This window comes from Capricornis sumatraensis, chromosome 20 (genome assembly GCF_032405125.1).
Source record: "Capricornis sumatraensis isolate serow.1 chromosome 20, serow.2, whole genome shotgun sequence".
In the NCBI taxonomy this organism is placed as follows: domain Eukaryota; kingdom Metazoa; phylum Chordata; class Mammalia; order Artiodactyla; family Bovidae; genus Capricornis; species Capricornis sumatraensis.
This window is the reverse complement of record NC_091088.1, coordinates 69,993,897-70,065,806: the sequence shown is the minus strand read 5'-3', so window position 1 is coordinate 70,065,806 and position 71,910 is coordinate 69,993,897. Positions and strand designations below refer to the sequence as shown.

General features: G+C 43.8%; 3 protein-coding genes, 1 non-coding gene and 1 pseudogene across 5 annotated transcripts; all 5 read right to left on the bottom strand.

Annotated features, from left to right (window-relative positions):
• Positions 1-6,235: 6,235 nt before the first annotated feature.
• Positions 6,236-7,180, bottom strand: VN1R1 (vomeronasal 1 receptor 1). Its single transcript, XM_068993201.1, is given in 1 exon segment — positions 6,236-7,180. A coding segment is annotated over 1 exon segment (945 nt).
• A 19,764-nt stretch (positions 7,181-26,944) lies between these two features.
• LOC138096095 (zinc finger protein 134-like) lies at positions 26,945-36,538 on the bottom strand. 2 transcript variants are annotated; one of them, XM_068992196.1, is made up of 2 exons: positions 36,315-36,538; positions 26,945-28,766 (listed from the first exon to the last, which is right to left on the bottom strand). In XM_068992196.1, exon 2 carries the CDS (start codon positions 28,663-28,665, stop codon positions 27,526-27,528), a length of 1,140 nt encoding a protein of 379 aa, XP_068848297.1. In that variant the 5' UTR covers positions 28,666-28,766; positions 36,315-36,538; the 3' UTR covers positions 26,945-27,525. The 2 variants fall into 2 exon arrangements, with proteins under 2 accessions (XP_068848297.1, XP_068848296.1); XM_068992195.1 differs by lacking the exon at positions 36,315-36,538 and adding an exon at positions 29,401-29,440.
• On the bottom strand, positions 36,315-49,817 carry LOC138096986 (zinc finger protein interacting with ribonucleoprotein K-like; annotated as a pseudogene).
• A 6,718-nt stretch (positions 49,818-56,535) lies between these two features.
• Positions 56,536-58,783, bottom strand: LOC138096984 (zinc finger and SCAN domain-containing protein 4-like). The gene is made up of 3 exons (XM_068993200.1): positions 58,388-58,783; positions 57,338-57,494; positions 56,536-57,245 (listed from the first exon to the last, which is right to left on the bottom strand). Exons 1-3 carry the CDS (start codon positions 58,781-58,783, stop codon positions 56,536-56,538), a joined length of 1,263 nt encoding a protein of 420 aa, XP_068849301.1.
• Positions 58,784-64,526: 5,743 nt separating this feature from the next.
• Positions 64,527-64,633, bottom strand: LOC138097288 (U6 spliceosomal RNA). Its single transcript, XR_011146487.1, has one exon. It is a non-coding gene; the product is annotated as a U6 spliceosomal RNA (small nuclear RNA).
• Positions 64,634-71,910: the final 7,277 nt, after the last annotated feature.

Here is a 71,910-nt window from a genome sequence, read left to right as displayed (position 1 = left end):
ACCTTTAAGCATATACTCAAAACATTTAAAGCATATACCCAAAGCAAGGACATGAAGATACATTTGTACAGCCATGTTCATGGCAGCGTTATTCACCATAGCCACAGGTCAAAACAACCCAAATGTCCATCAACCACTGAATGGATAAACAGGTGTTGCCTACATACACTGGAACATTATTCAACTTTAAAAAGGAAGGAAATTTTGATACCTGCCACAACATGGGTGAATCCTGTGAACAACATAAACGTACTTTATACTTAAAGAATGTACTTAGGGATGGCTAAAGCAGCAAATTTATGTATATCTTTAAAAAATAGTAAAGGTGAGCTAATTCTGCCCACAGGATTAACACTTCAGGAAATGATATTGGTGTAAATAAAGGTTGCTTCTTACCTGCCTTTTAAGCATTTAAGAAAATGTGATAATTTAATTTAAAATATGCTTGGTCCTTTGCATATCTACCAGTTTTGCATCTGCAGAGTCAAGCAACCATGGATCAAAAATATTAAAAAATCCCAGAAAGTTCCAGAAAGCAAGACTGGTATCTTCTGTGGGTTTTGGAACCAATTTCAATCAATTATTAAGTGCCTGGATAGCGTTAAATCCATCCAGTTCTAAATTTGAAATTTCCTGAGAAAGCTGAGACCCCTCTGTTCATGATTGGGTCCAGGCTGCTGCACAAGCCTGGCTGGCCTTTCCCTTTTTTACAGGGAGTTTATGTGAGTCTGCTGAGACTTAAAAAAGGAGCATCTTAATTTTCACCAGTATTTCCATTCCAGCCATGGCCCTTTACTTATTACTGCTTTCCCCTCTGGCAGATTCTTCTTGTACCAGAGTATTCCTCCCCACTACACGCTCAATTTAGCTCTGCCCTTCAGCACGTCCCTCTTCAGGATCCATCTGACAGTAAAACCTGCTCTCCCAATCTGAGCACAAGGCTTGATTCTGGTCCAGGTCTCAGGGTCCCTCCTCAAAACTCCAGACCTGGAATCCAGTTGCTTATGTGCCACCTCCACTATGGGGCATCTCAGAATCCCCATATCCAAAATCCAACTCCTAATCTTCCCTGAATCCTGCTTCTCCCACCAAATTCCCCATCTCCATTCTCCTGGATGTTTGGGCAAACAATCTGAGTGGTTATTTACTTCGATCATTAAGATCCATCAAGAACCTGCATTAATCTCCAGGCTATTGCCACTTCTAGAACTGTCCACCACCAGAACTGTCCTCCTGTGCCCTCTCACTGGTTTTCTCCCCTCCACTTTCATCATGCCTTGTCCTGCCCAGTCTGCTCGCCCTGAGCAACATCTCAAATACTTTGAAAACCATGGCTCAGAGTCCGTGTTGTCTTCCAACGTCCATGATCTCCAGGAGCCCCCGACTGAAGACCCAGCTGCTTGGACTGCCAAAGTGTGCCTTCTTTCACCCTGCTTCCTGCAGACACAAGAGGGAACCCAGATTTCCAGAATGGTCTTGACTCAAGTGTGCCTCCGAGGCTTTGAATATGTGTGTCCCGTGGCTCAGAGGTTAAAGCATCTGCCTCCAATGCGGGAGACCTGGGTTTGATTCCTGGGTCGGGAAGATCCCCTGGAGAAGGAAATGGCAATCCACTCCAGTATTCTTGCCTAGAGAATCCCATGGACAGAGAAGCCTGGTAGGCTACAGTCCACGGGGTCGCAAAGAGTCAGACACGAATGAGCGACTTCACTTTTCACTTTCCACTTTCTGCCTGTAACACTCTACCACATTTCATCATTCCCTGTCAGAACTGTGGACCCTATATTTATAACTACCCCGCTGTTCTGGAAACAGGAGCATGCACTGCTATAGCCTGAGCTGGAGACCCTTCGTTTTTAAGTAGGGTTAAGGTTGAGAGTCTGGAGAACCGACATTCACCTGGGCCTTCTGCGTGGCCATGGGACGGTGTGGACGGAGCAGTGCCAGGGCTACCCGGGAGATAAGAGGTAGACCTGAGCAGGACACGGTGGAGACACTATGGCAGCACCCACAGTGAATGTCAGACCCACCACTGTGCAGTGGGGACCTCGAACCTCTGATCCGGGGAATGGTATCAAAAACAGTCATCATAACCACTATGTGCAAGATGCCGGAAGTCCCACCCCGACACGTTGCACGCTCTCAGAGATGCTACTCTTCTGGTCGTTAGCTCAACCCCCACGCCGTCTGCGACCTACTGAGCCCGTCATTCTGGGAAATGTTTCCATCATGGCGGCATCTGCAGGGATGGTCGGCCCATCCTGATATCCGGAAATTAGCTAAGTGGTATTGTGGGCAGGCAAGGATGAAATACATTAAAGATAAGAGCGAAGCTTATGGTTAGTGGAGTAAAAGAAGAGGCCTTAAACTCAGGATTCTCAACGTAAAAGTGGAGGCAGGATTACAGTCAAAATGTTAAAAGAGCACTGGCACAGTGCTTAGTTTTGTTGCATTACATGTTTTGTCTATATGACTACCTCTATGGAAATCTGGAGAGAACTTCACTGCTCTGAATCTCAGTTGTGTCATGTGGGATCTATGTCTAGCAATGGAACCCGGTCCCCTGCAGTGGAAGCGCAGTGGCCTAACCACTAGTCGGCCAGGGAAGTCCCAGTGCTATTCTAAATGTTAGTGGAGATTAATGATTTCCCCAGGAGGCACCTGACTCAGATCAACCAACCCCTCTTACTTCTTGGGCAGAGGAATCCTCAGCCCCCAGTGCCTTCTCCTGCCAGCCCCTCCATTTACACCACAATTTCCTGCCCTGTATCTCTGATCATGACCACTTCTGCCCCTTGCTGCTGCTACTGCTAAGTCAGTTCAATCGTGTCTGACTCTGTGCGACCCCATGGATGGTAGCCCACGAGGGTCCCCCGTCCCTGGGATTCTCCAGACAAGAACACGGGAGTGTTTCCAGTTCCTTCTCCAATGCATGAAAGTGAAAAGTGAAAGGGAAGTCGCTCAGTCGGGTCCGACTGTTTGCGACCCCATGGACTGCAGCCTACCAGGCTCCTCCGTCCATGGGAGTTCCTAGGCAAGAGTACTGGAGTGGGTCGCCATTGCCTTCTCCCTTCTTCCCCTTAGTTACACCCAAATATCACGAATCTTTACATGAACTTTACTAAATCATCATCTTTCACCCTCCCACAACACCACTGCTAGGCCTACAAACTTCCCCTGAGACATAAACCAAGATTAATTGTAGATCTCACAGTTTTAATATACTTTACAACTCTACCAAGATAATATTACTGATCCCCCAAATTACAGATGTTATCTTGGCTAATGCCATAAAAAACAGCAAACCTAATTATGGGCCGACCTGAAAAAACTCCTTTTATCTGGACTTAGGGTCCTTCTCTGCCTCTCTAATGGGTACTTTCTTAGATTCTGTATCTGTCAGTTTGGCAGCGACTAATCACAGGACCAACCTCAGAGCTAGAGTTGTGTTCCTATTGCAACTAGCCTCCCTGGAGCAAACCATTCTAGTGTAGATTCAGGGCTTTGCCACCTTCCACTTACACACATGTGAATGTTTCTCCTGTCCTAAATCAACGCAGGGCCAGGAACTAAATGACTAGGGAAAGGGCTATTTACCCTAAAACCTGTGGAAATCATGCAAACCAGCCAATCTTAAGCTTTATACCCAGCCCTGCCTTGCCTTTCCTGCAGAAACCCCAACAAAGCTTGTGTTCTAGAAATTCCCATTCTTCCCCTATTTCTCCCTCCCGATTACCCTGGTCACCAAATATGGAGATATGTTATTAGAGACGGAAAGGACCAAATGAATAGAAATGATGGGCCAAACTTAATGTGTTATGGACACAATATTAGTAATTGCACAAGTGTCAAGAATGGTGTGAATTCTTCAAACTTTCTGAAAACTGCATAAACTGATACAAAAGAGGATTAAGTATGTGGATGTTAATGGGATTTGTGAGAAAGCTTATATTTTAAAAAACTATTAGCCTAATTTAAGACAGTAAAGATTCCTATTGCAAGCCAATTGACAAGAGGTGGACTCTTCTGAGTTATCAATAAAAGGTTCAAGAAAGTTGTGTTAAAAATAAAAGAATGAAAAAATATAGAAGAATGATTAACATAAAAGCAAAAATCAGTATCTTCTTTTTCAGGTTAACATTTAATAGAGATTATTGTTTATAACTGACTGGAAAGGAAAGGGGGCTACAGAGAATGATGGTTGGATGGCATCACCGACTCAATGGACATGAGTTTCAACAGACTTTGGAAGATAGTGAAGGACAGGGAGGCTTGGCGTGCTGCAGTCCACGGGGTTGCAGAGTCAGACACGACTAAGTAACTGAACATCATTGTTTATAAATTTCACCTATGATATGCAAATTAGTAATTCCTGTATGACACTCTGGAGAAGGGAATGGCAATCCACTCCAGTATTCTTGCCTGGAGAACTCCATGGACAGAGGAGCCTGACAGGCTACAGTTCAATGGGGTTGCAAAAGAGTCAGACACACTGAGTGACACACACACACACACACACACACACACACACACACAAGCCCACTCGCAGTGCCTACCAGGCCTGCTCTAGGACATGATTTCTCCTGGTTCTGTTCTTCACTTACTTCATATCCTGTGCTTGATAAGAGTATGTGAAATGCTGCTCTGACACTTCAGTGAGTGTTTATCTTTATACTGATGCCCTTGCTTACTGCATATATCACTTAGATCATCAATTTAATGGGCTCTGCAGGGGTGGAGAAACCATATATTCAGGAGGCCTGTGTGCGATTGATAACAGACCAGTTACATGCCTTATGAAGGTAGTCAGCAGACAGATCTGTAGGTTTGCTTCTCCACATTCTGATACCATGAGCTAATGGAAACAAGGTCTAGGGGATCTTAGTGTGCTAATGGGCTTCCCAGGTGGCTCAGTGGGTAAAGAAACTGCCTACAATGCAGGAGATGGCCAGAGATATGGGTTCGATTCCTTGGTTGGGAAGATCCCCTAGAGGAGGGCATGGCAATCCACTCCAGTATTCTTGCCTGGAGAATCACATGGACAGAGGGGCCTGGCTGGCTACAGTCTATAGGTTGCAAAGAGTTGGGCATGACTGAAGTGACTGACCACAGCATATTGCTTTTAAATGTTAAAAAAGTAGTATAAAATAAATGATAGTTTTCTCACAAACTTTAAAATAAGCAAAGGAAATCATTGAACATGTATATATTAACTTTATAAAACAACAGTAAAACAGATTTGATAATTTTGGAATTAAGCAAGATTAAAGACTCATAATTTTGGTATGTAATAAATGCTATTGGCCGTTGAATATAGATATTTACACATGTATGTACATTATATCCGGAGAAGGTGATGTCACCCCACTCCAGTACTCTTGCCTGGAAAATCCCATGGACAGAGGAGCCTGGTAGGGTGCAGCCCATGGGGTCGCAAAGAGTCAGACATGACTGAGTGACTTCCCTTTCACTTTTCACTTTCATGCATTGGAGAAGGAAATGGAAACCCACTCCAGTGTTTTTGCCTGGAGAATCCCAGGTACGGGAGAGCCTGGTGGGCTGCCGTCTATGGGGTCACACAGAGTCGGACACGACGAAGTGACTTAGCAGCAACAGCAGTACATTATATCTAGACTTCATTAAAATTGCTGGGATTTCCAATTACAAAAGATTGAGTAAGACTTTAAAAAATAGAGCACACTCCATTATCCGGAGAGAAATAGACCTTTTAAAAAAGTAAGCTATTAGTATTTAAAGTCAGAATATTTTGAAATTATTTGAGTGAAAACAGCTGATAAAAATAAGTTTTAATTATTTAAATACTTAATGATGGCCATTAGAAACTGATAATATATTCCCTTTTAGGGCTAATTAATATCCAACACTTAAGAGGTCCCCAAAATAGTCACAAGTGTTGAGATAAATGGAGAAGGCAATGGCACCCCACTCCAGTACTCTTGCCTAGAAAATCCTATGAATGAAGGAGCCTGGTAGGCTGCAGTCCATGGGGTCGCTGAGTCGGATACGACTGAGCAACTTCCCTTTCACTTTTCACTTTCATGCATTGGAGAAGGAAATGGAAACCCACTCCAGTGTTCTTGCCTGGAGAATCCCAGGGACGGGGGAGCCTGGTGGGCTGCCGTCTATGGGGTCACACAGAGTCGGACACGACTGAAGTGACTTAGCAGCAGTAGCAGCAGTTGAGATAAATATTTGAATGCCATTGAGAACAGACTCATAGAACGACAATCACATTAGCAAACAGTGTTTTCCTTGCCCTACAGGCAAAGCAGAACTGAGAGATACGAGTGTCCTTGATAATGAGCACCAAGGGGCTGAATGCTGGAAAACATGTGGCCAAAAGGACAGAGATGTTCAGCATCCACTGCCCTCGGTTTGCAACTAGAGTCATCCAAATTGTCAAAGCAATGTAGATTGTATAGACTGTAACCAAGGAGCTTACCAGGATCAGGACAGTGCGTGTGGCTCTGACCTCACGAGGAGGTCTGGGGGAGAGTCGGTTGCTGCAAATGTGTTGGACTCGCTGCTTGTGTCTGCACAGGAAAAGAACTATAGTGCTACTGGCCCAAACCATAAAGCCTAAACTTGTAATATCAAGGGAGAAATACATGACTGTGTATAATGAGCCTACAGAGCCCTGTATCATGTACCAAGAACAGTATCCCTAATTATTTCTCGTACTGAAGTTCTTCTCATTCAGTGGACCCTTTACTATGATAAGAATACATGAACTTATCAAGATATGCACAATCCAGCCGAGGAAACAGCAGAAGGCAATGAATCGTAGAGCTCTCATCTGGAGTTCCATCCACCTCCAGATACTGGGCTTGAGCTTAATGGCCTGGAAGCCATTGAAGAGGCAGATGGTGCTAAAGGAAACTCCCGTGGCTACTCTGTGGATATAGAAGACAAGTTTACATTCAGTGTCATCCAGGAAATACCTCCATCCGAAAGCTGCCAGTGTCTGTGGTATGCCTTTAGAGAAAAGAACTGTGGCATTGGCGATGACCAGTTGCATGAGGGTTGGGTCCATGGGCCTCAAATTATGTCCAGTGAGCAAAGTGAAGTTATAAAGACAAAAGAGGGAGATATTTCCCATGAGGCCAATTCCTGTCTGAATGAGGAATATAGTCCCCATTTCCAAGCTGGCAGAAAACATCACGTCAGTGCCTAGAGGGCACTCGTTTTACTGAAGTTAGAGGAATGAAGAGTGAAAAGGATGAAAAGAAGTGTATCATAATCACCATGTCCCTCAATTTTCAATATTAAGCCTGCATCTCATATAATCTCACATTAAGTGGGCACTCGATGGACGTGAATCTGAGTGATCTCCGGGAGTTGGTGATGGACAGGGAGGCCTAGCGTGCTGCTATTCATGGGGTCGCAAAGAGCCGGACACGACTGAGCGACTGAACTGAACCGAACTGAAGTGGGCACTTAGAATTTTTGCTCATGTGTGCAAAGGCAATGGAAATGAAGACTACGATCATGAAGTCATCTGCTGTATGAGTGGAAGGGGCCAGACGCACAACGGGAAACTCTGAGGCTGCAGAGATGTGTGAGGGAGTTATCTGTGCACTGATACAGGTCTTCCCCCACAATACACTCTGAGAAGAAAAATGTAAGATATAAAACACATGTATGTTTCCAATTTTTTCTTTTTAAGAAAGTAGAGGAATACAAATCGAGGTGAAGATTTCACAGGATAGAAGGATAAACCAGGCTTCATGAAGGAGTTTCACACATATAAATATGTCACATAATTGTTGAAAAATATTAATCAAAATTAGATATCAAGATTCAAATAAAAAAATTTCCCTGGTTGTCCATCAGCATGATGTTCTATGTGTACTTGTAAGAAAACATCACAAGTTACACAGAGGCATATATGAAAATAAAAGTATCTATAAGATATATTAAACATTTGTCTATACTCACATTTTCCCTGTTATTTGGCATTAATTATTAGAAACATATGCAAAGTGTATTAATATAATTGGCAAATAAGACTTTCATCATAAGGCAAAAAAATATACATATATTTTAAATGAAAACTCAAAATCCTACACATTTTCGAAGAAATAAGGCATGTATTAATAGTACATAATTTTAAGACATGTTTCCCCCCTCCTCCCCCACTGAGTCTGTCTAGACATTGAATAAGTCCATGGTTAGCAAATGTAAGCTTTTGAATGGATAAACAAGGTCCTACTGTATAGCAAAGAGAACTATATTCAGTATCCTATGATAAATCATAATGGAAAAAAATAAATATGTATATATATTTGCAGTACAGCAGTGATTAGCACAGCATGGTAAATCAACTATACTTCAACTTTAAAAAGTCTGTGGTAACAACCATCTAAAATACCAAGATTATGATATCTAAAGCCATTTCTTGCTAATAGCAAAATATCTTGGAGATACATAATGCTTCTGGTGTGGGGCAGAAAACATCCAACCTGTCCGTATAACGTCCTGCCAAACACAATAGTTAGCCACATGTTTCTTTAAATAACTGTTCCTGACATTGGAGATGAAATGAACCTTACTTTTCTCTAAATAAAATACTTTCATCTAAGAACACAATTTTAAAGGCATATTAAGACAGATTGCATTTAACCCAACATACTCTCTCCCCCCACCCCAAAACAAAACACAGATACCAGATATCAGCTCAGCTGCTGGGAGCTCATCTCTATCTTATTTTTGGCCATTTGCCAGAAGCATGAAACCTTGACAGTGAAAACTGTGAGGTTCCCTGTGTTGAGTCAGGAGCAAAGGAGAAAGAGAGATGTCAGGTGGTCTCAACACAGGTGAATGAGGGTAGCACTATGCTGAGGGTATCCTGAAAAAACCCTGTCCTGCCTGCTGTATAGCACAGGGGACTCAGTGTTCTGTAATAAACTAAATGGGAAAAGAATCTGAAAAGTATATGTATATGTATAACTGAATCACTTTGCTGTACACTTGAAACTAACACACTGTAAATCAACTACACTTCAATATGAAATAAAAATTTTTTAATCTGTTCTGAAGGTGTAGGTATTACAGACGTGTGTATAGTTTTATATTCCAATCCCCTGAAACAGAATTTTTTTTCCATATGGACGACTGAATTTTCTAATGAAGTTTGTCCCAAAATCTGACACTTACCTGAAACACATTGCTACTTACCTGACTGGTATTTCCCATCAGCACAGTAGATGCCTGGGCAGCAGCTGTGCAGGTGTGAAAAGGGGCATCTCAACCATGAAATAAGGCTTTGCATTTCAATGACCTCATCTCCTTGTTGGGAAGTGATTATCATGTCACCTGTAATAGCGGTGACAAGGTCTGCGAAGGGAATGGTGAGTATCTGTGAAAACCATCTGTGAAGTGTGCACATAAGCAGAGCTATTCAGGTGAGAAAGGCATCTAACAGAAATGGCAGAAACAGAGTGAAACCACTTGTTCAAACTGAACAGTAATCCCAGTGGAAGCTAAATGGAGGACACTGAGGTCCCGTAAGTGGGAGAAGTTGTGCACATGGCTGTGTGAGATTTTTAGTTTCTTTATTATCTGGTCTTCAAAATACAATTGTTGTTTTTATGCCTGAGTCTCTAGGGTACTGAAAATGAAGGGAAGACAGAGAGTGGTTCAGACAGACAGGAATATTACAGAGACACCAAGTGCTTCAAGAAACATTCATTCTATAGCTTATGTGGGTCACACCCTTTCCTGGGGTGCAGAGGACAGGTCAGTACACAAACCATTACAACGATTTTGCCACCTTGAAATTTTTATCCTGGTTGAGGGAAACAGACCATAAGTGAGGCACTCAAGTTATTACACTGTACATAATTATATACTGATGGGTTGCGCACAGATGCTACCCCTGCAATGCAGAGTCCGACAGAAAATTCCCATCAAGTAAGTAACACTTCTCTTCAGATAACTTCATATTCTTAGAAGGAAAATATCTCAGGAAATCTAACAATCCCTGGTGGCTCAGAGGTTAAAGCATCTGCCTCCAATGCGGGAGACCCGGGTTTGATCCCTGGGTCGGGAAGATCCCCTGGAAAAGGAAATGGCAACCCACTCCAGTATTCTTGCCTGGAGAATCCCATGGATTGAGGAGCCTGGTGGGCTGCAGTCCACGGGGTCACAAAGAGTAGGACACGACTGAGTGAGTTTACTTTACTTATTTGGGCTGAAATATTTATGTCTTCTGAGTTTGAAACAAAAGTATTTTTATACTCGTGTATGTTGAAAGTTTGTTTGCTGAGAAAATGAAGTATATTACCACCCTTATCCACCTCTCCCCTCCCAATTTGAGCCAGCTCTGAAGTCATCTCTCCCTCAGCGAGATTTCACTAACTGAAATATGAGGGGGGAAAAGTTATACCATAAAGTCTTATTTCTATAAATCTTATATGAAATACACCCCAAAATGGAGGGGTTTTGTAAAAGAGGTAAAAGTGGGTAAGGAGACCATACATACATATATATACATATATAAGTCTCAGAGTATTCAGGTTTTCAACATCTTTCAGAGTTTAGGCTAGCATAAAGAATTACCAGTCATAAAATTAATAAGTCCTGGGGACGTAATATACAGCATGATGACTATCGTTGTTCAGTCACTAAGTCATGTCCAACTCTGCGGCCCCATGGACTGCAGTCTGTCAGGCTCCACTGTCCATGGCATTCTCCCAGCAAGAATACTGCAGTGGGTTGACATTTCCTTCTCAAACAATTAATAATACTATATTTGTAAGTTGCTACCAGTAGATCCTCAGTCCATAGTTCATCAGGCGCTCTGTCTATCAGATCTAGGCCCTTAAATCCATTTCTCACTTCCACTGTATAATCATAAGGGATTTGATTTAGGTCATACCTGAATGGTCTAGTGGTTTTCCCTACTTTCTTCAATTTAAGTCTGAATTTGGCAATAAGGAGTTCATGATCTGAGCCACAGTCAGCTCCTGGTCTTGTTTTTGTTGACTGTATAGAGCTTCTCCATCTTTGGCTGCAAAGAATATAATCAGTCTGATTTCAGTGTTGACCAAGGCTATGGTTTCTCCTGTGGTCATGTATGGATGTGAGAGTTGGACTGTGAAGAAGGCTGAGCGCCGAAGAATTGATGCTTTTGAACTGCGGTGTTGGAGAAGACTCTTGAGAATCCCTTGGACTGCAAGGAGATCCAACCAGTCCATTCTGAAGGAGATCAGCCCTGGGATTTCTTTGGAAGGAATGATGCTAAAGCTGAAACTCCAGTACTCTGGCCACCTCATGCGAAGAGTTGACTCACTGGCAAAGACTCTGATGCTGGGAGGGATTGGGGGCAGGAGGAGAAGGGGATGACAGAGGATGAGATGGCTGGATGGCATCACTGACTCAATGGAGGTGAGTCTGAGTGAACTCTGGGAGTTGGTGATGGATAGGGAGGCCTGGTGTGCTGCGATTCACGGGGTCACAAAGAGTCAGACACGACCGGGTGACTGAACTGAACTGAACAGTAGATCCTAAAAGTTCTTATCACAAGAAAATTGTGATTATGTGTGTTGATGGATGTTAACTAGACTTACAGTGGTGATCATTTCCCTATACATGTAAATGAATCACGCTGTACACCTGAAACTAATATGATGCCACATGTCAGTTATGTCAATTTATACAAAGAACTGTTAGTTGTAAATCATGCTTAATTTATTATGGTTTGTGATAGCAAGTGAAAGGTAAAACTTTCAGAGGATTTTGATCCAAAATAATGTATGTTATAGTTGAAAATAATAGAATGTCACCTCAAATTCATTTGTGTTTTACTGATGATTTGTGAGCCCCATGTTAAAAGTTTACTTTTTCTAAGGACGGCCCCTTCATACATATTAGCAGCGTTTCTCGGTCATTTTTTTAACTGTATAGTGTCAACACTGAGGTGATTATTGATACTTTTTGATGTCCTACTATATTCTATTTTAATGAATATTTTAATAAATATTTTACTGAGACTAATTTTAAGGCATGGCCTGTTACCTCTGCCTTCATTATTACATTTTTATGAAATAGTCTTTTGTCTGTAGCATATACAGTATTGATGTACTCTATCAAAGATTATAAAAATATAGTCAGTATTTTATCTATGAGATTGGTTATTCATCATTTTAGGTCCTGTAATATTATTTCTTTAGGTCCTGTTTTGAAAGCTCTCTAAGGTGTGAGATTAAAATTTACCTCTAATTTCAACCACTGTTCTTCTGATACTGTGTGACAAAGTGAAATACTTATTTCCCCAACTAATTAAAGATGCTACAGTCCATAGGGTTGCAAAGAGTCAGACATACTGAAGCAACTTAGGAGGCACGTGTGTGATCTTAGCTTCCTGACCATGGATCAAACTCATACCCTCTGCATTGGAAGGTGAAGTCTTAACCACTGGACCATCAGGGAAGACTTTGCCTTTGTTAACGAAAAATTCTTTTCATTGCAAGTTTCAAATCTTATTAATTTTTTAAAGTATTTAAGTTGCAGGGGAAATTTAGAAAGATTTTCATTTGAATGATATGGGAATACCAGACCACCTGACCTGTCTCTTGAGAAATCTGTATGCAGGTCAGGAAGCAACAGTTAGAACTGGACATGGAACTACAGTCTGGTTTCAAATAGGAAAAGGAGTACTTCAAGGCTGTAGCCCTTGGAGATCTCATGAAATCTGCCATGTCTATAGCATAGTCCATGGGTCGCAGAGTTGGACACGACTGAGCGACTTTCACTTTCATTCAATTTACTATATCTATCATAAGAGTTACATTTTTACCATCTTTAATTTCCATTGATATTTTGTCTTAATTGTTCTGAAAAAGCGAATCACTAATTTTTGTAGGATCAAGTTTTGTTACTTAGAATCTTTTTATGATCAGGTAATGCAAATTAATGGTAAAATGTTTAGTATAACATAACATTTCTTCTTTTTTCTAGATTCTCTCTTTCTCTTTCTCTCTCTCTCTCTCTCTTTTTTTTTTTTTTTTGGCCATGTGGCTTTCAGGATCTTATTTTCCAGACTCAGGATCAAACCCATGCCGCCAGCAGTGGAAGCACAGAGTCTTAACCTCCAGATTGCCAGGAACTCCCTCTTTTTTCTAGTATTAAAGTAAAAAACTATCTTCTTTGCAATTATCTGATTATTATCTGCTTGTTATTTAAGGCAAGTTTTTCTGAGGCTTTTCATATGTCATTTCATGAAAAGATGGGCTCGATAAACGATAGAAATGGTATGGACCTAACAGAAGCAGAAGATATTAAGAAGAGGTGGCAAGAATACACAGAAGAACTGTACAAAAAAGATATTCATGACCCAGATAATCACAATGGTGTGATCACTCATCTAGAGCCAGACATCTTGGAATGTGAAGTCAAGTGGGCCTTAGAAACATCACTACGAACAAAGCTAGTGGAGGTGATGGAATTCCAGTGGAGCTGTTTCAAATCCTAAAAGATGATGCTGTGAAAGTGCTACACTCAATATGCCAGCAAATTTGGAAAACTCAGCAGTGGCCACAGGACTGGAAAAGGTCAGTTTTCATTCCAATCCCAAAGAAAGGCAATGCCAAAGAATGCTCAAACTACTGCACAATTGCACTCATATCACATGCCAGTAAAGTAATGCTCAAAATTCTCCAAGCCAGGCTTCAGCAATACGTGAACCGTGAACTTCCTGATGTTCAAGCTGGTTTTCGAAAAGGCAGAGGAACCAGAGATCAAATTTCCAACATCCGCTGGATCATGGAAAAAGCAAGAGAGTTCCAGAAAAACATCTATTTCTGCTTTATTGAGTATGCCAAAGCCTTTGACTGTGTGGATCACAGTAAACTGTGGAAAATTCTGAAAGAGATGGGAATACCAGACCACCTGACCTGCCTCTTGAGAAATCTGTATGGAGGTCAGGAAGCAACAGTTAGAACTGGACATGGAACAACAGACTGGTTCCAAATAGGAAAAGGAGTATGTCAAGGCTGTATATTGTCACCCTGCTTAGTTAAGTTCTATGCAGAGTACATCATGAGAAATGCTGGGCTGGAAGAAACACAAGCTGGAATCAAGATTGCCGGGAGAAATATCAATAACCTCAGATATGCAGATGACACTACCCTTATGGCAGAAAGTGAAGAGGAACTAAAAAGCCTCTTGATGAAAGTGAAAGAGGAGAGTGAAAAAGTTGGCTTAAAGTTCAACATTTAGAAAACAAAGATCATGGCATCTGGTCCCATCACTTCATGGGAAATAGATGGGGAAACAGTGGAAACAGTGTCAGACTTTATTTTTTGGGGCTCCAAAATCACTGCAGATGGTGATTGCAGCCAAGAAATTAAAAGACGCTTACTCCTTGGAAGAAAAGTTATGACCAACCTAGACAGCATATTCAAAAGCAGAGACATTACTTTGCCAGCTAAGGTCCGTGTAGTCAAGACTATGGTTTTTCCTGTGGTCATGTATGGATGTGAGAGTTGGACTGTGAAGAAGGCTGAGCGCGAAAGAATTGATCCTTTTGAACTGTGGTATTGAAGAAGACTCTTGAGAGTCCATTGGACTGCAAGGAGATCCAACCAGTCTATTCTGAAGGAGATCGGCCATGGGATTTCTTTGGAAGGAATGATGCTAAAGCTGAAACTCCAGTCCTTTGGCCACCTCATGCCAAGAGTTGACTCATTGGAAAAGACTCTGATGCTGGGAGGGATTGGGGGCAGGAGGAGAAGGGGACGACCGAGGATGAGATGGCTGGATGGTATCACGGACTCGATGGACATGAGTCTGAGTGAACTCCGGGAGTTGGTGATGGACAGGGAGGCCTGATGTGCTGTGATTCATGGGGTCGCAAAGAGTTGGACACGACTGAGCAACTGAACTGAACTGATGTAAAAAACAAAATGCCTGTGTCATTTTCATGATAGATCAGATGTCTCACATAAGTGTTTTGAAATTAGTTACATAATCTCTTGAATTTTATTTCCTGGAAATACACAATCTATAATCTTTGATACCAACACTGTGAGCTTAAGTCATCTCCTTAATACAGAGCTATCTTATAATTTTTTATTAAATCACTGTGGTCTTCAAAATTGAACATGTATCCGGAAGAAAAGTTTGTGAATGTCTATGAAACCCATATTCTGGGCCCCCAACTCTAGTGTTTCTGACTGAGGACAGAAGAATTTACATTTCTAACAAAATTTACAGAGGATACTATGACACCAATCCAAGGAATTATTTTGTGAACCATTAATCTAATTTTTATTAAAGTTCACATAATATCTATGAGTTTTTATGCCCTAACTTATGCTTTATTACAACAGTGTTTTTTTTTCATTTTTATCAGCCCAGTTCTTTCCAGATTTACCACAAGGAAAGGAGTCCATATCTTTCATATGATGCTGGTTTAAAATCTTTATACTTAGCAAACAAAAACTCACCAACAAAAGTGACCTTAGTGAAAACGGTGGAGTCAAGATTTTGAAATCTCCATGCTGCCACTTAAGCAAAGATTACGCCTATGAAAACTCTCAGAATCAGCTTTTTCAGGAATCTGAAATCTAATTTAAAAACTTACAATCATCAGGGGAGTATTAAATGAACAAAGAAGTTGCCAAATTTTGGAAAATATTGTAGCCTGTTAACTTACATGCCTACCATCCCCAACTCCCCTAGCACCTCATGGGTTTGCTGGTGTGTTAGTGGGCCTTATGGACCTTATTCTCCAAGACTTACAGTCTTGAGCTTTAGCATGTCTGATGCTGGCATGGGCGATCAGCTAAGGGACCTGTCTCTGTTCTGTCCACCTCACATTAGTTCCCAGAGCTGCAGTGGCTTTCTGAGGGACATCAGTCAAAAAGCACTAAAGACAAATATCTCAGTTGTTTCTTTGAAAAGATAACAAAATTGATAAGCCTCAGACTAGAAAGATAATGGAATCTGGTCCCATCACTTCATGGCAAATAGATGGGGAAATAATGGAAACAGTGGCTGACTTTATTTTTCTGGGCTCCAAAATCACTGCAGATGGTGACTGTAGCCATCAAATTAAAAGATGCTTACTGTTTGGAAAGAAAGTTATGACCAACCTAGACAGCATATTAAAAAGCAGAGACATTACTTTGCCAACGAAGGTCCATCTAATAAAAGCTTTGGTTTTTCCAGTAGTCATGTATGGATGTGAGTTGGACTATAAAGAAAGCTGAGTGCCAAAGAATTGATGCTTTTGAACTGTAGTGGTGGAGAAGACTCTTGAGAGTCACTTGAACAGCAAGGAGATCCAACCAGTCCATCCTAAAGGAAATTAGTCCTGAATATTCATTGGAAGGACTGGTGCTGAAGCTGAAACTCCAATATTTTGGCCACCTGATGTGGAGAACTAACTCATTTGGAAAGACCCTGATGCTGGGAAAGATTGAAGGCAGGAGGAGAAGGGGATGACAGAGGATGAGATAGTTGGAGGGTATCACCGTCTCAGTGGACATGAGTTTGAGTTAGCTCTGGGAGTTGGCGATGGACAGGGAGGCCTGGCGTGCTGCAGTCCATGGTTTCGCAAAGAGTCAGACACAACTGAGCGATTGAACTGAGACTGATTAGGAAAAAAAGAGTGCAGGCTCAAATTACTAAAATCACAGATGAAAGAAGGTTGTTATTTCTGATCTGGCAGAAATAATCAGGATCAGAAGGCAACACCATGAATAAGTACACTCCAACGAATTAGACAACACAGATTAAATGAACAGATTTCTAGAAACACATAAAATATCAAAACCAACTCAAGAAGTAGAAAATCTGAATAAATCTGTAACAAAGACACTAAAATAGTAATACAAAAACTACTAACAAAGAAAATCCCAGGGTCAAATGGCTTCTCTGGTGAATTCTAACAAATATTTGAAGAGGAAATAACACTAATCTCTCTCAAATTGTTCAAATAAAAAGAAAAGAGATGGATAGGACACTTCATAACTCATTCTACAAGGCCAGTAATACCTTATACCAAAAACAAAGACATCACAAGAAAAGAATACTTCAGAACAATATCCTTTATGAATAAAAATACAAAATGCTAATAAACCAAATCCATCAGTGTGGTTTAACTTAAAGAAATCAATCAACATAACACATGTTGATAGAATGGAGGGGAAAAAAAAGCAATTGATGCAGAAAAGTTTTGATGAATTCAACATCCTTTCATAATGATAAAAATACTCAGCATGCTAGGATTACCTCATAAAGGGCATTATAAAAACCTCACAGATAACCGTATTCAATGATGAAAGACTAAAAGATTTCCCCCGTAACCAAGAATACTACAAGAAGAAGCCTAAACCTTTCACCACTTCTATTCCACATTGTACTGAAACGTCTAACTGGAGCTATTCCTTAAGCAAGAAAAAGAAATAAAAGGCAACCAAATTGTACAGGGAGAAGCAAAGCTCTCTTTGCAGATGACAGAATCTTACAGGCGTACAAGGTCAGAGAATATACACACACAAAATTAGAACAATAAATGAGTTAATGGAATTGTAGGATATAGGACCAATGCACAAATATTCTATTTCCAGACACTGGAAATCTGAAAAAGAAATTATAAAAACAATTCCACTTACAATAGCTTCAAAAAGAATAAAACACATAACAGTAAGTTTAACCAAAAAGGAGAATGGCAGGGATGGGCAAAATAGGCAAAGGGGACTAAGAGGAACATACTTCCAGCTTTAACGTAAGTCAGTCACGGGGATGCAATACACAAAATATGGAATGCAGTCAGTAATACTGCAACTCCCTTGTACGTGACAGATGGTAACTAGCTGATGGTGATCATCTTGTAATATATATAAACACTGAATCCTTATGTTTTATGTCTGAACTAAACATCTCACATGCTGCAACAAAGGCTGAAGATCTCTCATGCCACTATGAAGACTTGGCAGAGCCAAGTGAGTAAGTAAACATTAAAGAAAACACTCACAGAATACCTCAACAGCTCTGCCATCACACACAGTCTTAGACGTGACCTTCTCCGTATCCACCTTTCTCCAGGAGCACAGGTACAACACTGCTTTTAGTACATTTCTGGCTCTGGTGGCAACTTACTCCTCATTTGCGAATTTTACTTTCAAATGAAAATCAGCTGGTGCCCACTGTTAGCACCCTCAGCAATTCCTTCACTGTAAAAGTTTTGGCAACCTCTTCTCACATATCCTGGAAATTTCTGAACAACTCGTGGTGACTACAAGTTGCTCAAAGGCTTCTAATGCAAGGACCTGCCCCCTCTTGTTTCCATGCTCTACACCATTAAAAAAAAAAAGAAAGAAAAAACAACTAATGACTGGTTGATGACTAATGATTGGTGCTTTTGAACTGTGGTGTTGGAGAAGACTCTGGAAATCCCTTGGACTGCAAGGAGATCCAACCAGTCTATCCTAAAGGAAATCAGTCCTGAATATACATTGGAAGGACTGATGCTGAAGCTGAAACTCTAATACTTTGGCCACCTGATGCAAAGAACGGACTCATTGGAAAAGACCCTGATGCTGGGAAAGATTGAAGGTGGGAGGAGAAGGGACAATAGAGGATGAGATGGTTGGATGGCATCACCAACCCATCATCAATAGACATGGGTTGGAGCAAGCTCCAGTAGTTGGTGATGGACGGGGAGGCCTGGTGTGCTGCCGTCCATGGGGCTGCAGTCAGACATGCCTGAGTGACTGAACTGAACTGACTGAATGACTGGTTACAGAAATCGTGATCTTGAAAATAGAGGCTCTCATAAACCCTGAGTTCGTGACCCTCCATACCGTGGTACCCAGTATGCTTTTAGTCAAGGAAATAGCACTCCACCTGCTCAGAATGGCTACCTAGGCCTCCATAAAACAGGGTGAAGACAAGCCTGGGGCCTCTAGCAAGCTATTACTACCCCTGCAGGAGGAGTGGTTTACCCTGTCCTCAGTCTCTTCCCAGAACTTTGGTGCTGGAGGAGGTCACCACGTTCTCTAGACCCAAGGCTACCTGGAGAGACCCTTGGGATTTATTAAGTGATAGACAATTCCTAGACTGTGTCAGTGGCACTGCTGACCATCAGTGGATGGTCACTGTTGTCCATCCCCTAGCCAGGATGCCCCTGATAAAGGATGAAACAAAAAGGTCAGTACAGCCGACCACACTTCAGGCAGTTATCTCAGCACTGGATGCCCTGGCGCATCTCCACGTTATCACAAAAAATTTTCCCCTTCAAGGTAAAGGACTCTGGGAATCTCCTGACTCACACATATCCAAGAATACATACATTCAAAAATCACTCATGAGGAATTCCCTGGAAGTTCTGCTCTGGGTGCAGGTTTGATCCCTGGTCAGGGAACTAAGATCCCACAAGCTGCACAGTGTGGCATAACCCTAACCCTAACCCACTCATATCTCTACATATACTAAGCCTTGCCATAATACTCCTTATATCTTTTGGAGTTACAGACTTCATTGATAGTAACCAGGACACACATTTCATGTCGCACAATAACACAATGCGGGCTCTTGGGAAAGACATTAATAAAACTCTCATGTTCCTGTAGATCACAAACAGCTGTTTTAACTTACAGACTTTGTGGTCTCCTCAAGCAACCCCTTTTACAATTCTAGTCTACCAAACACACTTCTGAGAGTCTCTACTTTGCTCCAGGCCCTTCGGGTGGCTTACACCTCACACCAACTTCAGCAATTTTTCCATTGTCTTTTCCTACATTTAAAGGGAGGTGTGTCTCACCTTCAAGTGCATGAGGCCCTTTAATTATGTCTCTTATAAGTTTTTGATCCTGCCCCCATTTGACATGGGCTGGAGGCAAGACTGGGTGCATACAATCCTAAGACCCTTTATCCATAGATTATCACATGGACTCACCAGCTACTCATTTGATAGGGGACCCATTTGAGCTAAACATCTACCACAAAAACAAAATTTTGATGCAGCAATTCCACTTCTGGGTATTTATCTTAAGGAAACAAAACATTTAACTCAAAAAGATATACACCTCCATGCTCACTGTGGTATTATTTACAATAGTCAAGAAAGCAACCAAAAGGTCCATCTAGATGAGTATTAAAGAAAAGGAAGTGCATATATACCTATAAATGGAATATTAGTCATAAAAAGATGAAAATCTGGCCACTTTCAACGTGAACCTTGAGGGTATTATGCTAAGTGACATAAGCCAAAGAAAGAATATAACTTATAATACTGTATTGTATATATGAAAGTTGTTAAGTAGATCTTAAAATTTTCATCACAAGAAAAAAATTGTAACTGTGTACAGTGATAGATGTTAACTAGTCACACTGTGATCACTGTGCAATATATACAGATACAGAATCGTGTACACCTGAAACAAAAATAATATTACATGGATTATGCCTCAGTGTAAAAGAACTCACATATTTTTAAATTTTATAAGTTGAATAGGTTTGGTGACTGAAATCCACATGATGAAATTTTGTTTGCAAACAGATAACAGAAAAACCAAGTGTGTTTCATTAATTTTATCCAAAGAAGGTGAGGGCTGGGGTGATTATTTCCTGCACTGGTTTGAAAGGACAGTGTGGATAAAAAGTTCTGTGCACAGTTGAGGCAAAAGCCAGCGTGTTGGTAAATCACCCAACATGCATTAGTGAGTGTGTTTCCACCTGGAAAACTGGTGCTCAGTCACATTGATAACCTACTGTTTGCCATGCAGAACAGGTCCAAATCTTGGAAAGGGGAAATTCTGTAGCATAAATTGTGATGCCTGCCACACAGTGAAGCCAAATAATATGAAAACTTTGGACTATGGAACAGAGGAAGGTTTACTGCCGAGCCATGCAAGGAGATGGGTGGCTCATGCCTTAAAACCCCCAAAAGCTCTCAGCAAAGCCCTCTTCTAGGAAAGGTGATGGAGGGGCGTGGTTAGTTGTTACAAACTTCTTGGCCTCAGCTCCTGTGTTTCTGAGGTTAGGTCATGGTCAGGAAAAAATTTTCCTGTAAATCTCCAGCAAACGAACATTATTCTCTGTTCTGACAAGAAAAGGCAAGGTCCCAAGGCACAATTTCACCCTCCGAGGTCCCAGTCCGGCTAAGAGCAGGCAGATCGCAGCTGGTGGCTCCCTCATGAGAGAGTACCCAGATCCTGCACTGCTGTCACCACCGAGGGAGCCAGGCACCCAGGACTCAACCAGCCCTCAGGCTTCCCAAGACGCCCTTTGCGGGGGGCGAGGGGGGGGGCTGTGGCAGGGGTGCGGCAGGTCCCACAGACTGCAACTCAGCAGACAGCCATTGCTATTAGGTCGCAGAGGCGACCTGGGCCCCTCAGCTCTCCAGATGGCCCGAGCCCAGTTGAGCTGGAAGGCCCGGGGTAGAAGGCCAGCACGCACTCCTTACCTTACTCCGCCAGAGGCCCACCATTCCGCGGGCAGTTGGCTGAAAATGGCTCACTAACGGTGGCTCATCGCCAGCTGGTTGCTTGTGGGCAAGACCCGCGGAGGCATCAGCTAATGGCTGAGCAGGACCGCTAACAGTCTCCCTAGGAACAGTTGCCTGGTACAGGGTGGGGCAATAACGCTGCACAGCAACTGCCCCAGCTAAAGGGCTGCACTGCGCCGCCCTCTATTATTCATTTAGCTCAGAAGGGAGCACTATTGGACTGAGCATAACATCCGGTGTGAGGAGAAGCCTATTACCCATCCTCTTTCCTGGACCGTGTCGCACCAAAATTTGAGTCACGGACATCAGGGACAAAATGTAAATTGGCCAACACAGGGGCATTAAAGAAAACGAGACTTAACCTTACCTAACACAGCTGCAGGACTTTACAGTTCTCAGAAATCAGCGGAGAATGTCAGCCAACCTTCAAACTCCCAAGTCTGTTCACACCATCTCCGGACCCCCCTGTTTCCCTTTCTCAGCAACCCTGGTCCAAATATGAAAGATGACTAGGCAACCAATCAGCTGAGGTTTTAACTCCTGCATTTATCCTGCAAGAATCCCTTCGTCTGTAAGCAACTCAGAACTCGTTACTCCAATATCTGAGTTTCCTGACTTGCAGACTGAAACTCAGCAATAAACTTGTTTTTCTTCTTTGCTTTACATACTGTGCAGTCTGGGTTTTTAACAACTATACCCAGCTGCTTTGCTACTGTGAACATTGCTGTACATGTCTTGTACACGAGCTTCTTTTTAGAAAAATCTGAGGTGGGAATGAATCTTTCAGAGTGGTTTTACTAATTATCACACCATCAGTAAGCAACGGCAAGACCCCTGAATATCCACGTCTTCTGCAACACTCGGTGCGGCAACCTGTCCGACTTTAATTCCCGAACCTTGGAAAACGTTTATTGGAGTGAGCAAGCAAGACTAGGGCTTAATACAGCTCTCTCCCCTCCCACCCCGGAATTGCCAATATGCTTGGAGTTTGCAGGAGAAAGAAATTCTTGACAGATTTCCCTGACGCAGCAAATGCCTGTCAGATCCGGCTGGACATCATAGCCTGTAAAAATCTTAAATATGCAAAGGAAGCGTCAGGCCCCAGCCCATCTCCGCATATCCGTGACCACATCCAGAATTCACGGATACAAAGGCTATCCGGTGAACTTTCTTGTGCAAAAGCCCTTGTTCACGTACTTACAACGCACTTAGCGTTAAATTCCCAGGAATGAGAAAGAGAACAGGACAATAACGACAACTACCGTCTGCACGCGCCGCTGATACAGGAAACGACGCGCTCCGTGACAGCTTGTCTCGCGAGATGACAAGGTCTCGCGGAGGATGTGAGTCCTCCCACCACGGAACGTGGCGGATCCCGGCTTGAGATGGGGTGGGGTAGAGCCTGCGGCTCCCGGAATCCGTTTCTGCCTGGAAACTAAGTTTCCCGCTTGAATGGATTCTCCCTGTGTCGCTGGGCCTTACATTAACTACGTTCCCATCTCACATCTTCACGTGTAAGATTATATTATATACTGAGGGGACTTCTCTGGCGGTCCAGTGGTTAAGGTTAAATGAGACTCCACGCTCCCAATGCAGGGGCCCCGGTTCGATCCCTGGTTGGGGAAGATCCAGTGTCGCATAGCGCGACATCCCCCACACTCCCCAAAAAAGGGGATCTTCATCTCTATTTCAAATTATGACAGGGTTTTAAATTTCCTAAAATTTTGTTTAGGATATTCTGTGTCCATGTTCATGTGGGTGTTGGTCTTCAGTTCTAATAGTACTGCCTGATTTTGGTATCAAGTTAATTTTGGTATCAAGTTAATCTCCTAAAACTAGTTGAGAAGAGTTCCAGCCTTTAAAAAAAAAATGATTTGAGTAGAATTGGAATTACTTCTTCCTTAAATGTCTAGAAGAATTCACTAGTGAAGTCATCTTGGCACAAAATCATAATGGGAAAATTTTAAACTACCAATTTAGTGTCTGTAATAGAGACCACTTCAGAGTACTCATTTCTTCCTCAGTGAACCTGAGTTGTTGGAGTATTTCAATAAATTTTTTGGTCAGTTTCTAGGTTTTGTAGAGTTGTTGGAAAGAGTTGCTAAAAATATCGTATACTCCCTGGAGCCCTGCCTGGGAATTGTCTTCCCTGCTAGAACTCAGGCTGAAGGACTCAGCTCCTATAGCAAATTTGAGGTCAGGGCTCAGGGCACAAGGGGCCAGAGGGGACGTGTCAGAGAGCAGCAGAGGCTCTACCCTTCTTTCCTGTATCTTGTGGACTCACTTTTCTGAGTTACCAACACTGGCCTAAGGTAGGCCACTGTTCATCCCTGGTCAGGGAATTAAAGTCTTGTGTGCTGCATGGCAAGCCAACACCAAAATTAACTAATCTTTGTTGTGATTTCTTTTTCAACCCAAATACAGTTTGTTTTGCCCAACTTTTTATTGGCCCAACCCTGAGAGAGAGGAAACCCACTGCTGTGAGATGACTGGAGTGGCGCAGCTGCTATATAAATCAAGGTTTTGTTTCATTTTAAATAAAAACTGAAATATCACATATAACCTGGACTTCCCTGGTAGTCCATTGGTTAAGATTCTGCACTTCCAGTGCAAGGGACATGGGTTCAATCCCTGGTCAAGGAACTAAGATTTCACACGGGGCAGCCAAAAACCACATTTAATTCTTTTTTTGGCCACACCATGCAGCATGGGCGGAGAAGGCAATGGCAACCCACTCCAGTACTCTTGCCTGGAAAATTCCATGGACGGAGGAGCCTGGTGGGCTGCAGTTCATGGGGTCGCTAGGAGTTGGACACAACTGAGCGACTTCACTTTCACTTTTCACTTTCATGCATTGGAGAAGGAAATGGCAACCCACTCCAGTGTTCTTGCCTAGAGAATCCCAGGGATGGGGGAGCCTGGTGGGCTGCCGTCTATGGGGTCGCACAGAGTCAGACACGACTGAAGCAACTTAGCAGCAGCAGCAGCATGCAGCGTGGGGAATCTTCGTAATTCTTTGAATGTTTTTACCGCATCTAGTGCTATCCCATCTTTCACTCCTTATATTGGTAATTTTTTTCCTGACCAATCTACCTAGAGATCCATCAATTATATTGATCCAGTCAAAAGACAGATTCAGAGTTCACTGATTTTCTATATTTTAATTATTTTATTAATTTCTGTTCTTTATTCTTTCCTTTTGCCTACTTTGGTTTTAATTATGTTTATTTCTAAGTGTCTTAACTTGGATATTAAATGTTTTAGTTCTTCCCTTACTTTCAAAATACTTAAATCTATACCTTTTCTTCTAATCTCAGCAATAACAAATCTTGATATATTAGGTTTCATTCCACTTGGTTCCAAATATTATCTAATTTCTCAGGGTCTTCCCTGATGGTCCAGTAAAGATCCTGCATTCCCAATGCAAGAGGGCATAGGTTCAATCCCTGGTCAGGGAACTAAAATCCTGCATGGTACATGGCATAGCCAAAAAAAAAAAAAAAGGAAAAGAATTGTTTTAACTTCCAAATATGTTAAACTAGGGATTTTTTTCTAGCAGTGTTCTTTCATGAATTCTAGTTTAATTCTCCTGTGCTTAGAGTATATATCTTAATGATTTTAATTTTATATTTATGGATATTTTTATGGCCTAGAATATTGTTTCTTTTTGTGAAAATTCTTGTGGCCCTTAAAGTTCTCTAAATGTTAATAAGGCAAAAGGTGGTAGCTAGATTAGTTCCCACAAACTGAGTGGCTTAAACACTATTTTATGCTCTCACAATTGTGGAAGCTAGAGGTCTGAAATCGAGATATTAGTAAGGCCATGTTTCTTCTGCTCTAGAGAAGATTCCTTGTCCTTCCTTATCTTCTGGTGGTTGCTGTCTACTTTTTAAACAAATAGGGAAATGTCTCAGCTCTTATCCCTTCCTTCCTTTTTTCTTTCTTGTTATGCTCTCGCTTCTGGCCTTCCAAACACATGTATGTTAGATCACGTAGTATTTTCCTACAGGTCACTATTGCTGTTATTTTTTCGCTATGTGATTTATTTTGCATGATTTCTGTATCTTTAAATTCACTGATTTTTTTTTTCCTTCCGTATTATCTCATCTGCTTTTTGTATTACACAGCGTTTTTCTCTTTTCTGGCTGTGCCCTGCAGCATGCGGGATGTCAGTTCCACCAGGCACTGCAGTGAAAGCCTGGAACCCTAACCACTGACCACCAAGGAATCGCCATAGTCTTTTCTCGGTCCTTTGCTCCTCCCCTTTCTCTGTGCCCCTCACCTCCAGCTCCCTCCTCTCCTTACTGTGCCACCTGAATTCTAGTCACATTGGCCTCACGTGCCCTGACCCGTGTCTCTAAACGGACAAGATCACAGTGCTCTACTCCTGTTTCCCTTCTGCAGAGTCAAGCGTCCCAGGAGCTACTTCTGATTTTCCTGACTCCCTGTCTTGTTACAAAGACCAAAAAAGCTGGCCAGAAAACAGGAAACAAATAAACAAGGGTCTTTGCCAGAGTGCAAGGGGCGGGGGCGGGGGGAGAAGGAAAGCCAGGGAATGAAACTGTCACAAGCTGTCACATCAGAGCTTTTTTTCTGATGAGAAAACTTCAGCATTTGCCCAAGTATGGGCCTCTTGTTCCTAGGGAATCATTCAAAATGCCCAGAAAAAAATGCCTTCCTTAGAATTCACCCTGAATTAGGTATACATTGGTACCACACACACCTGTCTCTCACAAACACTCCCATATATCACCACCCGTGGATGTCCACAAATCCTAGGTTCAACTGGACTACCTTCTCTCACTCTAGACTTAATATAGCTACACTTATTTCAGTGTTTCCTCTATGACACAGGATGGAGTGACTTGGCAGCAGGGCCAGGATTTGAGGCACTTGAGACTTGGGCATAGGGGCCTGCAGAAGCAGGAAGATGCCAGGTGGGGCCCAAGGCAGAGTAGTGGGTGTGAGAAGTAATCTTGGCAAACGGGAGAGGCGTCAGAACCCTTGATTCTGCAGGAGAGTTGGGTGTAGGTAGAGGGTGTGGAGCCATTAGGGGAGATGGTGGAAGCAAAGCACTCAAGCCATGCTACTCCAAAATACATTGCAGGTTGTTCCAACAGCACCCTCCTCAAGTTAATGTCTGGACCTTCTAATAACTGAAATCCAGATAAAATCAGGCCCACAAAGCCCTGAATTCTCACCTATTAAGCTTCTGTCAGCAGTAAGAAGTGTTCTCTGCCAACCTGCTGTTCCACTTGAGGCACCCAAAGTTGAAAGCTCCTACAAACACAGTTTACCTCCTCAATTTGGCAGAGCCTAATAGTTTCCAAACCACTCCAATAAAAAGAACCTCCATGATTAAAGGTGGTTTAAATAATAAGGTATTTATTATCACACAAACCAGAGCAACATGAGGCAAATAATTATCCAGGTTGGGTGACTTTGGAGCTGGAAAAATGTTACAAGTATCACATGAGAGTGAAACCAACAATGTCCATAAAGAAAGTAAACCTTTTCTGTTACCAAAACACAGCTCAGTTCCTCTTGGCTAAAGATGGGTCATGCCCATACACCTTTGCCAGTCAGAGGGGAGCAAACGAGGACCCCCATTTAACTCAGGTTTCCACTTATTTATGGCCACATGGCTTGTGGGATTTTTTCCTCAACAAGCGATTGAACCTGGGTCTTCAGAAGGAGCACAGAGTTCTAACCATTGGACCACCAGGGAATTCTAGAACTCAGGTTTCTTATAATTCCCTCCAGGGACTAGAGAGAGACTACGAAGTTTTGCCTCCCCATGAGGATATTAGGGTAGAGTTGAGATGTTTTCAGCCACAGGCATTGATACTAAAAAATTCGGCAAGGAACCCAAGCAGGTCTGAAAGTGCAACATAACTTCTGAAAGCTTCCCCTGTACATGGCATTCATAAACTATCTCTCAACTGTCAATGTCTAGATATACATGGTTCAACACATGATTTGATGTCTCTCTCTCTACAGGAAGTCACAGAGCTCTTCCCATGAGTCCTGCTGTGTTAAAAGCACGCCTAAAGCCTTCCTGCAACATGAACTTTCTGGTGCCTAATGAGGTGGGAGCTTAAGCTATATGATTTCCCACAAACACTGCATTCATATGGCCTCTCTCCAGTGTGAACTTTTTGGTGCCGAACAAGGTGGGAGGTTCTGATGAAATCTTTCCCACATTTGCTGCACACAAAAGGCCTTTCACCTGTGTGAACTCTCTGGTGTGCAATAAAGTCAGAGCTTCGACTAAAAAATTTCCCACATTCAATGCACTTGAAAGGCCTTGCCTCAGTATGAATTCTCTGGTGTTTAATGAGGGTGTATTTGTGGCCAAAGGACTTTCCACAGTCACTGCAAACGTAAGGGTTTTCTCCAGTATGGATACTCTCATGCTGAACAAGTGTGGATTTGTGTCTGAAGACTTTCCCACAGTCATTGCACTTGTAAGGCCTTGCTCCATTGTGAACTCTCTGATGTACAATTAGGTTGGAGTGATGGCTAAAGTATTTGCCACACTCACCACACTTATAAGGCATCTCTCCGGTGTGAACTCTTTTGTGCTGAGTAAGGTTGTCTTTACGGCTAAAGGCTTTTCCACATTCACTGCACTCGTAAGGCTTTTCTCCTGTGTGGATTCTCTGGTGCTGGACGAGTGTGGCTTTGCGGCTGAAAGCTTTCCCACATTCATTGCACTCATAAGGCTTTTCTCCAGTGTGGATTCTCTGGTGCTGGACAAGCGTGTCCTTGCGGCTGAAAGCTTTCCCACATTCATTGCACTTGTAATGCATCTGTCCAATGTGCAAAGCCAGCCCACTCTCAGGACTCCGTGTCTTCCTCTTGCGGTGGGTTGCCTTTTGCTGGTGACTGCCCAAACTGACCTGGAAGTTCTTCTGCTCCTCCTTACATGCAAAGGGCTTCTCTGACAGCAGAGGTTCTTCACAAGCTCTATAGTTAGTAACAAATGATGTCTTGCCTTTGTCACCTCTTAGGAGTTTCTCTACATTGTACAGCTTCTGATGCTGGTCAAAGTTTGCACTGAACCAGAATTCCCTCCCACACGCCCCACATGTGTAAGGTTTCAGCCCATGGCGTGTTTCTTTGTGTTCATCCAGGTGCAAGACATCTTTCAAGATTGGGCCACATAAGTTACAAGGATGAGCCATCTGAGTCAATGAATCTGCCCTGGAAGTATGAATGTGCGACACTGCTACAAAAACACTCTGCTCAGAAGCTGCCTCTTCCTTGTCCACTCCATGCCAACGACCTGAAAGCAGAAAAATGTCACTGAACAGCATGTTGACTTCAGTGGGAGTGGACACCCTCATCACAAATGTGTCCCCAGCATAGCCAGGACTGAGTCCATAGGGTTGTTGCCAGGACAATAGATTTAGGATCAGGTTAAAGAAAGCTGCTGTGCAGTACTGGACTCTATGGGTCACAGGATAGGGAAGGCTTCACAACAGCAAAGACATAGGGATGAGGTGTGGCTCAGGCAAGATCTCCAACTTACAACAAGAAAATGACTTTCAGAAGGGCCTTGGCACAACTGAGAAGGGACCACTGTCCAGGAATATATGTCCAGGCCCAGAAAATCTGACTTAAAATAAGTAATTGGTATTCAAAAACTATTTTAAGGATATGCTTTTGTCTTAAGACACATGAACACTGTCCAAAAGAGAAAAGTACCACCGAGGAAGCAGTAGAGAACACTTGTGAGTTGGGTGGGCAGCCCTGGGCCACAGATCAGAATAGAAATGACAAAGTGTCCAGAATGGGGAGGAAAAGAGAAATAAGGTACAGCCTGCAGCCTAGGCGCCAAACAGTGTGGGCCCAGGACAGGTTTCTAGTGCTATTTGAACCCATCCTTGAAGTTACATTCTTTCCAGGCTCCCACTCACCAGGACCTGTCCAAGCTCCTTCTGTTGTGACTCGAGTCATGACCTCTCAGAGTTGAGTCACAAACTCTCAGTTCTACAGAGGATCTAGAACACACAAGTCACAGAGGAAAGACAGGGCAAGTGAGAAGGAAAGCACTGGCCAGGGGAGTCCACCCACGGGTGAGCAAAAGAAAACTAAACAGTACAAAATGAATGTCTTAGAGCAACAACGCAGTGGGCCCCACAAGCAGTGACTGTGACTGTACTGCATGACAGAGGTATGCCCAAAGGAATGACAATTAAAGGAAGTGAACATAATCTGGAGCACATGAACGTGAAAGTCACTCAATCATGTCCAACTCTTTGCAACCCCCTGGACTATACAATCCATGGAATTATCCAAGCTGGAGTAGTGAAATGGATAGCTGTTCCCTTCTCCAGGGGATCTTCCCCACCCAGAGACCAAACCCAGGACTCCCATACTGCAGGTGGATTCTTTACTAGCTGAGCCACCAGGGAAGCACAGAGGTGCTCTAAATGAAAACAGAGCCACCCACCCAGGAAGAGGCCAGGTGGGGTAGTATCCACTAGGTTGACCACAAGACCCTCAACTTTCCCGGCAGTTTTGGGGCAACAGAAGCTGGGAAGCAATAGGGGATCCCCTGGTGGTCAAGTGGTTAGAAGTCCACAGTTTCAGTGCCAGAGGGTGCAGGTTAGCACAGGGAATGCAGAAGGCAGTATACACAGTCGAGCCCTGGCACCCAGAGGATCTATGTGAGGGAGTGGCCCTGGTCCAGTTACAGGAAGGAAATCACAACTTCTGGGGGAAAAGGGGGAAGGGGAGAACACGTAACACTGGGCGACGCAGGGCCTTACCCAGGAAAACCGTAAGAGCACAGCACAGAAGGCACTGCCCCGTGACACTAGCGTCTCGAGCCCTATCAAGAAGCCCCCGTTGCTCGCAGGAAAAATACACAGACCCTCAAAGGTCACGTGTTTCTGCGTGAAGTGGACAACTGAGTAAAAGGGCAGCCTCTCTCCCCAGGGTTCCTGGCCTATCTGCCACTCACTTTCCTCCCAGGCTCCCCAACTCAAAACAAGACAAAAGGCCCTCATGTGACTGACACCTCCTCTCTCATTTCCCATCAACCACCTTGTCCAGCCTGGAGCAAGTAAGCGGACAGGCACCGTACAGTCTGGGCCTGGCAAGAAGGGACCAACCCTTCACTGCCAGCTAGTTCCCATGGGATCCAGAGATGATGCCCCTCGTACACAAATTTGAGCTTTGCATTCCTTCTAGAGCCCTCAGTACCAAAGCCCCCAGGCCACGACTTCAGATTGCACCTCAAAGGGCATGTCACTCTTTAGACCACACTTCCATGTTACCTAAGAAGGCGTACAACACAAGTACCTCCCAGACGTAAACCTGTCCACAGCATCCAGGATCACCTCTGGCCCCCACTGCCATGGGTATATCCAAACACAGCTTTTAAATCCCTCCTTCCTAAATTCACCTTCAGCAGTTCAGAACCATGTGCAGATTATCAGATAAAGCCAGCCCTTTCCCACTTTGCTACAGCATGTTGGGGATACTATACCCTCATCAGTCACAGGGTTCACACTTACACTAAGTTCTCATTCAAAGCCCACACCCACTGGCCTTCCACCCCAAGTACAGTGGCTCTGTCAGCTGACCCAATTTAGTCCTGAACTAACCAATCAGCTTGACTGAAACTTGCCAGTGCCCACAAAGGTCACAAGAACCTGAGAAGCACAGGGACGAGGGAATAAGCACTGACTATGGTCTCACTTTTGCCTCATCTCCTTTACTGTTTTACCCCAGCATTCATCTCATGTCCACTTTCTCCCTAGAAGACTTCATCAACTGCCACATCCTATTTTCCTTACTCACCATGGACACTAATCTCCCTTTTCTTGCCTTGAAGGTAACTCTTACTTTCACTCCACTGTCCCCACCTCCTTTCTAGACCCCCATGACATAAAGGTTCTCTCTCTAAACCTGATACACGACTCTACCCTAGTCAGTTACTGGCTGTCATCTTGTGAATGTCTCCAACTTGAATCTCACCTCTGAATTCCATACCCATGGGTCCAGCTGTCCACTTGATACCTCAATTCAGATGTCTTTGGAACATCGCAGATTCAACATGATCAAAACCTAACTCCCGATACTACCCCTGAAAGTTACCCTCACCAGCAACTTCACAAGTCCAGTTGAGCCTTTTTTCCCCCTTACATCTTCTCAGGCAAAAAAACTGTGGAGTCATCTGTGACTCTTCCCCTTCTTTCTCACACCCTCCACATCAGAAAATCTGGTTGGTTCTACTTTAAGAAACAAAACAAAACCCACCAGAATCAAGCACTTGTCTCTCATCTCTCTAGTCACCACTCTGGCCCAGCCATCATCAACAGTCCTCTTTCCTATACCCCCATAGTCTTTTCTTCACTGTACAGCCAGAGATATCCTATTAAGGACAAAACCAGATCACTCCCTTCTCTGCTCCAAACTTTTCATAGCTCCCACCACTTTCAAAGTAGAAGCCCAGCTCCAAAGGTTCCCATTCCAGGGCTGAATCCTGTCCCCTGCTCTCTGACCACCAATCATAACGGAGACCTTAAGTTCCCTGAACACAATCTGTTCAGTCTTAAGTGATGTATCTGCATAGGCTGGTTCCCATGCCTAGGACACTGCTCCACACTTCACGCCATTGCTTGCTGGAAATGGAAACCCTTTCACATAATTCCAGACCAGTTTTCAGAGCACAAGACCTTTGGGGACACAAGGGTATCCAAACCCAATGGCAGGCAGGTTAACATTCCCAAGATCCCACTATTTGCCATATAGGTCACCAAGAACATGGAGGGGTGGGCTAGGCTGACAGGACTGGCACACTTTGCACTCACTTATGCAGGGATAATAATCACTTCTGTCACTACAGCAACCTGGTAGGAAGAAGGATCTGGAAATGCTAGGTAATCCCAGTGGGGTCTCACAAACTTAACTGTTCGCCTCATCCCCGCTCTGCCCTTTGGTGAGAATGATTTCAGGTTGTCTAACTTTAGATACTCAGACCTTAGTGCTGCATCCTACCAGCTATGCGACCATAACCCAAGCTCTCTGTATTCTCATGTATAAAGCAGGGATAATGATGATATCCACCTAACAGGGCTGTTTGTATCAGATGTGCTCACTTCAGTTCAGTTCAGTCGCTCAGTCGTGTTCGACTCTTTGCAACGCCACGAATCACAGCACGCCAGGCCTCCCTGTCCATCACCATCTCCCGGAGTTCACTCAGATTCACATCCATCGAGTCAGTGATGCCATCCAGCCATCTTATCCTCTGTCGTCCCCTTCTCCTCCTGCCCCCAATCACTCCCAGCATCAAAGTCTTTTCCAATGAGTCAACTCTTGGCATGAGGTGGCCAAAGTACTGGAGTTTCAGCTTTAGCATCATTCCTTCCAAAGAAATCCCAGGGCTGATCTCCTTCAGAATGGACTGGTTGGATCTCCTTGCAGTCCAAGGGACTCTCAAGAGTCTTCTCCAACACCACAGTTCACAAGCATCAATTCTTCGGCGCTCAGCCTTCTTCACAGTCCAACTCTCACATCCATACATGACTACTGGAAAAACCATAGCCTTGACTAGACGGACCTTAGTCAGCAAAATAATGTCTCTGTTTTTGAATATGCTATCTAGGTTGGTCATAACTTTTCTTCCAAGGAGTAAGCATCTTTTAATTCCATGGCTGCAATCACCATCTGCAGTGATTTTGGAGCCCCCAAAAATAAAGTCTCACACTGTTTCCACTGTTTCCCCATCTATTTCCCATGGAGTGATGGGACCAGATACCATGAGCTTCGTTTTCCGAATGTTGAGCTTGAAGCCAACTTTTTCACTCTCCTCTTTCACTTTCATCAAGAGGCTTTTCAGTTCCTCTTCACTTTCTGCCACAAGGGTGGTGGTCATCTGCATATCTGAGGTAACTGATATTTCTCCCAGCAATCTTGATTCCAGCTTGTGTTTCTTCCAGTCCAGTGTTTCTCATGATGTACTCTGCATATAAGTTAAATAAGCAGGGTGGCAATATACAGCCTTGACACACTCCTTTTCCTATTTGGAACCAGTCTGTTGTTCCATGTCCAGTTCTAACAGTTGCTTCCTGACCTGCATACAGATTTCTCAAGAGGCAGGTTAGGTGGTCTGGTATTCCCATCTCTCTCAGAATTTTCCACAGTTTATTATGATCCACAGAGTCAAAGGCTTTGGCATACTCAGTAAAGCAGAAATAGATGTTTTTCTGGAACTCTCTTGCTTTTTCCATGATCCAGCGGATGTTGGAAATTTCATCTCTGGTTCCTCTGCCTTTTCTAAAACCAGCTTGAACATCACCAAGTTCACGGTTCACGTATTGCTGAAGTCTGGCTTGGAGAATTTTGAGCATTACTTTACTAACACGTGAGATGAGTGCAATTGTGCAGTAGTTTGAGCATTCTTTGGGATTGGAATGAAAACTGACCTTTTCCAGTCCTGTGGCCACTGCTGAGTTTTCCAAATTTGCTGGCATATTGAGTACAGCACTTTCACTGCATCATCTTTCAGGATTTGAAACAGCTCAACTGGAATTCCATCACCTCCACTAGCTTTGTTCGTAGTCATGCTTTCTAAGGTCCACTTGACTTCACATTCCAGGATGTCTGGCTCTAGATGAGTGATCACACCATCGTGATTATCTGGGTTGTGAAGATCTTTTTTGTACAGTTCTTCTGTGTATTCTTGCCACCTCTTCTTAATATCTTCTGCTTCTGTTAGGTCCATACCATTTCTGTCCTTTATCAAGCCCATCTTTGCATGAAATGTTCCCTTGGTAACTCTAATGTTCTTGAAGAGATCTCTAGTCTTTCCCATTCTGTTCTTTTCCTCTATTTCTTTGCATTGATCGCTGAAGAAGGCTTTATCTCTTCTTGTTATTCTTTGGAACTCTGCATTCAGATGCTTATATCTTTCCTTTTCTCCTTTGCTTTTCGATTTTCTTTTCACAGCTATTTGTAAGGCCTCCCCAGACAGCCATTTTGCTTTTTTCCATTTTTTTTCCATGGGGATGGTCTTGATCCTTGTCTCCAGTACAATGTCATGAACCTCATTCCATAGTTCATCAGGCACTCTGTCTATCAGATCTAGGCCCTTAAATCTATTTTTCACTTCCACTGTATAATCACAAGGGATTTGATTTAGGTCATACCTGAATGGTCTAGCGGTTTTCCCTGCTTTCTTCAATTTGAGTCTGAATTTGGTAATAAGGAGTTCATGATCTGAGCCACAGTCAGCTCCTGGTCTTGTTTTTGTTGACTGTATAGAGCTTCTCCATCTTTGGCTGCAAAGAATCTAATCAATCTGATTTCGGTGTTGGCCATCTGGTGATGTCCATGTGTGGTCTTCTCTTGGGTTGTTTGAAGAGGGTGTTTGCTATGACCAGTGCATGTTCTTGACAAAACTCTATTAGATGTGTTGGTACACATCACTTTAGTAGACATCAACCTTGGAATTAACTTTTACTGCATATGCTTAACAGTTTTGCATATTTCCAGTGCAAATGAAGTAATAGGTTCTGAGTTTTTAAAGCCTTTAATTTATAACTGTCTACTTATGTATACTTGCCAAGTATACACTAGGTCCTCTCACCAAACCAATCTGCCAGGTATATATCTCTCTGTAGGTGAGCATGCTGTCGGCTCTTCACCTCTCACCTGAGGAGTTGGGGAACTGATGTAGCAGTGCCCTGGAATAGGGTGAGGCTGATCCACTAGCCTGGCTGACTCCTCCTCTGTGCCACAGAGGGGCATGCTGAGTCCACAGGGTGGCAAATTTACAGCACCTCACACCTTGCTCTCCAACTCAGGTCAGGTCCTAACACCCTATGGCCCTCTCCTTCTGCTGATACCAGCCAGAACCCGTTTCAAGACTTCTCCTTTCTGGAGGAAATCTCAGGGATGCACCCCTCTTCTTCCCTGCACTCTAATCTCTCACCTCAGGGACCACAGAAAGTAACATCCTTAACATTCCCCCCTAAATCTCATCGCCAGGCTTTGACCTGAGGCCTCATTCCTCAGAGGTCTCCAGCCTAGCTTGCTCTGCATAACTCTGGACCAGCATAACCAGATGCCCCTATGACGCCTCCACTGTGAGACACTATGGATTTATCATGTCCATGTCCCTGCCATGTTCTGATCTCCCCCCAGGAAAAGATGCTCCCTGTTCCAATCTACCCACTTTGATTCTTTCAGATGTTCAGGAGAAAAACAAAACAAAACTTGGGTAGTCATTTACACTCTTTTTTTCACTTAGTTGTATTTGACACAGCAGAAATATCTTAGTTCTATCTTTAAAATCTCTCCAGAATTTAATGACTTATCCACTCCCAACCCTTCCTGCCACTGTCTGGAACAGCCCCCACAACATTCCTGGAGTTTATAGTCTCCTTACTGGTGTGCCTGCCTCCATCCTCATCACCTCCACCCCACCCTAGTTTGTCTTCCCCTAAGTTTTGGCATAGTTTAAAAAATTTCTGATCAGATCATATCCCTGCATGGCTGAGGACGTTCTGCTTGTACTCGCCTCACCCTGCCATTCCAGGAACGACTACTACTCATCCTCGCTGCTCCCCGAGGATGTGAACACCCACGTTTCCCGAAAGCTCCCGGCTCAGTCGCAGTCCTAAGCCTTTGCTCCTGCTAGTCCCTGAGCGGGTAACACTCTTCCACGCCCCAACAAAAAAGCCGTCAGAAATGGTGGCTCCATCCACAAACGCCCCGGACCCTAGATCACAAAGACCTCGATAAACACCACTCATTCCGGGTCCTACGACTCTGAGGTGGGGGTCGCGACGCGCAAAGATGCGGGGAACGCAGCACCCACCTACGCGGGTCCACCGCTGCCGCAGCCAGCCGTCAGGACCACAAAGTCCGGGGGGATCTCACGTCGGAACTGCGCACGGCTGTCGATTGGCCCTGTGGCGGAATCCTCGCGAGAGCTGCCACCACCCAGCCTCTTTGCAGCGAGAATAGCGTCTCCTCCCGCGCCTTCTCGCTTTCTGTCACCTCTGAACTGGACCACAGATCCCGAGGTTCTACTCAGGTCGACCAAGGACCGCTAAGATGTCCGCCGCGAGAAAGATGCCGGAAGCCCCTCCCCGACGACCTCGCACGTACAGAAACACCTTAGCAGTGACGCCGCTCTGGGGTGCAGAGGCTGCTGGTTAATGTAGTTTCCGCTGGAACAACCGTGGCGGCGATTCGCAGACGCCCTTGCGGCCTTGTGAACGCCGATTGTTTTCACATGCGGAGCCGGGGCATCGCGGCTCCGAGGATGGGGCGGGGCTTCACTCTTAAGAAGCCCGCACACAGCTACCATGTAGGCACACCTACCATCTGTAGGGATGGAAGAAACGTTTAGAAATGTCCTCTCAGATATTCCCCAAAGCTCCAAGACCTAAGTTCAGTTCAGTTCAGTCGCTCGGTCGTGTCCGACTCTTTGCGATCCCATGAATCACAGCACGCCAGGCCTCCCTGTCCATCACCACCAACTCCCCGAGTTCACTCAAACTCATGTCCATCCAGTTGGTGATGCCATCCAACCAGCTCATCATCTGTCTTCCCCTTCTCCTCCTGCCCCCAATCCCTCCCAGCATCAGAGTGTTTTCCAGTGAGTCAACTCTTCGCATGAGGTGGCCAAACTATTGGAGTTTCAGCTTTAGCATCAGTCCTTCCAATGAACACCCAGGACTAATCTCCTTTAGAATGGACTGGTTGGATCTCCTTGCAGTCCAAGGGACTCTCAAGAGTCTTCTCCAACGCCACAGTTCAAAAGTATCCATTCTTCGGCTCTCAGCTTTCTTCACAGTCCAACTCTCACATCCATACATGACCACTGGAAAAACCATAGCCTTGAGTAGACTGACCTTTGTTGGCAAAGTAATATCTCTGCTTTTTAATATGTTATCTAGGTTGGTCATAACTTTCCTTCCAAGGAAAGAAGTGTCTTTTAATTTCACTGCAATCACCATCTGCAGTGATTTTGGAGCCCCCAAAAATAAAGTCTCACACTGTTTCCCCATCTATTTACCATGAAGTGATGGGAGCAGATGCCATGATCTTCGTTTTCTGAATGTTGAGCTTTAAGCCAACTTTTTCACTCTCCACTTTCACTTTCATCAAGAGGCTTTTGTGTTCCTCTTCACTTTCTGCCATAGGGTGGATTCATCTGCATATCTGAGGTTACTGATATTTCTCCTGGCAATCTTGATTCCAGCTTGTGTTTCTTCCAGCCCAGTGTTTCTCATGATGTACTCTGCATAGAAGTGAAATAAGCAGGGTGACAATATACAGCCTTGACATACTCCTTTTCCTATTTGGAACCAGTCTGTTGTTCCATGTCCAGTTCTAACAGTTGCTTCCTGACCTGCATACAGATTTCTCAAGAGGCAGGTCAGGTGGTCTGGTATTCCCATCTCTTTCAGAATTTTCCACAGTTTATTGTGATCCACACAGTCAAAGGTTTTGGCATAGTCAATAAAGCAGAAATAGATGTTTTTCTGGAACTCTCTTGCTTTTTTGATGATCCAGGCAAATGTCACTCTGAGTCCAGTCACACTCCACTCATATTTCCTTTATTCAAAAACACTTACAGATGGAAGACTTAAGTGGTTTTTGTGAGTTTCAGCTGTGTTAGGGATAAGAGAGACTTATCACTGAAGGCTCAGATGATGGTTAGGTTTTTTTTTTTTTAATAAAGTATCTTTTAAATAAAAAGTACGCCTATACTTTAAATAAATAAAGTAGTCCCTTTTTTTTTTGATTATAGTGCTATTGCACACAATAGGCTACAGTATAAACATAACTTTTATTTTAGCTGGGAGACCAAAAAATTATGTGACTTTCTTCCACTTCTCCGAATGTGAGAAATCTTTTCACCAAAGCTCCAGCCTCATTCAACACCAAAGCGTTCATGCAGGAGCAAGGCCTTATGAGTGCATGGAATGGGGGAAATCCTTTAGAAAAAGATTCAGACTGACTCTACATTGGAGAATTCACACTAGAGAAAAACCTTATCAATGCAGTTGAATGTGGAAAATCATTTAGCCAAAACTACAACCTCATTCAGCACCGTAAACGTCACACTAGATGAAGGCCTCAAGAGTACAGCCAACATGAGAAAGCCTTCAGTTAACGATCTGCTCTGACTGAACACCAAAATCTCAATTCAGACCTTAAGTTTTGAGAATTCCACTTATGTGGGAAAAAAACCAAGCTTTCGGCATGACAAAATGTACATGAGGTAATGGCCTTTTACCTTCAAGGAATGTGCTCTCTGCTCAGTGTGATAGCACTAGAGAGCCTCTATGAGGAGCCATCTGCCGTGGGTTTCAGGTATGTGAGGAATCTTCAGGAGCTGTGTTTCATATTTTACCTGCTCAGGACCCTTGCCATAATTAAGTCACTGCCAGGTTTTATGGCAGAAGTCATCTCACCTTTGCCACCAGACAGGTCCTCATAGTGTATCAGTCACCACAGCACCCTCAGAGAAGACAGGTGTCTGTCTCTCAGGACCCTTGCCATAATTAAGTCACTGCCAGGTTTTATGGCAGAAGTCACCTCACCTTTGCCACCGGACAGATCCTCGTAGTGTGTCAGTCACCACAGCATCCTCAGAGAAGACAGATGTCTGTCTGTCTACAGAGGCAGCAGTAGAGAGGAAGGGGGAACAGGTGGAGGCAGAAAAGTTGGGTGAAGCCAGGAACTAAAAGTCAGAGTTAAAATGACAAGTTGGCCAAATATAAGGAATGAGGGAAAAGATGTAAACGAGGTGTGGTACCCAGCAATGGCTCCAAAACACTAAACAGGTTCCTGGTAAGATGTGAACTCTGACGTCATGTTCTCATCTCACCTAGCCCAGGCCTCTGTATTCCATCTTGCCATGGTAGGACTGATATCCATTCTGTGAGACATCCAGGTCTCCCCTGCAACCCATGCTGAGCAACTACATGGAACCTAGAAAGCTAAAGTCCTGAGGGAAAGGAAAGACAGGTAAATGGCCAGTACCAGCCCAGAGAAACTTATCACATGACTGATCACAGAAAAGAAAACTAAGTGTTACAAAAGAACCTCAGATGAGGGTATCAGGAAAATAGCTCATTGAGCACCTAAGTAGTGCCCACCTCAGTGATGGCAATTCTCAGCACAGGCAAGTGTGAAAGAACTGTGAGAAGAAGGGAGCCAAACCAAGCAATCATGGGTCTGCAAAGTGATTCAACCACGGAAAGGGCAAGCAAGATGGGATCCATTCAGCTTCCTACTAGACTTCAGAAGAGCAGGTACTGACACTCCAAGGAGAGAAAAGTGTAGAGCAAACAACTCAGCCCTGGCAACAATAGTATCTACCCAAGGAACTAGGGAAAAAATTAATCCCCATGGTTTGAATGCAGGAAGGACAGAGCAGCCCCTAAGGAAAAGCAGAAAGGCAAAGTCTAGCCCAGGTCACAGTGGGTGATTGTGCAGGCCTTACCCAGGGAGGATATAAGTGCAAAGACCTGCAGCATCACGTCATGGTACTGGCGCCTCTGAGCCTCATTAAGGAGGCTCCATTCCTCCCAGGAAAATACAGAGCCACGTCCTCCAAAGTCATGTTGCCCTGTCATGATGGAGACAGACGAAACCGCCAGTCCTCTCCCTGATGATCCACAATCCATCCTGCACACATCTACCGCACACCCAGGTTTCTCTTGGGCTCTTCACTTCAGATGAGATACCAGAAACTGAAACCACAGGTACTGCTCTCCACTCATGGTTCCACTCATCATTGTGCCCCGCCCTCAACAACTACACGCAGGGAGGCAAAGAGATGCCATCAGAGAGATGCTCAGGGACAGAATTGCAGGACACAATCCGTTCCTGCCAGGGCTTCCCTGGTGGCTCAGCCTGCAAAGAATCCCCCCCAGTTTGATCCCTGAGTGGGGAAGATTCCCTAGAGAGGGAAATGGTAACCCTCTCCAATATTCTTGCCTGGAATATCCCATGGACAGAGGAGCCTGGCAGGCTACAGACCATGGGGTTGCAAAGAGTCAGACATGACTGAGCAACTAAACATCCCTTCCCGCCAGGCAATTCCCATGGGATCTTCCAGTTCACGCCTCACAACGCCCGTTACCCTTATATATCCTATACCAGGGCCCAAGAGCCATCAATTCATGCTACCTCCACATGTCTCTCTCTCACATTCCAGACCCCACAGCTACGTCTTTGCAGCCACTGCCAACTCCTTGTCCCACACCACAGTCATCTCCTTGGACTCACCCCAGAGAACAGGGCAAAACAGAACAGTATCCAGTTCTACCCATGACCTCTCATGGATCCCAACACCATTTGAAAATCTCTTACCTGTCCCTAATTGTCGCTTTAACATTAGTCATACTGAATCATATGTGAATTTTAGATACCTATAACTCTCTACCTAGATAGTATATTCAAAAGCAGAGGCATTACTTTGCCGACTAAGGTCTGTCTAGTCAAGGCTATGGTTTTTCCTGTGGTCATGTATGGATGTGAGAGTTGGACTGTGAAGAAGGCTGAGCGCCGAAGAATTGATGCTTGTGAACTGTGGTGTTAGAGAAGACTCTTGAGAGCCCATTGGACTGCAAGGAGATCCAACCAGTCCATTCTAAAGGAGATCAGTCCTGAGAGATCATTGGAAGGAATGATGCTAAAGCTGAAACTCCAGTACTTTGGCCACCTCATGCGAAGAGTTGACTCATTGGAAAAGACTCTGATGCTGGGAGGGATTGGGGAGGAGGAAAAGGGGACGACAAAGGATGAGATGGCTGGAGGGCATCACTGACTCGATGGACATGTGTTTGAGTGAACTCCAGGAATTGGTGATGGACAGGGATGCCTGGCATGCTGTGATTCATGGGGTCACAGAGTTGGATGCGACTGAACTGAACTGAACTGAACTCTCTACCAGGCTTACCAGGTTGCTCAGTGGTAAAGAACTCACCTGCCAAGCACAAGACACCGGTTCAATCCCTCGTTGAAGAGACCCTGGAGTAGAAAATAACAACTGCCCCAGTACACTTGCCTGTAAAATTCCATGGACAGAGGAACCTGGAGAGCTACAGTTCATGGGGTTGCAAAGAGTCAGAAGCAATTTAGTTCACACACACATGCTGAACCGCACACCAGAGCCCCAGACTTCTCTGCCAGCTGCCTACCTGATGCCACCACTCATTTGTTCTCTGAAAGAAAAAAAAAAAGTCTCAGAATGGAAACCCAGTCAAAAACAAAAACTCCTGTATCTCCAAGGAAAATCACTCTTACTACTTAGCATCTCATCTCAAAGTTAGTGATGCTTCCAGGCTTTCAGTTGCAAGACCAAAGCTTTACCATCAGCCCTGACTCTTAGCTTTCTCCCTCTCACCCTCAAAATCAGAAAATCTGGGCAGCCTATCTCAAATAATGAATCCAGAATCCAACCACTTCTTCCACCTCCACAGCCACTACTCTGGTCCGTGACCATGCATCAGGACTTCTGCAGTAGCCTCCTCCCTGGTCAGCCTTCCTCCTCCCGAAGTCTGTTTTCCACTCTGTAACCAGATGAAGCCTGGAAGTAAGGTTATCTCCCTGCTCTGTCCCAAATCTGTGTTACTTCCACAGCAGATGCCCAGCTTCACGGGCAACCACATTACAAGACTGACTCCTCTCCCCCTGCTCTCTGTTCCTAAAAGAAAGATCTGTGTGCGCCCTGTTCCCAGGTGTGGCCACCCAGCCAAGCACTTGCACATGCTGGTAGGTGTTCCTGAGATAATCTTCTACACCTTTTCCCATTGGTGGCAGAAAGAGCAATTCCTCCAGGAAATCCTTTGGCCTGAACTCAGAATGAGTCTAGATGATTTCTCCCAGGTCCCCAGACCCAAGGCCTGGGAAAATGGCAGGCGAAGAGTCCTAGGATACCACAATCTTAAGTTCTATGAATGAGATCCAAACCAGCGAGGGCCTGGGACACCCTCCACTTCTCTGTGTAGGTTCCATTAAGTGATTCTTTAGCCATGGGGATCTGTGAGTAGAAGCAAGCAATAGAGGTGCATTCCCAGGGGTTCAAACCTCCCCTGTACCTCTCACCAACCCTGGAGACCAGATAACCTCGGGTTAAAAGACTAAACTCTGTGCTTCAGTTAGCAGAGCTGCCTCTTTGCAGCTATGCTGGACAAGGACTCACCCTCCCTGCACCTCAGTGCTCGCATCACTCCCATTTCAGTCTGTTCTCTGAGTAGCTCTTAGAAAACCCTAAATCAGACTGTGTCTTTCTTCTCTTCACAACTCTCCATGGCTCAGTGGGTTCTAAGAAGTGAAAGTGAAATTGTTAACTGCTCAGTCCTGTACGACTCTTTGTGACCCCACAGACTGTAGCCTGCCAGACTCTCCCATCCATGGAATTCTCCAGGCAAGAATACTAGAGTGGGTTGCCATTCCCTTCTCTGATGAATCTTTCCCACCCAGGGATTGAACTCAGGTCTCCCACATTGCAGGCGGATTCTTTACTGTCTGAGCCCACAAAACTCTCAGCTTGACAGTCTAGGCGAGACTCCACCTCACACTCTCTGCTCTAGGCAGATACAAGACAGATCCCAGTTTTTTCGAAATCTCCCACCACAGTCCAACCTCCAAGCCTCTGCGCCCGTGGCTCCCTTTCCCACTCGCCATCACACAGTCCGTCAGACACAGCCCATCACTCCATCCCAAGCCTCACAGTCCGTTAGTCCACACACGACCACCTAACTGTCCTGGACCCCATTTCCTGGGCTGTGGGCACATGAGCAGGTGCCTTGTACTAAAGAGGAACTGAAGAGCCTCTTGATGAAAGTGAAAGAGGAGAGTGAAAAAGCTGGCTTAAAGCTCAACATTAAAAAAACTAAGATCTTGGCATCCAGTCCCATTACTTCATGGCAAATAGATGGGGAAACAATGGAAACAGTGAAAGATTTCACTTTCTTGGGCTCCAAAATCACTGCAGGCAGGGACGGCAGCCATGACATTAAAAGACCCTTGCTCCCTGGAAGAAAAGCTATGACAAACCTATACAGCATATTAAAAAACAAAGACAGTATTTTGCCAACAAAGGTCCATATAGTCAAAGCTATGGTTTTCCCAAGTCATGTATGGATGTGAGTTGGATCACAAAGAAGGCTGAGAGCTGAAGAATGGATGCTTTTGAATTGTGGTGTTGGAGAATTCTCTTGAGAGTCCCTTGGACTGCAAAATCAAAGCAGTCAATCCTAAGGGAAATCAACCCTGACTATTCATTGCAAAGGCTGTTGCTGAAGCTGAAGTGCCAATACTTTGGCCACCTGATGTGAAAAGCCTACTCACTGGAAAAGACCCTGATGCTGGGAAAGATAGAAGGCAGGAGAAGGGGACAACAGAGGATGAGATGGTTGGATGCCATCACTGACTCCATGGACATAAGTTTGAGCAAGCTTCAGGAGATGGTGAAGGACAGGGAAGCCTGGCATTGCAGTCCATGGGGTCGCAAAGATTTAGACATGACTGAGTGACTGTACAACAAGAAAACACTAGAAATAACTCAAATATCCATAAATAGATGAATGGATGAACAGTCAATTATACATGGAAGAGAAAAGTACTGAAAAATAAGAATGTTCCTGTAAGGAACATTTAATGAATTAATGAACGATTAATTTACATTTAATGAACAATTAATTTACATTTAATGAACAATTCATTAAATGAACATTTAATGAACGATTAATGAATCACAAAGTAACAAAATAGAATCAATGAAATCAGAAAAAGATGTGAACATTTCGTGATCAATCATAAAATTCTAAAGATACAATCTATTGTAAAGGAATGTACATAAATGGTGGTCTGTACAGCCAGGGAGAGTCAGGAGACTATAAAACATAAGGAAAATGTGCAGGTGACAGGTATACTCATTATCCTAATAATGGTCTCACACGTGCATACAGGTACAAACTTCTCAAACTGTACACTTTGAATATGTACAAGTTATTCCATACCTTCACGGAGGTTTAAAAACTGGTTCCATAATAAAAATCTAAATGCCCGATTCTTCAGAAAATGACTCCACTGTCTCAATCCTTAAGACTTGAGGTGCTGTCTCTTCCCAGTGGCAGGAAATATTGGCAAACAATGAAGGCCATCTCCCACTGAGTCAAGAGGACTGCTGACTGGATCACAAACCACATGTCTGGATACAGGATCTCTCCACACTGCTTTTGTTGCCTTTATAGCAATGGTCTTGAGGTGAACAGCTCAGAAAGGCTAGAAGAATCCCCCCAACCCCTTATTTTGTCTGCCAATGACTTCACAACATAAACATACCTGGAGGTCCTGAGATTTCTGGACATACTCATCCTGTAATCACTCAGTAGAACATTTGTGGCTGTATCTTCAGAAGAGGCACCTTCTTCCACACAGCTTGCTGCAGTCTCCTCCCCTCTCCAGTAACCAATGTTTCCATACAAACTGTGGTCTCCCATGCCCCTGCAGTCTTACAACCATGGACACTAGCCTACAGAATTCTTGGTATCAGGGTACATGGCTCCTTTGGAGGAGAACTGTGGTTAAGATTCCCCTCAGCATAGCTCGACATTGTGCATTATCCCCTTTAAGCAAGGAAAAACAAATTCATGTTGTCTCCAATAATAGAATCCATAGACCTCTGGCATCCAGGCAGAAAATTATAATACAAAGTAGTCTTTCCTAGGAGGCCTTGGCAGCAATGCAAACTGTTACAGACTGCCATATTCGGCCATCTCAGGCACCTGAAGTTTGGATCTCCAAAACAAAAGTAATTTACCCCTCAGGTTGACAGTCCTATTGTGCTTCCAAACTATTCCACACAGTGAAGAGCATTTCCAAGACTAAGGTGTTTAAACAATAAGGCCTTTATTATTATACAAATCAGAGTAGCATGCAATAGGCAATTTCTGGTTCAGTGACTTGAAAGCCGGAAAACTCCATCACGAGCACAACCTGAGACCAACTGTGTCCCTATAAAAGCTAGTTCTTTGCAAGGACTCAGATAGAGTCTTTGAGCCAACACATGGCCAGGTCCAGGTCCTAACTTGTCAGAAAAAAGGGAATGAAGACTCCTTAAGGGCTGACGACAGTCATAAGTTCCTCCAACACATGGGAGAGTACAGAGGCCAGTTGCTCTGAACATACCAGGATAGTGACTGATGCCAACCATCAGGACATGCCAGATGCTAGAGGTGAGATGGTTTCTGGCAAAGAAAGTGGCAGTGAACCTGGCAGGTTACACGTGCTTCCCACACAACTGTGAAATTTACAGTGAACCAATCTCCAGTCTGTGGACATCCCAATACAAGATTTAACTTAGGTGGATGTTTCCTCACAGACACTTACCTCCACCACAACTATACTAAGGAAGGAAAAAGCATACATTCAACGTGTATACAAGGCCTTTTCCCAGTGTGAATGCTTTGGTGTTGACTGACATTAGATTTGCAGCTAAAGGATTTCCGACATTCACTGCACACGAGCTCTCCTGTGTCGAAGGAGACTAGAGTGCCGAGTAAAAGACTTCCTACGTTCATTGCACTTATAAGGCCTTGCTCCAGTGTGCACTGTTCAGTGTCGAATGAGATGGGTTTTGCAGCTAAAGGATTTCCCACATCCACTGCACTCATAAGGCTTTTCTCCAGTGTGAACTCTTTGGTGTTGAACAAGGAGAGATTTCTCACTAAGATTTTCCACATTCAGGTCATTCATAAGGTCTAACCAGTGTGAACTCTCCAGTGTCAAATGAGATGGGTTTTGCAGATAAATGATTTCCCACATTCACCACACTCATAATACCTTGCTCCAGTGTGAGCCCTTTTGTGTTGAAGGCCAGAATTTTGGTTAAACATGTTCCCACACTCACTGCATTTATAAGGCCTTTCATTAGTGTGAACTCTCTGGTGTTTAATGAGGATGGATTTCTGGATAAAAGATTTCCCACATTCACTGCACTCATAAGGCCTTTCTCCAGTATGAACCCTTTCGTGTTGAATGAGATCAGATTTCTGGCCAAATGATCTCCCACAGTCACTGCACTCATAAGGCTTTGCTCCAGTGTGAACTCTCCAGTGTCAAATGAGGTGGGTTTTATGGCTAAAGAGTTTTCCACATTCACTACACTCATTGGGCCTCTCTCCAATGTGAATTTGCTGGTGCTGAACAAATCTGTATCTGCATTTGTCACACTCATCAAGACCCTCTCCAGTGCAAACTCTCTGGTGGTGAAGTGTATGAGTGTTGCCAAAAACTTTCTTGCATTCAATCTACTTCAGATGACTTTCTCCATTGTTCAAGGCCTCCTCACAATCAATGCTGCTGGGTGGCTTCTCACCGTTGAGAGTGGCCTGGTGCTGAGGAAGGCCCAAGGTAGCTAGGAAGTCCTTTCCAGTCTCCTCACTAGGGACGGGCTTCCCTGACACATAGAATATGCAGCTCATCACAATCGAGGCCCTGTTCATGTCCATTTTAAAGACTTTTTCTCCACTGCCATGCTCTTGGTACTGGTGAAGGTTTGGGTTCAACCAGAAGCCTCTGGAGCACCCACCAAAGTATGGTGTCTGCCCAGGATATGCTGCCTGAAGCTTAGTCAGCTGCAAAATATCTTTTAAGACTGGGACACATTTCTCACAGAGATGAATCTTCTGGGTGGATGGACCTGACTGAGAAGTCCTGACCTGTGACTCTCCTACAGAAAGGCTCTGCTCAGAAGGTATCACCTCATCCTCGTCCGTTTCACAACAACAATCTGAAAGCAGAGAAACACTAATAATGTGCATGTGAGCTTTAGTGGGAAATTGAAGTCCCACAAAAAGGCATGTCACACACATACATTCAAGCCAGAGAATGAAGCCGTGTAAATGTTTTCAGGATGAGGTACTGATTTGAAGGGAGGGCTGCTCTGCAGTGACATGCCTCTAAAGATTACAGAAGGGAGACTTTCCAGAACAAAGGGTACAAATATGAATGCCATATGAGGAGGAGAGGCAGGATCAATGACTCACTCCTCTGCCAACAACCTTCAGCAAGATCTTGTCAGCTGAGAACATGTCCATTCTACGCAGAAGGATGGCAGTGTCCAGGCTCACAGAAATACAACTGGAACTGAGCAACTGGGTTCAAGGACTATTTAAGAATATGCACACACCTCATTTTACAGACATACCTCATTATCACCGCACTTTGCTCTATTGCCCTTTGTAAATACCACATTTTCTACCAATTGGAGGTCTGTAGCAACGCTAAGTTCAGCAAGTCTATTTGCTCACTTCGTGTCTCTGTGTCACATTCTGGTAATTCTCACAGTCTTTCAAACTATTTCAATATTACTATAGTTGTTATGGTGCTCTGTGACTCAATGATCGTTGATGTGACGACTATGAGTCACTGAAGGCTCAAACAATGGTTAGGATTTTTTGGCAAAAAAGTACTTTTTAATTAAGGTAGATATATTGTTTTTTAGACATAATTTTATTGCATACAATATACTAAAGGATGGTATAACTTCTATATGCACTGGGAAACAAAAAACAATGTGTGATTCACTTTATTGCAGCGATCTGGAAACGAATCCACACTATCTCTGAAGTATGTCTATTAAGTGTAAGTCACTGTGGGAGAACTAGAGAGGGTGCAGTGGAGACGAAAGTGATGCATGCAGATCAGAAAGGCGGGGACAGTCAGAAACTGATATGACAAATCAAGAAAGTGTCAAGTATGCAGAATAAAGTGTTGAGATGATCTGTGTCCAGTGTCACTCGCAACAAAACACTAGTGGACACACTGTAGGTTCCTAGTATGATTTAAACACAATCTCATTTTCATGCCCTCACCTCCTTTGACACTCACTAGGGCCAGGCCTTCTTTGAGATCATCTTGCCCTGTTCATACTGTAAAGCAATCAGGGCTCCCCCAACACCCCCCATTTCTGTAACTACATGAGACCTGAATGAAACATGTCCTTAGGGAAAGATAGGAAATGTCAGCACTGGTCCAGAGCAACTCAGGAAACAAGAGACCACAGGAGAGGAAAGAGTATTACAACAAAATCTCAAAACAGGGTCTTTCAAGAAAAACCTCCATATAGATAGTGACCATGACAAGGTCTAGAATTCCTGATATAGACAGTCACAAGGAAGTCTTAAAATTAAAAGTTCTCATCACAAGGGGGAAAAAGAAAACATGCAAATCTGTATGGTGATAGATGTTAACCAGACTTGCTGTTGTGCGCATTCTGCAGTATATACAAACATCAAATCTTTATGTCACATACCTGAAACTAATATGTCCTATGTCAGTTATACCTTAATTTATTTAAAAAAAAAAAAAGAGAGAGAGAGAAGAATCTGGGTCACAGGGTGTCATAGATATGGAGAGTCATCCAGCCAAGGAGAGGGCAGGAAACGCGAGCTCTATTAGGCTGACTGCCAGACTGACTCCCAGACGCTTCCCTCCATGCCTCAGGGTAGATGTTGGGGCTGCTTCAGGAGCACAGTGCTCGGGGCAGTGCACACAGCTCAGCACTGGCACCCACAGCACATATGCCAGGAAGGGGGGAAGGGAGCAGAGACCATGGTCCAGCTGTGGAATGGACAGAGCTGTCTCCTGGAGAGAGGGAAAGATGGGAAAAGACAGAGGTCAGTTGAGGACACTGGGAGGAATATGAAGGCCTTACCTAGGGACGTTATAAGTGCAAAGTTCTCCAGCATCACATCACAATACAGGAACCTCTGTGTCTCATTAAGGAGGCTCCACTCATCCTGGAAGAAGTAAATGGCCACATCTTCAAAGGTCACACAGACCTGCCATGATCGGGACAATTCGTTCCATGATCAGCTTCTTTCACAGGACCCCAAGTTCATCCACCCACCAATCAAACCCTGCTCACCCACCTCCCTATTTCCCCATCTCAGAGGAGATACCAGGCCTGGTGGCTCTGATGTGCATATTCTTCTCATGGTCCCTTTGATTACTTTGTCCACCCACAGCAACAGGCGGGTGGGCAGACAGATGATCCCTAAGCTCTGGGCCTGGCATGCAAGGACTTCTCAGCTTCCAGAAATGAAAGTATTTTAACTCCAAACTTCCCACTAACAGATGGGGTCCCTCCACCTGTCACCTTCTCCCAGGAGCCACCAGTCAGTCACAAGATCCCACCCACAGCCCCCTCACCGTTCTGGACCCCGGCGCCTGGGCTGCCGGCACGTGAACACTCGGGGCTTTAGTGTCTGGTGGGATGAGGGCGGCGCGGGCCCTGAGTACCAGCGTTTACCTGAGGCGGGTCCCTCAGCGCCGCCGCCGCCATCGGACTCTGTGGGCGGAGCGGGGCCAGGAGCGGCAGGAGAGGCGGAGGGACGCGAGAAGAGCGGTTCCTCTCCTGGGCCTGGGGTGGCAAGAGTCTGCCTTCGGACTGTCTCAATCTGCACGCGTCGCTCCGGAACCTGAGGCTGGGCGATAGCACCCAACACCCGACAAAACGACCGCCACCAGGAGAGTGCCGGAAGTCCCGCCCCCACGCGGGGCTCACATAGGAAGTGCACGTCTCCTGAGTTCTGATTGGCTTAACGCCTAAGGCGATCGGGGGAGAATGCTCTGGGTAATGTAGTTCTCCCGGCTCAATGCCTGAGCTAGGAGCGCAGTTTACCAGGACCTCCAGGTAAACTCTCAGGGTGAGGGCCATAAGTGCAAAGAAGATTCCGGAACCCTGAGATAAAGGTTTGGGACATCAGCCTTTCTCTTTAAACAGTCGTGAAGCAGTGGAGTCCTGCTGGGAAAAAGACTTCTGAAAGGACACATATATCTGGAAGCCTGTGATCCAAGGCCGTTTTTGGTGAATATAAATAAGCCCAGCCTCCGGAACCAGAGGGAACACACAGCTCTTCATAAAAATGTGTGCTCGAAATGAATTCTAAATATCTAGGCAAAAGATGTGCTTGTTTGTACAGAGCAAAGAACAACAATGCAACACCTGATGGAAAACAGAACAAAACCAGAGTAATCTGGGGGAAAATAGCTCACGTTCACAGAGACAGTGGTATGATTTGTTCCAAATTCCTAAGTGTCACGCAAGAGTATGTTCCTTGGTTCTTTGTCTCGTCACAACAAAGATTTGGAGCGATGGACATTAAAGCCCTCAGCTTGTCACAGCTCTCAGGTCTTAGACAAACCACGTTATACCTCTTAGGCAAATCAGTGTTACAGCTCTGTCTTATTTAGAAGATAGCAGGAGAATCCATCCTCGAAGTGTGAGGGCATGCCAACCCAAAGACTTGAAGGGAAGAGAGTGGAGGAGTGTGGTGGGGAAGGAGAGAGAGAAGGGAAGAGCGCACACAGGCCGGAGAGAAAGAGAGAGAGAGAAAGCGCTTTGGCTCCTCCTTTTATATGTTTTTTCCTCCACCTGGGCCTGCCCTATGCAAATTGGGCTTAGCCAGGAGTGCTGTTTGTTCTACCTGAAGCCTTCACTCTGGTCCTCAGACCTTCTTTTGTTCTTTTTTCGCGGGCTTTTCCCTTCCTTGTCTTTTAGCCACCACCATTTTGGACTCTACATGGCACCCCACTCCAGTACTCTTGCCTGGAAAATCCCATGGACGGAGGAGCCTGGTAGGCTGTAGTCCTTGGGGTCGCTAGGAGTCGGACACGACTAAGCGACTTCACTTGCATGCATTGGAGAAGGAAATGGAAACCCACTCCAGTGTTCTTGCCTGGAGAATCCCAGGGATGGGGGAGCCTGGTGGGCTGCCGTCTATGGGGATCGCACAGAGTCGGACACGACTGAAGTGACTTAGCAGCAGCAACACTAAGCAACTTTCTTTCTAACACCAGTGGACATAGAATCTGTGTGATACTACACACCTCAAGGATTTAAACCCATTCAAACTTAAATAAATAAAAGTGTGGAAAGACCAAAAAAAAAAAAAAAATGGGGTCATCAGAATCTGATCTCTTTGATGAGAAGTGATTATTGTCATGGTCTGGGTGCGGGTTGGAAAACAATTTCCAAACATGAGACAGAACGAGCAGGAAATAAAGTTTATTAGAATGGGAGACTCTGTTACAACAGCGGGCCAGCTCAAGGGAAAACTGACATTGAACAGGGGTTCTTAGTCCATTTTTATGTCCAGGGTACAAGGAGTGAGATAGGGGTCTTGCAGGTCATTTGCTGATTGGGTAGGCTTGTATATGTGGGGGGGAGAGTAGGGCAAATACCTTCTCCTTATGGGGTAAGAGGGGAGACAGGTTATACTGCTCCGTTAATAGTTACAACATGGGGGAGGGAGGGATGATAAGGGTCTGGTTTTTCCATTCCTGCATTCCAAGACCCTCCTTGGTTTTATCTGCTCTTTCGTCCTTGGGTCAACACAATTATCATTCCTACTGTTATTGCAAAGATTGTATCTGCATGGGGAGTGCAGATGATTACAGAAAACGTTGTGAAATGCAAGTCACTGAAAGCTGTTAATGTAGTTTTTTCAAAAATAGTGGCTGGATAGCTCTGGCAACATATCTACAGAGGATTAAAAACAAAAGTTAAGATCTCAAAGAAAACTGAACAGGACACGTGAGTCTGAGAATAGACAGTTATCTGAGTAGTGGCTATGTGGAAATTTTGGCCACTCAGGATTTTGTCTTAGAAATTTGATTAGTTTTTCATTCTTTAAAACATTAATACTTTGAAGTACAGTTTTAAGACCTTTGAAAAGTGAAGTGAATTTGCTCAGTCGTGTCCGACTCTTTGTGACCCCATGGACTGTAGCCTACCAGGCTCCTCCCTCCATGGGATTCTCCAGGCAAAAGTACTGGATTGGGTTGCCATTTCCTTCTCCAGGGGATCTTCTTCACCCAGGGATCGAACCCGGGTCTCCTGCATTCCAGACAGACGCTTTAACCTCTGAGCCACCAGGGAAGCCTTTAAATAGCCTTTAAACAGTAAAAACCTAAGACGGATAGGAATCTGGGATCATGTTCACTCGATTCTTTAATAAAGAAGTAAACGTTTAATAAAAAATTAAATGTTCAATGAGTATCTACTGATTTTCAAGCTCTATTGTAGTTTGGTATTTACATAACGGTTTTGCCACATCCCACACAGCCATAAAGCCTTTCTCCAGTGTGAACCCCCAAGTGGTCACTGAGATGGGAGTTTGGCTAACAGATTTACCCTATTCACTACCCTACAAATAAGGTCTTTCCCAGTGTGTACTGCCTAGAGCTGAACACCTGAGCACTTGCTGTAAAAGCTTCCTTACATTTGCTAGACTTGTAAAGCCTTTTCCCAGTGCAGACTCAAGATGGTGATCAAGAATGTCTTTGTGGCCAGAAAGAAGTGACCTGATTAGGAGCTTCTTATTCTTAGGACACAGATGGGGGTAAGGTAGGGGGAGGACATGGAGAACCCTGAATTACATGAAGAGGATCGCTCAACACGGTGACTGCCATCCCAGGTGTGCATTGAGTGGGATCCCTAAGGGGAGGAGAAGTACAGGATCCAAGCACATTTGTTATTCACCATCGTTGACCTTCAGACATATCGCTGTGACGTTGGGGGTGGGGGTGACATTTGCGTTCGAACCTTCCTGGGGCCAGACACCACATTCTTGAAGCTGTGTTGGAGTGTACAGATCCAGGAACAGACAATGACCGCCATCTGTGTGATGCCGGACGTTCTGCCCCAACTCTATGGTCCAGACACTCCGCATTACCCAGAGTTCCCTCTGCTCTATAGGCTTTGGCAAGGGGCGCGCTGCGTCAGTCACAGGGAACAAGTGTAAACCGGCCCCACTAGGGACAAGGGCATGAGTTTGAGAAACTCCGGGAGACAGTGAAGGACAGGGAAACCTGGTGTGCTGCAGTCCGTGGGGATGCAAAGAGTCAGATACCACTGAGCGGTGACAATAGGAAGTGGTGCTGCCAACTTCCAGGAGCAGAGGAAGAACTTCAGTTCAGTTCAGTTCATTCGCTCAGTTGTGTCCGACTCTTTGCGACCCCATGAATCACAGCACACCAGGCCTCCCTGTCCATCACCAACTCCCAGAGTTCACTCAAACTCATGTCCATCGAGTCGGTGATGCCATCCAGCTATCTCATCCTCTGTCGTCCCCTTCTCTTCCTGCTCTCAATCCCTCCCAGCATCAGGGTCTTTTCCAGTGAGTCAACTCTTCGCATGAGGTGGCCAAAGTATTGGAGTTTCAGCTTCAGCATCAGTCCTTCCAATGAACACCCAGGACTGATCTCCTTTAGGAGGAAGAACTTAACTCCTTTTAAAAGAGGCCAAAGGCTGATTTCTGGGAATCTTGTCTGTAGATCACCAGAATGTTGAGAAAGAAATTACTTCAGCCTCCATCAAGTGCAGCTACTTCTGTTTGGGACTAAAAATAAATGCTTGCCTGCACAGGTAGGGTAAGCCTCACAGAGCAGGAAGGGCCCAGCCCTTAGCAGGTAGCCACTGTTGTGTTTCATTACTCTGCACCCTGTTACTAGGCAACAGGTCTTGCTCAGCCATTGCCCAGTGCCTCAGTGGGCCCCGCCCACAAGCAACTAACTGTCAATGAACAACCTGGTAGTTGTCCTGCTCAGCTATTGGTCAGCACCTCAATGGGCCCTGCTGACAGGTAACTGTCAATGAGGGACCATGGGGGAAATGATTCAGTCAAAGGTCCATGATGCGGTGGTCATTAAGTAGAGAGTGAGGTAAGAAGCAGATTTCAGACCTTCTTCTGGAGGCCCTCCAACTCACCCACCTTGGCCCAGTGGGTGAGCTGGAGAGCCCAGGGAACAGACTGAGGTCTACATCCGGAGAGCATCAGAGCCCTTACTAAGGCCCTCCACTAGCCGTGGCCCAGGCCTTGAGGCAGCGGTGAACCTCTCCCCCATCCCTTTCTCTGTGACCTAATAGCAGTGGCTGTCTGTGTGAGTTGTGGTCTGTGAGACCTGGTCTTCCACTTTGGGCAGCCTGAGGAGACAGAGGGCCAGTTGGGTTGGATGCCTGGCTTCCTCAGGGATGACAGCTGGGCAGGATACGGAAACCTGGCCCTGAAGGAGCTGCCAACTGAGATCTGCCTCCTCTTAGCTAGGACTGGGGCCTTGGAGGGTGAAAGCTGTGCCTTGCGAGTTTGCCCTTTCTTGTCAGCACAGATAATAACATCCATTTGGGAGAGACTTACAGGAGCATTGTTACCTGACCGTGACCGGACCTCAAGAACAAAGGATCTGACACTGAGAATTCTGCAACAGCCAACCATGCCCATCCCTCACTTCTTGCTTTTAAAGGGACTTGCTGAAAGCTTTTAGTAACTTTGGGGTTCTTAGGGCATGAGCCACCCATCTCTGTATGAATCTGTAATAAACCTTTCTCTTTTTCAGACTCTAATGTTTAGTATTGATGGGCCTCACTCTGTGCTAGGCACACGAACTTGAGATTTCGGTAACAATTTACGGCACCCCAGATAGGACCTCTGTGCCCATGGCAGATTGATCCTGGCCAGGGACAGCCCCTTCCCAAATTCCCAGAAATTGCTCCAGGGAGTTTTCATTTTGCTCCAGGGAACTGGGAGGGATTCTCCCTGACAGGTGCCAGCCACTCAAGGGATGAGGCTGTTTGGAGCAGAGAAACGTCCTGAGCTATGGACCACATTTAGTGTCACCTGGGGTAAGTCACTCAAGATTGCACAGGCTGGGAATTCTCTCCACTCCAAAAAACCCAACTGCCACTTAAAAAAATTTTTTTATGAAGTCCAGTTTATTTTTTCTATTATTGTTTCTGCTTTTGGTGTCTTATCTAAAATACCATGACCTATCCAAGGTCATGAACATTTATTTATTTTCTTTTAAGAGTTTTAGAGTTAAGCGCTTACATTTAGGTCTTTGATCCATTTCAAGTTAATTTTTGTACCTGGTGTTAGGTTGAGGGTCCAATTTCATTCTTTTGCATTTGGATTTTTTACTTATTTTTTTTACTAATTTGACTGTGCTGAATCTTCATTGCTCCATGGGCTTTTTCTGTAGTTGCAGTGAGTGGGGGCCACTCTCTAGCTGTGGTGCATGGATTTCTAATTGTGATGGCCTCTCCTGCTGTGGAGCATAGCCTCTAGAGCATTCAGGCTTTGGTAGTTTCAGCACACCATTTCAGGAGTTGCAGTTCCAGGGCTTATAGTACAGGCTGAATATTTGCGGCACGGGGACTTTGTTGCCCTGCAGCATGTGGGATCTTCCTGTATCAGGAATCCAACCTGTGATTCCTGCATTCGCAGGCTCATTTTCCACCACTGAACCACCAGAGAAGTCCCCAATTGCCACTTTTGAAGAAACTGGAAAGCAGAGGGTCAGGAGCAAAAGTAGGGTGCTGAGCCCCACCTTGGGGAGCAAGAATACAAGTGAACCTATTGTTTGTTATCGCTCCCCTCTGCTGCAGCAGGGACCTCAAAAAAAACCTTGCCTGAATTTCTTTTCTGGCCTCTGATCAATTTTTGTTGATTAAGAAAGGAGGCCAAGAACCCTGGTTGGTAACAAAGCCATTTTATTGAGCTTGAGGGGAAGGTCGAGGCCTGGGAGGACAATAAGATCTGATGTCCTCAGCGGGACCCAGATCTCCCCAGATTCACAGTTGCTGAAAAGCTGACGCCCACAAGATAAAGGGTGTGGACAGAGAACAGGGTAGCAGGCAGCAAAAGCCTCAGTGGACCACTACGAGCTCAATGATGGTGTGTGTTGGCATGGGAACTCATTGTCTTCTCATGTGGGGTTATTTTAAAAATAACACTAATATTAAAGATAAATTCATGTACTAAACAGATATTTACTGGTTGCTTGAAATTTGTCAGCTATTTCAAAGCACCTGGGATACGTTAGTGAAAAAAGGTGAGAAACTACTTGTCTTCCTTAAACTTACATTCGGGTGGTGTGAGACAATGAGAATAACATGAGGAAATTATAAAGTATATTCTCAATGGAGAAATACTGTGGAAATGTACATATTCACATACATATTTATATGCATTACATTGGGGCTGTAGCCAAGGAAGCTTAATTTAGTGTGGAGCCCTTTTGAGGGTCGTTTTCTGGTGAAACCTAAGATGGCGGTGGTAGGTGGAGGACTGGCGGAAGCGTCTCTGGCAGAGGGAACACTCATAGGGCTTCTCTCCCGTGTGGGTTCTCTCATGAGCCCGAAGGTTGGTTTTGTGGGTGAAGGCCATTTCACATGTGCTGCACACAAAGGGCTTCTCTCCCGTGTGAATCCTCTGATGCACATGGAGGTCGGATGCCTGGAAGAAGCCTTTGCCACACTCCGCACAGATACATGTTCTCTCATTGTTGTGTCTTTTCTGGTGAATTCTGAACCGAGAGGAATGCCTGAAGGTCTTGGGACATCTCTCACATCTGTATACTTCTGGGGCTCTATGGGATCTTTCCTGGTGTTCCCCACGTGCAGAAGTCCCCTCAGAGCTCTGGTGGGTAGAAACAGGCTCAGGGGTGACCTGGTCTGGTTCCACTTCCATGAGGACATCTTGAGAGCAGGGTCCTTTCAGGGATCCGTCCTGGGGCCTGGAGGGGCCTGGACCTGCTCCTCTTCTGGAGCTTCGTGGATTCTCCAGAGAAACACCTCCTTCTTCCAGCCTCGGATGGTTCTCTTCTTGGACAATGATTAGGGAAGGTATTTGATTGCTTGGACTAGTAATACTGTCATTTACTTGATGAGTTTTCACAGAAATATTGCCACCATTTTCTTTATCTTCATTTCCTGTAGGGGGCAAAAAAGTGACTCAGTGAAGTTACACCCAAGAAAGAGCCCACATGGGCCACCCCTCTGGGACCTGGGCTCTGCCCACTCACTTTGTCCTGTTTCCAGGGACGTATCTTGCACAGTCCAGGATGGAGTTCCCATGTTCACCCCTCCTGTTGACAACTGATTGGTTAGATGAAAGATGATTTCTTTTAAGGGCATATTTTCTGAAAAGAGGGCTTCCTGCCCCTGCATGCGGACACGGACCTATTTAAAAAAAAAAAAAAAGGCATGATTATTCACACATGGATCTATTGTGTGATAAAACCAGTTTTGGAAAACCCACCTCAGTCAGGCTTTCTCAATATCTTTGTACTGTGGGCTCCCATACCTCTTTGTCCTGCCCTTATTTCTGCTTGTATCAAATTTCATGGTAATTTCTTTTTTAGTGTGTCTTCCATGATGAAAAAAGACGAATACTGCGAGTCCCTTGGACTTTAAGGAGAAAGGAGATCAAATTAGTCAATCCTAAAGGAAATCAACCCTGAATATTCATTGGAAGGATTAAAGCTGAAGCTGAAACTCCAGTACTTTGGCCACTTGATGCGAAGAACTAACTCATTAGGAAAGACCTTGATGCTGGAGAAGATTGAGGGCAAAAGGAAAAGGGGGTGACAGAGGATGAGATGGTTGGATGGTATCACCGACTCAATGGACATGGATTTGAGCAAATTCCAGGAGATAGTGGAGGGAGGGAAGCCTGGCGTGCTGCAACACATGGGGTCACAAAGAGTCGGACACAACTGAGTGAGCAGCAACAAGGCTTTCTGAGGGAAGAACCAGATCTTGTCAAGGCATTTCTAATCCTAAGGTTTCTGCGCAATTGACATTTTCTCAGCGGGGTCCTCTTAGCACTTCACCTATGAAAATCAATTACGCTAATTACTATGTCCGTTCCTATATGCCTCACTGAATAAACACATAAAATGTTGATTCTTGCTTACTTGGGACAGTAAATATTGTCTGGGTGAGGAAGAGTGATCTGACTAATAACTTGGTCTACTGTAAGCCTTCTTTCTCTTCTTCCAGGCATCAACACCTGAATGTATTGTTTATTCCTTACTCTTTTCTTTTCTCAGAGGTCAGAATGCTCTACTTACCAAGTCAGGTAGCTTTATGCAGTCATCGTGCAGGTCTTCTGCGAATTTCTCCAGGTCTCCACCGCTAGCTTCCCATTTCTCTTTCAAAGTAGACTTTTCACTGTAGTGCTTATTGATCATAAATTGTTCCAGGGCAAGTTGAAAAATAATTTCATCCTTGCTGTGTTTTTCTGGCTGCAGCCATAAATGAAATGACTTATAGAGTCTTTGCAGTTCCTGCCTCGCACGTGAGTTATTGCCATTTTGCAATAAGCCAGGCTGAGTGTTCTGCAACTTAGAGATATCCTCTCCTGTTTGCAGAGTGGGTCCTCGACTAGGGATAAAGTCTGTATTTGCTGACTTTGGGTCATCTTTGAATGGTTCACGCTGAAATGATGCTCTGAAACCTAAATCCATTCTTGGCAATGTTTCTTATAGATTCAACTGCAAGGATTTAGTTCTTGACGTCTTTTGTTTCTGGAGATCTGCTTTAAAACAACATCAAGACATTTGTAAATAATATTTTATAAGTTTTCTTATTTCTTATTTTCTTATCTCACTATTTAGGTAACAATCAAATGTTGCATAAATGCTGCATACGCTGATAGTGTTGGATGCTTAAAGATCATACAATAGAAACAGGAGATTTGTATCTAAATATATATATCACCAGTATAATTTAAAAAGAAAGAGAGAGCATACATTTCAGGCTCAGATAACTTCATAGGTAAATTTTGAGAAACTTAAAGTAATAACTAATACTACACAAATTCTCACAGAGCATAGGGAAAGAGGAGACATTCCTATTTTAATTAATGAACCTTCCTGATCATGAAACATTACAAATGCATTAAAGTAAGGACGACTACTGTCTAGTAATTCATATGAGTATAGATGTACAAATCCTCAACTAAATATCTGCAAATGAAACCAAGTCATGTGTAAAGAAAGCATATTATGTGTAGATGAATTCTATGTTCTGCATGCATTTTGAGTTAAATTTCAAAAAGCCACATAATTTCTCACATTAATAGAACTGAAAGAACATACTACCACATAAGCAGATACACTGAACATGTTTAATGAAAGTCAGTACTCAATCCTAAGAAAGACTCTTGCTAAGCTAGGAATAGAAGGAAACTTTCACTGTGATAAAATAATTACAAAAGAACTGCAACAAAAATTACTCTTAAAAGTACAACAAAAATTGTTCTTAAAAGTTTGATTCTTGGGATTGAGAGATGGAAGTCAAGTACAACAAAAATTGTTCTTAAAAGTTTGATTCTTGGGATTGAGAGATGGAAGTCCACTGTCAACTCTATACAACATGTGACTGGTACCCAGCCGGTTAAAAAAGATCAGAAAATGTATCAAGGACTTCCCTGGTGGTCCACTGGTTAGGACTCTGTGCTTTCACTCCAGGGACATGGACTCCATCCCTGGTCAGAGAGCTAAGATCGAATATGCTGCATGGCATGGCCGAAAACAGTTTCAAAATTTTAAAATGTAGAAAAGAAAATGTATCAACTATTATTTATAGATGGCCGGATTTTGTTTGGGAAAAACCCCTAAATATCTACAAATATTAGACTAGATGAATTTAACAAGATGCCTTTTACAAGGTCAATATTCCAAAAGCAATTTTTATAAGAGAAACAAAATTAAAGTAATAACTTTATCATAATTTCCAACATGAAATAACTACGAACAAATCTAATGTAAGATATGCAAGTTATCTACAAGAGAATAAATGTATGAAGAGAAAAGCCATGTTTATGAATTGAAAGGCTCGATATTATTGGAAATGGAAGTTCTCTCTGGATGGATTGTGTAGTCAACGCATTTTCAAGGAAAATTCAGAAGATGTGTGTGTCTGAGAGAGAGAGAAAATTGACAGAGCAATTCTAAATGACATGTAGCGAAAGGCCGAAAAATAAGGTATTTCTGAAGAATAAGTTTGGAGGGAGATTTCCCTGGTGGTCCAGTGGCCAAGACTCTGAGCTCCCAATGTAGGGGGCCTGGGTTCAATCCCTGGTCAGGAAACTTAGATCCCACATGCTGCAAATAAGACCCAGTGCAGCCAAACAAACAAACAATAAATAAAAATAAATATTAAAAAATAAGCTTGGAGGATTTACAAAATCAGATAGTAAAATGCTATTGAAATTATAATAATTAAGATGGTGTCATAGTGCCACAAAAATAGAAAATAGAGCAACATAACAGAATAGTGTCCCAATACAGAGTGACATATATTCAGTCACTTGATTTATGGAAGACCTAAGACCAGCTCAATATAATTAAAGTGTTAGTTGCTCAGTCCTATCTAACTTTGCAACCCCATGGACTATAACTAGTCAGGCTCCTCTGTCCATGGAATTCTCCAGGCAAGAACACTAGAGTGGGTAGCCATTTCCCTGTCCAGGGGATCTTCCTGGAGGATTGAAACTGGTCTCCTGCATTGTATGCAGATTCTTTACTGTCTGAGCTACCAGGGAAGCCACCAGTTAAAAAAGGCAATGATCTGTGCCGACTAAAGTCTGTCTAGTCAAGGCTATGGTTATTCCTATCGTCATGTATGGATATGAGAGTTGGACTGTGAAGAAAGCTGAGCGCCGAATAATTGATGCTTTTGAACTGTGGTGTTGGAGAAGACTCTTTTGAGAGTCCGTTGGACTGCAAGGAGATCCAACCAGTCCATTCTGAAAGAGATCAGCCCTGGGATTTCTTTGGAAGGAATGATGCTAAAGCTGAAACTCCAGTACTTTGGCCACCTCATGCGAAGAGTTGACTCATTGGAAAAGACTCTGATGCTGGGAGGGGTTGGGGGCGGGAGAGAGAAGGGGACGACCGAGGATGAGATGGCTGGATGGCATCACGGACTCGATGGACGTGAGTCTGAGTGAACTCCGGGAGTTGGTGATGGACGGGGAGGCCTGGCGTGCTGCAATTCATGGGGTCTCAAAGAGTCGGACACGACTGAGCAACTGAACTGAACTGAACTGTATAAAGTATGTTCTTTTAATTACTGTAGGAAAGTAAAATATTAGAAAAAATAGAGAAAAGTGAACCAAATAAAAGCAGTAGGATGGAATCCATACACTTGATTTCTCTGTGCCAAAAACTTCATCAGGCACAGACATCTGTCTGGCTACCCCAGCTACATCACTTAGAAAAATTTCCCTCATCACATTTCCTGTTTTGTTTTTCCCTCCAAAGTTACTCTTCCTTGTGAACAACATTTGTCTCTGCTTCACAGTGTTTATCAAAGTCACAACTTTATTGTGGTTTATCTGTGTTTCTAATCCCTGCCCTTTCCCACTGGTGTGTGGAAGCAAGTACAGATGGCACTATAGTTAATAATACAGAATTACATATTTGAAAGTTGCTAAGAAAGTAAATATTTTTAATTTTCGAAAGTAAATCTTAAATATTCTCATCATAAGAAAAATTTTCACAACTATATATGGTGATGATATTAATGACTTATTTTAGTGATTTTAATTAGCCATGAAAATAAGCTTTTTATTTAAGAAGTCATGAAATTAAAAGATGCTTGCCCCTTGGAAGAAAAGCTATGACCAACCTAGACAGCATATTAAAAAACAGAGACATTACTTTGCCAATAAAGGTCCATCTAGTCAAGGCTATGGTTTTTCCAGTAGCCACATATGGATTTGAGAGTTGGACCATAAAGAAAGCTGAGCGTCAAATAATTGATGCTTTTGAACTGTGGTGTTGGAGAAGACTCTTGGAGAGTCCCTTGGACTGCAAGGAGATCCAACCAATCCTAAAGGAAATCAATTCTGAATATTCATTGGAAGGACTGATGGTGAAGCTGAAGCTTCAATACTTTGGCCACTTGATGTGAACTGACTTATTGAAAAGACCCTGATGCTGGGAAATGTTGAAGGCAGGAGGAGAAGGGGATGACAGAGGATGAGATGGTTGGATGGCATCACTGACTTGATGGACATGAGTTTGAGCAAACTCTTGGAGTTGGTGATGGACAGAGAAGTCTGGCGTCCTATAGTCTACAGGTTGCAGAGTAGGACACGGCTGAGCAACTGAACTGAACTGATTTTAGTGATTATTTCACAATATTATAAATATCAAATCATTATATTGTACATCTGAAAGTTTGTTTGATGTTTTGCTTGTTTTTTTTTTTTTTTTCACTGCGGGGCCCTTGGAAGTAAAAGCATGGAGTCCTAACCACTGAACTTCCAGGGAATTCCCCATTTGAAACTAATATAATGTCATATATCAATTATACCTCACTAAAAAATGATTAAGTCCACCTTGTATATAATTTGCCTATTTTTGTGTCCTTTTCAATTTTCTATATGGTTAGTAATTCAAGGATTCATATATAGATATATTTTTTTTCAATTTTATACCATAAAACCAAAGGGCTTGGTGGGAGTATGACAGGCGCACAGAAGACAAATTGTTTTCTGTTGCATACCTGCACGCTAAGCCGTTTTGTGTCCAACCTTTTTTGACCCCATAGATTGTAGCCCGATAGGCTCCTCTGTCCATGGGATTTTCCAGGTGAGAATAATGGAAAGGGTTGCCATTTTCTCCTCCAGGGCATCTTCCCCACCCAGGGATCAAGTCTCTTACATCTCCTGCACTGGCAGGCAGATTCTTTGCCACTAATGCCACCTGGGAAGCCCTGGTTTCAGTTAGTTGATGACATTTCACATTTGGTGTTAACCCCATCAAGCAGTCTGATCAGATCAACTGCCTTGATCTTATCAATAAAAAAGCAAAGATAAATCCAGAAGGACCCCATAGGAGAAAATTTAATACATACTTTCCTTTTCTTAATGCATGTATTACATACTGGCAGGTGGCCCTATATAATGCTAAACTTCTAAGGACACCCCGTTTTAGCATTCTTTTCCCCCAGGGAAAAATCTCAAGTCCTTCCCAGCAGCACAGGGCCTAGCTGGAGCATGTATAATTGATATATGACATTATATTAGTTTCAAATGGGGAATTCCCAGAAAGTTCAGTGGTTAGGACTCCATGCTTTTACTTCCAAGGGCCCCACATGCATCTGACCCACATCTTAGGTGCTCTGGATGGTCCTCCATATCCAAGTACACTGGCCTTTTATTATTTTTATGTAGATCCCATGGTTTCTCCATCTGGGCCTCCCCACAAGTTCTTTCATGACAACCTCAGGCACGCACGGACCATCTGGTCACACTTGCAGACATGCACTCAACCCCACAGGGACACTGCGGGGCATTGAGGTTAAGACCTTGGAATCTGGGACTTCTCTGGCGATCCAGTTAAGAATCTGCCTTGCAATGAAGGGGACACAGGATCAATCCCTGCTCCAGGAAGTAAGATCCTGCATGCAACAAAGCGTGCCCGAGCGGGGAAGGGAAGACAAGGAAGAAAGAAGTGCCTTCAGTCAGGCTAGGTCTTTAAACAGAGTTCATAACATCAAACCCTCTGGGGCCAGAGAAGTTGTCAAAAAAAAAAAAAAAAAAAAGCTCTAAGCTTGGAAAAAGGGCTTCCCGTGTGGCTCAGTGGTAAAGAATCTGCTGGCCAACGCAGGAACTACAGGCAATGCAGGTTCCATCCCTGGGTGAGGAAGATCCCCTGGAGGAGGAAATGGCAACCCACTCCAGTATTCTTGCCTGGAGAATCCCATGGTCAGGAGAACCTGGCTACAGTCCATGGGGTCACAAAGAGCTGTACACGACTGAGTGCCTGTACCTGAAAGCCTGGAAAAGCCGGTACCTGTGAATTTTCCCCACATATGAATGCACTGAGCTTTGGCTCGAGTACAAAGTTTAAAGTTTTCCCTTTGTCCAGGAAACTCACCTCCTCCAGAAGACTGAACCTCAAGCTGGGTGATCCTGGGCTGACAGCTGAGGGCTCTTCACCTTGTGACTTGCTCTCTGAACTGGGCTCATCTGGTCTGCCCTCCCAAAGCTCCTCCCTTTTATAGGGCCTGAGACAGTAATGCATTCAAAGACATGATTGGATAAAACGTGACTGTTGATGCAATCTTGGGAATTTTCATCCAGCTCCAGCTTTCTGTAGTTAAACCAACTATATTTCTGCAGTGAAGTGTAACAACACGCACACTAATTGGAGGTATAAAGCTTAGTCTCAAGTTCTGATCAAGTTTTCCTTTTTTAATATAGAATATTTCATAAATATGCCTGTAGTCCTTACTCAGGGGCCATGCTAATCATCTCTGTATCATTCCAGTCTTAGTACTTGTGTTGCCTCAGTGAGTACTGATCAGGTTTTGTTTTAAGTGAGTGTAATAGAAACTTTTTTAAAAAATGCATTTATTTATTTTTGGCTGTGCTGGGTCTTTATTGGGATGCCATGGCTTCTCATTGTGGTGGCTTCTCTTGTGCTCCACAGACCACAGTAGTTGCAGGACACGGGCTTAGTTGCTCCATGGTACGTGGGATCTTCCCGGACCAGGGAGTAAACTGGTGTCTCCAGCATTGGCAGGTGCACTACCCACTGTGCCACCAGGGAAACCCCTTTGGTACCACTTGGTAATTTTCCAGAGCTTGTGGATCATGAGCAAGCCAGAGAACAAGGTTAATATTCTTTCCTCCTGTGCTAGTCTGGGGCTTGTGAGTCAGAAGGTTGTCCCAGGACCCAACAGGAGAGGTTCCTAGTCCAGCAAAGTTGCAGGGGCTGAAACTAAGATCATTTCAGTGGGAAGAGAGAGCGTTGATTATTTTACATTGACAAAGTACATTTAAGAGACTGAATGTGAAGACCGAGTGTGAAATTGGAGTTTTAATGTTCTAAGGCTCCTGGTTTAAAAATTGGCTGTTGGCAGGGCCATGTACTGAGTAGGAAGAAAGGGCTCCCCCAGGTCCCACATGCTTCAGCCAAGAGTTCTCATGCTGCAACTAAAGATCCCATGCACCTCAATGAAGACTGGAGATCTCATGTGACACGACCAAGACCTGGTCAGCCAAATAAATAGCCTTTTAAAAAGAAAGAAAAGAAAGGCAACAGGAGGAGATTCTTTGGAATGCCCCACCTCCATTTCCCAGCTCACGTGGCGTGAGTGACCACCCCATGTAAGATGAGGGAGAGTAAGAGTATGGAAAACAAAACGAAAGGATTGTATTTGACAAGAAAGGGACCAGTGCAGCAGCCTGGTCATTATCTGTTCTCTTCTTTCAGTTGGTTCCAGGATCAAACTACTTTTCATCCTTCCACTGCCAGGACCCTCAGTCCTGTCAACTAAAATTCAATTAACAATCAAGCAGAAAGTGGAAACTTTTATTCAAGTCAAACTGAAGGTGATAACCCAGAAGACAGGCTTTCAGCATCTCTGAGAACTGTTGCACTTGTTAGAAGTCGAAGGCACAGTCACATACATTTTTGAGACAAATGACCGTACATCAAGGTGACATACAGACATTTTACATAAACTTCACTCATGCTACAGGGTCCAGATCAGCGCGTGTACAAGGCAAGCAACAAGTCCCTAAGACTCCTACAGAGTTGGGAAACGACGCTGACCCTTTAAGACAGGAGTCCCCAGGCTCCAGGATCTAATGCTTGGTGATCTGAGGTGGAGCTGATGTAATAATAATAGGAATAAAGTGCACAATAAATGTCATGTACTTGAACCATCCTGCAACCATCCCCTGTACCCCATTCCATGGAAAAATACTTTTCCACAAAACTTGTCCCTGGTGGACTTCCCTGGTATTACAGTGGCTAAGACTGTGCTCCCGACGCAGGGGGCCCAGGTTCAGTCCTTGGCTGGAGAATTAAGATCCCATATGCTGTGCAACGTGGCCAAAAAAATTAACAACAACAACAACAACTTGTCCCTGGTGACAGAAAGGTTGTGGACGGATGTTTAAGAAAGAACTGTGGGGACTTCCCTGCTGGTCCAGTGACTGGGACTTTATGCTCCAAACGCAGGGGGTCCTGGGTTCAATTCCTGGTCAGGGAACTAGATCCCACATGCCACAACCAAAACTCAGCACAACCAAATTAAAAAAAAAAAAAATATATATATATATATATATTTTTTTTTTTTTAAAGAAGTTACATTGTGCAACTTCCTGGGCCGTCTGGTGGTTAAGACACGGTGCCTCCACTGCAGAGGGCATGAGTTTGATCTTTGGTCAGGGATCTAAGATCCCATAGGCCGCATGGCCAAAGCAAAAAAAGGTTAGGTAGCTAGTGTCAGAAGAAAGAAAGAAAAAAAAATTCTTTTTATGGTTCACCAGGAATTCCCTCCTATGAGGGAATCTGGTTAATGTATAACACAGATGCTCACAAAAGGGGGAGAGGCAAGGCCCAAACAAACACACAGAGAATTTTATGCTTAAGTTGCCTTGTCTTACCTTCAAATATAAATTTTATGTCATCAGCCCATCCTCTGTCTCTTGGCTTGCTGAAGTCAACTCCTGACTGGCCTCTCCTCTTTTTGCCAGGCTTCAGTCTATTCTTAAAGTGGCTACTAGAGGGAACCTGTTCTACAGTCCTCTTGTCCTGGTGCGGCTCCACGTTGACTTAGCAGAACTTCCCAAACTGGGAGGGGAAGGACCTGCCACCCCCATCCCACCCCACCCCTCCTTCCCATCTGCCTGAACACATTTTCTTCTTCTTCTTTTTTCTTCTTTAAAGGCTAAGTAATCTCAGATAATCATTGAGAAAGAGAATCAGAGCCATCGCTGACACCCACTCTGGGTAGGTTCGGCAACTTCTAGTAATTCTAGATGGGAAAACAATGGAAATAGTGACAGACTTCATTTTCTTGGTCTCCAAAACCACTGCAGATGGTGACTGCAGCCATGAAATTAAAAGACGCTTGCTCCTTGGAAGAAAAGCTATAACCAACCTAGAGAGCATATTAAAAAGCAGAGACATCTCTTTGATGACAAAGGTCCATCTAGTCAAAGCTGTGGTATTTCCAGTAGTCATGTATGGATGTGAGTTGGACCATAAAGAAAGCTGAGCACAGAAGAATGGACGCTTTTGAACTGTGGTTTTGGAAAAGACTCTTGAGGGTCCCTTGGACTGCAAGAAGATCCAATCAGTCCATCCTAAAGGAAATCAGTCCTGAATATTCATTGGAAGGACTGATGCTGAGGCTGAAACTCCAATACTTTGGCCACCTGATGCAGAGCTGACTCATTTGAAAAGACCCTGATGCTGGGAAAGATTGAAGGTGGGAGGAGAAGGGGACAACAGAGGATGAGACGGGTGGATGGCATCACCGACTCAATGGACATGAGTTTGAGCAAGCTCAGGGAGTTGGTGATGGACAGGGAAGCCTGGTGTGCCGCAGTCCATGGGGTCGCAAAGTCGGACACGACTTAGCGACTGAACTGAACTGATTTATTTATTTATTTTTGGCTGTGCTGGGACTTCCGTTGCTGCCCGGTGCTTTCTCTAGTCGCAGTGCGGGGATCCTGGTGGGGCTTCTCATTCCGGTGGCTTCTCTCACTTCCTACTCACCGCAACGAAGAATAGCCCCAACTGGCCACAGCTAGAGAAAGCCTGCGCAGTAACAAAGACCCAGTGGAACCAAAAATATACATATGTTTCTAAAGCGTCTTTGTCTTCCAGAGATAGTCACTGAAGTATTTAGGAATGCAGTGATGCAGCTTCTGGGATTAGCTTTCACAGGAGAGGGTTTGCAAGGGTGACAGGGTAGGATTATACATAAAATGAGTTTCTCTGTGAATTGGTTCTGTTGATGGTTGTGATGGATTCACACAGTTACTCCATCCTTTTCAATTTTTCAGATGTTTGGTAGATTCCATAACATTTAAAATATTTCAGTAATTACCAGATGTTGACTGTTTTCTCCTACAGTTTTATTCTTTTGTTCTCTAAAGCACTACCTATGACTTAAACAACTTTGCAAACTGTAAATCTACTTAAAACATTGAATCATTCCCTTTTTTTTATAATTGTTAATAGGTCTGTGCCATGTTCCGTGTTTTAAAAGCCCGTACTTTTATATATTAAATCTAATAGGTTTTAATTTTTGTGTTTATTTACAAGCACATAAATATATGTATTTACTTTAATGACATGAAGTAGAGTTTTAGTTCTCTTTTTCCAATAGCGTTCATATTTTTTAAATTCATTTTCACTCAACCATTAAATTCCTAATATTTTGCATATGATCCATCTAACTAATTTCCTACTTATGTCTCAGTATCTTCAGTTCTCTGTCTCTCTTACCTTCACTACACACGCAAATACTTTGTGTTATTTACTCTCTAATACAGAAGCCTGTTAGGCTACAGTCCCTGGGGTTGCAAAGAGCTGGACATGACAGAGCGACTTCACTTTCACGTATTCAATATTACTGACTTTAATATATGATTCTCTACTAAATACATTGCATTTGAAATTTTGAAAAATATAGTAGAACTGTATCTCCCATTAAATATGATTTTATTTATTTGACTTCTTGTTTTTTTGTCTATGTCATGCAGCTTGTGGGGATATTAAGCTGGGGGTTCACCCAGCAACTGAACCTGGACCACTCCAGTGGAAGCGCTGGCTCCTAACCGCTGGACTGCCAGGGAATTCCTATTTGTCTTCTTTTTACCAGATGTTTAGAAATGTTAGCATTTACACTGTGCAAATCATACCAGTCTAGCTGATTGAATTTTTATTATATTCAAGTTTCCCACAAACGACTATGTTTTATCTTTATTTAGATCTGCTTTTAAGTTCTTTGTTTTTTTGCAATGTTTCCACATATTTACTTAATTTTATGGTTGAACACATTTTCATAAGGTGTTTTTCCTCATATTTTCAAAGATAATATTCTCTCTAGAGAGAAGATCTGTATTTTTAAAAAATTTGCATTTGAGGACTTCCCTAGTGATCCAGTAGTTAAAATCCCATGCTTCCACTGCAAGAGCCGTGGGTTCAATCCCAGGTTGAGGAACTAAGATCCATGTTATGGCCAAAACACTGAAAAAAAAAAAAAGAAGAAACTTGCATTTGTGTAGAGTCTAAACTCATTAATATGAATGGAAAATAATTTACTCTAGAATGTATATACAACTGAATTCAGTCAGTTCAGTTCAGTCGCTCAGTCGTGTCTGACTCTTTGCAACCCGATGAATCGCAGCATGCCAGGCCTCCCTGTCCATCACCATCTCCCAGAGTTCACTCAGACTCACGTCCATCGAGTCCATGATGCCATCCACCCATCTCATCCTCTGTTGTCCCCTTCTCCTCCTGCCCCCAATCCCTCCCAGCATCAGAGTCTTTTCCAATGAGTCAACTCTTGGCATGAGGTGGCCAAAGTACTGGAGTTTCAGCTTTAGCATCATTCCTTCCAAAGAAATCCCAGGGTTGATCGCCTTCAGAATGGACTGGTTGGATCTCCTTGCAGTCCAAGGGACTCTCAAGAGTCTTCTTCAACACCACAGTTCAAAAGCATCAATTCTTCGGCACTCAGCCTTCTTCACAGTCCAACTCTCACATCCACACATGACCACAGGAAAAACCATAGCCTTGACTAGACAGACCTTTGTTGACAAAGTAATGTCTCTGCTTTTGAATATACTATCTAGGTTGGTCATAACTTTTCTTCCAAAGAGTAAGCGTCTTTTAATTTCATGGCTGCAGTCACCATCTGCAGTGATTTTGGAGCCCCAAAAAACAAAGTCTGACACTGTTTCCACTGTTTCCCCATCTATTTCCCATGAAGTGATGGGACCGAATGCCATGATCTTTGTTTTCTGAATGTTGAGCTTTAAGCCAACTTTTTCACAACTGAATTATATACCAGTATTAAAACTGAATTCACGTATGCCCATAAATGCATTCATGGTAATATTTTGTCTTTTCGACTGAGTATGCCAGACATTTAATGCTTAAGTAGTGGTTTCCAGCACTGCGATGAGCTTTCTACACAACTTTAAACTGCTACTGAAGATATAATCATAGCATACCAAAAAAAAAAGAAAGGAAAAAATTACTATGTCTGAGTTTTTAAAGAAAATATATATTATACATTAGATTATTGCCTTAGTATACTGCATGATTATTCATTACCAAGATCAGGAAGGGAGAGATCACATACTTCACCTATATCAAGGACATCATTTGCTTGCCTGCATATGGTTTCAGCTATAATTTTTGTTATTCTTAAAATTTAGACTCTTTCAAACAGCTGTCTGGATCTGATGACCTGGTTTTGCAGTTGTATGGTCGCTAAGTCATGTCTTTGTGACCCCATGGACTGCAGCACGCTAGGCTTCCCTGTCCTTCACCATCTCCTGGAGTTTGTTCAAATTCATGTCCACTGAGCCGGTGATATTATCAAAACTTCTCATCCTCTGTTGCCCCTTTTTCCTTCTGCCTTCAATCTTTCGCAGCATCAGTGTCTTTTCCAATGAGGGGACTCTTTGCATCAGGTGATAACACAAGTTAAAAAATGGCCGGTGGTTGGAACCACAGGCACTCGGGTGGGTCTTAAGACTTGCAAGGTTATACATTTGCCTGCCTGGTTGAGCGCAGTGGTGTTCCCTGAGACTTCTTAAATACTTCACAGGTAAATTGTTCCCAAGCTGTTTCTGTAATTTTCAATAGAAAACATTATCATCAGTAGTAATTGCTTTCAGTGATTTGAACAATGCACAAATATTTTTTTCAAGATAATCTCAACTCCCTCTGAAATTATTGCCACTGAAATGACAGGTGACAGGATAATCACTTCCCAATAAGGAGATGACATCATGGTATTCCAAACCTTTATCTTAGGTTCAGTTGCCCCTTTCCACACCTGCACAGATGCTGTCTGGGAACACACAGTCCTGACTGCCAATGATATTTCATAAGGGTCTATATTTTAGGTAAGTGTCAGATTCACAAGATAATTATATTAAGGATAATTCAGTTTAAAACACCAATATACATCAAGTTCTCTCGCTCATGTTTCCTGGGATTGGAACACAAATATACCTTTGTATACAGTGAAGAATGATGCTTCCTGCACACGTTTGATGCATTCCTCCCCCTCTGCCCACTCCTCTGCTGTCTGATGTCTCTCCTCTTTCCTCTCATTTTCAGCTTCTATGAAATCTTCCTTCATGTTTCTTTGAGTAAACGTGCTGAACCTCACAGCATTCACTCTAAAGACTTCACTGCAGGCAAGTGCCCAGCAGCTAGATAATGATGCTGATCTCGCAGCTCTGAGTGATGAGTTACCTTAGGCCTGAGTGAGAGGATGGAACGCATATTTGGTTTTGTTGTATCTTCTTGTTAGCCTGTTATTATATTATTAATAATATAATTCTACAATTTCGGTTATCAACATGTTAACATTTATCTCTATTTAGAAAACTGAAAGTCTTGTCATTCTCCTTTTAAGAAAATAAAATGTTTATTTAAAAAAAACCAAATATGCTTAATTTTTGTGGGGTTTGAAAAAAAAAGAATAATCAAAGACTTCAATACCTGGAGATCATCATATTATCATGGTATATAATGTAACCAGGTGTTAAGTGCCTCGCTATTCACCTTCTGCGATTAACCTTCGCTCT

Excerpts from the sequence above, each read along its gene's own strand:
- LOC138096095 (XM_068992195.1), bottom strand. The coding sequence starts at position 29,440 with ATGACTCGAGTCACAACAGAAGGAGCTTGGACAGGTCCTG. Across the intron at positions 28,767-29,400 it reads AGGAGCTTGGACAGGTCCTG|GTCGTTGGCATGGAGTGGAC; the intron begins GTGAGTGGGAGC and ends TTCTGCTTTCAG.
- LOC138096984 (XM_068993200.1), bottom strand. The coding sequence starts at position 58,783 with ATGGATTTAGGTTTCAGAGCATCATTTCAGCGTGAACCATTCAAAGAT. Across the intron at positions 57,495-58,387 it reads GCATAAAGCTACCTGACTTG|GTCCGTGTCCGCATGCAGGG; the intron begins GTAAGTAGAGCA and ends TTTTTTAAATAG. Across the intron at positions 57,246-57,337 it reads GTCCCTGGAAACAGGACAAA|GAAATGAAGATAAAGAAAAT; the intron begins GTGAGTGGGCAG and ends TGCCCCCTACAG.